Source organism: Delphinapterus leucas, chromosome 10, assembly GCF_059928025.1.
Source record: "Delphinapterus leucas isolate spDelLeu-1000000601 "Yukka" chromosome 10, BTC_Dleu_Yukka2, whole genome shotgun sequence".
Taxonomy (NCBI): domain Eukaryota; kingdom Metazoa; phylum Chordata; class Mammalia; order Artiodactyla; family Monodontidae; genus Delphinapterus; species Delphinapterus leucas.
The window spans coordinates 35,909,153-35,964,159 of NC_143138.1; the positions used below are offsets into that span (position 1 = coordinate 35,909,153).

Below are 55,007 nucleotides of genomic sequence, written 5' to 3' on the forward strand. Positions count from 1 at the left end.
CGTTATCTTCCATTCTGAGTGTAATTTGGGTTGATCCGCCAGTAGTTTCTTCAGGAAGTGTTCATAAGAATAATCTTCCCCAAATTTGGCATGTCCAAAAAGATTTGATTTTATATCTTTCAAATAGAAAGCTAGGTATAACAAGTTTAGATCATACTTTCTTGCCTTTAGAGGAATTTTAGGATCTGTTCCTCTGTCTCCTACCATTAAATGTTGACTTGAAGTCTGAAGTCAGTAAGTCACTTATTTTGGTCTTTTTGCTTGACTGACCAAAAGAATCTTTGAAGTCCAATAATTTTGCTAGGATATGTCTTAGTGATGAGAATCCTTGTTAATTTGTCCTACCCCTTTTTAATAGCTAGATTCAAGTCTTCCTTGATTTCTGAAGTTTTGATGAATTATATCTTCAAACATTTGTTCAAAATTTTAAAATTGTTCAATTTCCTTGGCTTTTCTTGTCCTTTATTTTTTGGTAGTATTTTTGATTGAGGTATAATTATATACAAGAAACTGCACAGATTTAAGTGTACGATTCGATGGATAAGTTTTAACATATCTATACACCCATGAAACCATTGCCACAATCAAATAGTGAACATATTCATCACCCCAAAAAGTAGTGAACATATTCATCACCTTACCCTTTTTTTTTTTTTTGCAGTATGCGCGCCTCTCACTGTTGTGGCCTCTCCCGTTGCGGAGCACAGGCTCCGGACGTGCAGGCTCAGCGGCCATGGCTCACGGGCCCAGCCGCTCCACGGCATGTGGGATCTTCCCGGACCGGGGCACGAACCCGTGTCCCCTGCATCGGCAGGTGGACTCTCAACCACTGCGCCACCAGGGAAGCCCTCTGTTGCTGTTTTTAATATAATTTTTGCATCCTTACTAAGCCTGACACAGTCTCTGATCTCTCATACTCTATAAATGTTTGAAGAATGGCTATTAAATACAGCAATTCCCCATAAACTGGGTCTACGTATTGAGGCAGACCATGGCTTCCTTTCCACCTGGGATGCATGGACATCTTTCCCCTATTGAGTCCGGAGCTCTCCAAGCACTGACAGAGCTGATGAAAGTCCAAACACATGAGGCTGTCTGAAGTCTGTCCTCCAAGAGCCTGGGGTTGTGAGTTGGACAAATCTGAGTTTGAAACTGAGATATAACATTTACTACTGTTGGACCTTGTATTCACCAGCATTCTCCAGAGAAATAGAACTAATAGGATGGATATAGTTAGTGAAATAGATAGATAAGATATAGATACTAGATATAGATAGATATAGAGAGGAGATGGAGATAGATAAGATATAGATGCTGGGCTTCCCTGGTGGCGCAGTGGTTGACAGCCTGCCTGCCGAAGCAGGGGACGCGGGTTCGTGCCCCAGTCCGGGAAGATCCCACATGCCGCAGAGCGGCTGGGCCCGTGAGCCATGGCCGCGTCCGGAGCCTGTGCTCCGCAACGGGAGAGGCCACAACAGTGAGAGGCCTGCGTACCGAAAAAAAAAAAAAGATATAGATGCTATTTATCTATCTAACTATATCAATTTTCTATCTATATTATCTATCTATCTATCTACCTATCTATCAGGAGAGGGATTTTAAGGAATTGGCTCATGTGATTATGGAGGCTGGCAAGTCCAAAATCTTTAGGACAGGCCAGCAGGTGGGAAATTCAGGCAGGAACTGATGTTGCCATCTTGAACCTGAAGGCAGTCTAGAGGCAGAATCCTTCTTCCTGGTGGTGGTGGGAAGGAGGGAGGGAGGGAAAAGATGGACCTCAGTCTTTTCTCTTAGGCCTTCAGCTGATTGACTGAGGCTCAACCACATTATGGTGGGCAACCAGCTTTACTCAAAGTCTACTGATTTAAGTGTTAATCACATCTAAAAAATACCTTCATGATGGCATCTAGACTGGTGTTTGACCAAACAACTGGGCAGCACAGCCTAGCCAAGTTGATATATAAAATTAACCAGCACAGACCTTGAGTAACATATTCAATCTCACCGAGTCTCAGTTTCCTCATCTGTAAAACGGGGCTATTATTATACCTTTCTTAGAGGACCGTTGTGAAAATAAAACTGAATATGTAAACCACCTAACATAGCATCTGGCAAATTGTAGGCACTAAATAAATGAAAGCTACTCTTGCTGTGTCTAGAAGATATGCCCGATACGGTCTCTTGGAATCTAGTCCACTCTTTTCCATGTCCTCCCACCTCTGTCCGTATTATAAGGAAGTTTCGAAAACTGCCTTGCTAGGCTGCCTTGCAGCTAGAGAGTTTAGGGTGAGATAAACAGGATCCAAGCAGGATTGGGCAGATGTGCCAGCAGCTGCCAGTTGCCAAGTTCCAGTTATTGGTCACCAGCTTCATGGGTTCACACCATGGTGACAGCCACAGCAACGACAGCCTGACCTCTGGCCTGCAGCTGTGGAGGTGTGACCTTGAACCGTTAGCCTTCAAGTGACCTTTGACTCCTATTCCTCCTGCAAGCATCCAATTGCTTATATTAAGTCTAATTGCTTTGGGCTTGAAACACCTAGAGTGGTTTCTGTTTCCGCCCTGAGTGCTGACTGCTATAGAAGACTTCACTGAAGGTCACCTTCTGCATCCTGGAGGCTCTGCCGGCCGGCACTCTACCCACCAGGTCCAGGAAGGTTCCCTGGGGTCTCCTCAGCAGGCCCTGTCAGTGAGAGACAAGGCCCTGTGATCAGAGCTGTCATGATGTAAGAAATCAGAGAAAGCATCAGCAACAGCTAGCCCAACCCAGGGCATTTTATTAGCTGTACCAGTGCCCTTGCTTTGCATTAAGATTTCAGTGTAGAACAGACAGTTCCACTAACTGGAATCTTCCATTAACATGGTGTTCTGCCTCTGATGTTGCTGAGCCCAGGGCTAGGCGTCTGTCCTCAGGGGCCAGATTTTATTGCATTGTAGAATTTATAGCTATAAACACTTGGGCAAATTTAAAGAAACATCTCCTTCCAAAAAAAAAAACAAAAACAAAAAAATCAACTCACATTTCCCAAATAAGGACACAGCCCACAGACCCTTCATCATGGGGTAGCAAAAGTGGCCTCTTAACCTCCCCTGCCCTACTCCTCGCTGCAGCCTAGTTTCAGGAGGATGATATAAAAGAGTAACTTATAAAACAACCCCTAGCATGCTGGGTGAGGACTGCAGACACACTGTGGGCTGGTGGGTGCGGACTTCATAATGAGCCCAAAGTTGAGGGTTAAGAAAACAGGGAGAGATAGGGGGCCAGGGAACGTGAAGACAGACAGGTTGTGACTGCTGAGGGCAGGAAGGGCTTACACAGGGTAAACACTTAAGATTTTTAATAAAAAGAGCTTTTACCTTGATCAAGTGCCTACTGTGTACATTCCATTTATGATCTTATTTAATCCTCATAATCCTATGAGGTAGGATTATTAATCTAGTTTACTTATGAAAGAGCTGAGGTTTAGAAAGATGAAGAAACTTCCTCTAGGACCCCGGGAGAAGCATGATTCAAGTCTAGAGTCTGAGCCCAGAGCAAGTCTTATAAATACAATGCTACACCATTGACTCTGAGGGTGCTCAGAGGTGTTACACCAAAGAAGGGGATCGAAACCAGTTAGGAAAATAACAAGTTTAGAAAATTCTCGGTCAATCAAAACAAAATAGACTGAATGTTTTGTCTGTTTTTGTTGCAGAACTTATCAGAACCTTTAACATGCTATTGTAACTGATGGAGAGATAGACCATTGAGAGCTGGCCAGGGAGGAAGAAGAAGGAGTCTTGTTTTCACACACGATTCATAGATAGATCAATATAATTGCAATTACCTAAAAGGGTATTCTACATCCAATCCCAGACTGAAATGGAGAGAAATTTGTGTGTCCAGCAGTGGACAGCTTTTCAGTGCAGGCAAGAATAAACACATACACATGGTGAATAGACCACACACTGGGGAGAGACATCTTGACTAAGGTGGTTATCATTAGGTGAGTTATGCCAATGTGCTTGTAATTTGTGTTTATTTTTATTTTCTATCCTTATGATAGAAACATCTGCTGTTTCTATACTGCTGCAGACAGAGCTGGCAACATAGTTTGCGGGGCCCAAAGCAAAATTAAAACGCAGAGCTTCTTGTTCAACAAAAATGCTGGTAAATGTACAAAAAATAGAGAGCTTTTCTCTTTCTTCTGTTGTTTCTCAACTGATCATGGTGGGTTTTATTTGCTATTTAAAGTCTTTCTAAGTAAATAAAAACTTAAAGTTTTAAATCATGAGCATGAATTTTTACTGTTCTTTATATTGTGCAATGCCAGGTTTAAATGCAGTCTATGAAACCAAGAGCAGGGCTCTTCTGAGCGCAGGACTCTGTGTGACCGTACAGGTCGTGTGCCCATGAAGCCAGCCTCAGCTGCTGAACAAGAAGAAACACTTTCGTGTTACAGTTTTCGAACCGCTGCTTTTATTCACCTCAGAAAGTACTGTCAGGTTTCTGACATTCACAGTGTTTCTCCTGTGGGAAGGTATGGCACATTTTTGACTGACAGAGCCCACCTTTGAAAGATGATAATGACCACTTCATTAGAGAGAGAGAGGGGGGTCAGCAAGAAAAATGTTTCCCTTGTACTTCTCGGAGCTGTAAATGTCACTGCTCATCGTAAGGAAATGTTCCTAGGGCCAGGGCTGATAAACCAATCAGGCAGCCTCAGGTGAAGACATTTCATAAGCGTGTCTGAAACTTGCTGGGTAGCTTCAGGGCTGCAGGAGAGGCTGAGAAATGGTTTCCCTGGGAAAGAACAAACTGGGGACATCACCCGGGAGAGCCTGGTCTTTCTAGATGCAGCACTGGGGCAGAGTTAAGGCTGCTTGTCCATCACTTCTTGGAGGGATGAGATGCTGGGCTATGTTTACTAAACCTGTGGGTTGCAGCCTCTCAAGCCCAGCTCCAATCTCTCATTAGCTGGGGGCACCGAGTTGACTACCCTCCGGCACCTGAGCACCCATGCCGTGGGTCCTGGGTGGCACGAGTTGTTTCTTCCGGCTTGGTGTTCTCTGTTGGCCCCTCTTCTGCTGCCTCCACGTAGACCTGTTTTTGTGTGAAGGCCCCAGCTGCCCTCTGGGGCTGTGGCTGTCTGCCAACGCCTGCTCTCCCAGCAGCTTTCATTTTTCCTGGCTGCGTCTGTGGTGGGGATGGTAGTGCCAAAGCCCTTCTATCTGGTGAAGGATCACTTGCTGTTTCTGTCTCTTCGTTTCCATCCTTCCGTGGCTGATGACCCAGAGCCCTCTGAGGACAGTATTCTCCTTTTTAAAAAAAAAAAAAAATTGAAAAATACCTTGTGTTTTTAAAACCCCCTTGGAACCAGAGGGCCTCAGAAGGGCTCATATGGCTAAAAACGGAACATCCCTTCCCTGACCAGGGATGGAACCTGCGCCCCCTGCAGTGGAAGCGCAGAGTCTTAACCACTGGACCACCAGGGAAGCCCTCCCCAGCTGTTCTTTTGTTTGAACTTTTCTAAGTGCCTCTGCAGAAAACTCTGGATGTAGTTCTGGATGTCTGCCTCATGCTGTTTCACCAGGCGGCCCACCAGGAGCTTTCATATCGTATTTTTGGTCAGCTGTTGAGCATGGTCTGGAAAGGCTATCCATCAGGCCATCACTGAGAGGGCTGTGCTCTGCATCTTGTCCTCGGGCATCACCTGGTCCACCACGCCCACCTGGAAGACCTCCACCGGTGGGAAGAGCAACCCCGTATTTCCCTGCCACACAAGATACAGTGCAAGTATGTTGATGTCTTATGCCTTACGTTTCCACCCACTGGTGCCTCTTCTTTGCTCACTCACAAAACTAGCACTTATGATCCTCATAACATCTTGTCAATAAAAAAATTAATCAATATTCAATCTAAGAAAGAAATGGAAAATTTTGTTTGAGCCAACCTGAGGATTATAACCAGAGAGACCGTCTTTCAGAAAGCTCTGGGGACTGTTCTGCCCATTAGAGGTCGAAGCGCAGTTCTATAAGTTTTTGAGACAAAGGGTTATACATCAAAGTAACATGTTGACAGTTTACACAGTCCAGCAAGTATGCCATTGTGATCCTTTACAGGATTGAGAAAGGAATGTCATATCCTAAGGAGTTACCTTGCTGGCACCAGGAGAAAATTGCCTTTTTTTTTTTTTTTTTTTTCTTGTGAGCAGGCATTCCTGTATCTTCTAAGAGGATCTAGTTTATTAGTTAATGTAAGGGAACTCCCTGGCGGTCCAGTGGTTGGGACTCTGCACTTCCACTGCAGGGGTCACGGGTTTGATCCCTGGTCAGGGAACTAAGATCCCGCATGCCTGCCACGCAGTGTGGCCAAGAAAAAATAGATCACTGAGTTAAGGTATAATACAGATGCACAATGCACACTGAAGGGGAGTGGTAGTGGCTCAAACAGCAGAGATAATTTTATGTTAAATTTTTCTTGTCCTGCCTTAAAAATAATTTTACATCATCAATCTTTATGAGGCTTATGTTACATTCCCCATGTTCCTGGTGAATAAATTTGAAAGGATGATGTGGTTGACACAGGTCACAGGGCAGCCCAGAGTGGGCTTTCCTGAGCCTGGAGTCCAGGCCTGGCTGGCTTCAAAGTGTGGCCTTGCCTTCGGTATTTCCCTGCCTCTGGGTAGCACCCTGAGCCGTGGCTTTCTGAAACCAGGTACTGGTCCAGCGCCACAGTGTTGACTGAAAGTCTATCTGCTGGTCTCCCAGGGGTTGAGGGTTTTCCTAAATACCAAATGCATACACACGCATTCATATACACACATATAAGCATAGTATATGATCTAAAGAAAAATCTTTAGAATCTGAGCACATCCCATTGAATATCCCTCATGGTAGCAAATCTTTACCTCTGAAAGTGTATTTGATTTTTGGAAATGGATGAAGATCATTTGGAGTCTGTGATATTGTGATTCATAATAAGAAGTATATTATATTTGGTCTCGTCCCCAGTCCCTGACACAGGGCTCCTAAAACCCTTATAAGCTCCTAAGTGATAAAAGCACTAGGAGCATCTTTTGTTTTAACGAGGTGACTCAGGGTGGGCTCCTGGGTGGCTCCTGGATGGGGGCTGGTCACCAGAAAGACCAAGCCATGATTAGAAGCTTGGAAATTTCAGCCCCCCTCCCACTTTTCTAGAGAGGGGAGAGGGGCTAGAAATGGAGTTAATAGTTGATCATGCCTACATGAGGAAACCACCATAAAATCCCGATAGTACGGGGTTCAGAGAGCTTCCAGGTACGTGAACACATCTGCATACTGGGAGGGTGCACCCCAAGTCCATGGAAACAGAAGCTCCTGCACTCGGGACCCTCCCAGGCTTTGCCCTACGTATCTCTTCCTCTGGCTGTTCATCTGTATCCTTTATCACATACTTTAGTGAACTGATAAATGTAAGAAGATGTTTCCCTGAGTTCTGTGAGCTGCTCTAACAAATTAACTGAACCCAAGGAGGGGTCATGGGAACCTCCGATTTGTAGCCAACTTGGACAGAAGTTGTGGGTAACCTGGGGACCTACTGCTTGTGATGGGCATCTGAAGCGTGGGGTAGTCTCATAGGACTGAGCCCTTAACCTGTGGTATCTGAAGCAATCTCCAGACAGATAGTATCAGAATTGAGTTAAACTGTAGAACACCCAGCTGGTGTCAGAGAATTGCTTGGTGTGGGGAAATGCTCCATACATCTGGTGACCAGAAATGTCAGAAGTGAAGTAGTCTGTGTGAATGTCAAGGAGAAAGACATAGGAAGAGAAAGACTCAGATATTTCCAATATAGAGCATGCTAGTTTAGTGGGCTGTGAATTTATTTGGTGGATAAACCGGCAAAGTAGGTAATCATGGTGGGGAAGGAATGACAGAATGAAGGCATGCACATATGGATGTATTTGATATATTCTATTGCCCACTCTGAGCCCAGCATCCTGCCTGGTATTGCCATCCTGGTCCTTAGCTCAGCTGTGGATGCAGTACAGGTGGATAAGATCATCACCATTTTCCAGGGGTGGAAATCAAGGTCAGAAGAGATAAAAATCCTCCGCAAATTAGTGGCAAAACTGCAACTGGAATCTAATGAGAGCTTGTTGGGGTTAAAAGTTAAAAGAAACAAAAAGAAAGAAGAATACCATGGCTACAAAGCAATGAGATGATTTTCTAGTTTGGCTCCACGAACTGGCTCTGCAGGTCATTTTAAACCAATGAATCTGAAAATGTTTTGAGAAATGGCAGCATCATCATAATAAAACTAAAGTTCCCAAGGAGACCAGTGTGATAGGAAAAAACACCTCCCTTGCCTGCCTCTGCATTATTTTTGTTTCACGTCAGAGAATTTCCTAGTCACACCTCCTTTAGAGAGTTCTTTAGAACTCTGTTCTTTAGAACAGTTCTTTAGAACCCAGGCTCTTGGCACCAGAACAAACCCTGGAGACCTTCATCAGCACCCTCATTCCAGGCAGGTGAAGCTCCGCTCCAGAAATGGGGAGTTACTTGCTCAAGTTCACACGACGAATAGGGGCAGAGCTTTGACTAACACTCAGGTGCTCGACAATGCAGAGCCGTCTCCCCACAGCACACTGCTTCCTCCCCACTGAGCCCACCCCCACTGATACATCTGCCTAATGACAACAGTTAACATTAAAAAACAAAAACCAAAACCAACCAACTCTCTGTGTCAGATACTAAGAGTGTATTATCTTATCAAGCCTTCAAGGAAACCTTATGGGTGAGAAGTACCATTTCCATTACACAGAGAGTAAAACCAAAGCCCAGAGAAAGGAAATAATAGGGTCAAGTCACAGAATTAGGAAATAGAGGCCCCAGGATTTGAACCCAGGTCTGCCCTCCTCCAGGCCCCATGCATTTAACAACACAGCCTCCTTTTGTCCCAGTTCCTTCTCCCTCTTCCTCTGGTGTCCCTCAGGAGCTTGTGATAAGGCACAATAAACTCACCCTCCCTCCAGCTAGTCACTTCCCCTCTTTTAGTGTTTATCAACACACATAGCCAGTCCTCCTTGCACGTTTGTTTTGTTGGAGGCCTGCCTTATTCCCTGGGAACCCGGAGGAACAATGAGCTGTGGCCCAAGCCCTCTGGGGCACCGCCCCCATCCTGGACCACTTCCTCAACTTCCCCTGCTCACGTGTGACCCCAGCAGAGACTGCGTGGAGGCCCCTCCAACTTGTCTACCAAGTGCGTCAATCACTTGTTTACTTGCTTTTCCTGCCTGGCCCCGGGGGTTCCGCTGGTTATTTCTTCCCTCTGGAGGTTCTCCTGAGGTGAGCTTTGATCTTCAGAGGGGAAGGGGCAACAGGAAGATGGCAAGAGATGCTAGGAGTCTGTCAGCATCTGACTCATTCTGTGAGAAAAAAAAAAAAAAGCCCTCTTTTAAAGCAACTTGAGGATGCTTATGAGAACTGTGCATCCCTGCCAGTGTCTGGATGGAAGTCTCCCTTTTTTCTGGGACAGAGCTGGAAAAGGGATGAAAATTCCACAACTCAGAAGCAAATTCCCTCAGGCCTTTCTATACTTGGCTAGCAGTATAATTCACTGAATAATAAACTAGTGTGAAACCTTTCCACAAAAAGCCACAGCTGCAGACCACCCCCTCCCCGCCCCCCCCACCATTGGAGGGAGATGTTTTTAGTTGTGTAGCTTCCCTTGGACAAGACTGCTTGTAAAAACAACCCGCAACACAGTTTGATCTGAGAGCTGGCATGGAAACTCCTCTGGAATACTGCCTGAAATACAACCTATTAGACAGCTACTTATTTGGGCTTCTGAGGGCTTTTTTGGTCCTCAAAATCCATATTAACATGAAAATGTATCACTGGGCAGGGATGTCTAAATATTAAAGTATCAGTCAGTGTCCCAGCACAGAAGGGACACTCAAAAAGGTTTAACTGAAGGTTACCAGTTAACTGAAGGTACATGATTTCATTACTTTGCAGCGTGGCTTTGGTTGCTATGTAAATCTTTACCATCAAGTATATTATATGTATAGAAGAGTATTTTAAATATATGTAGAGTTAAAAATATAGTACATTTAACACCTATGTACTTACCACAAAAACTGAGAAATAGAACATTAACTGGTACCTTACACGTTCTCCAAATTCTCCTCTCTAAATCAAACTTCCAACCTCTCCCTCAGAAGTAACCAGCATGTTGACTTTTGTGCTAATCATTCTCTTGATTTTTGCTATAGTTTTTACTACCTAGGTATATATTCCTAAACAATGTGTATTGAGTAGAAGCACAAATCTAGCTAGAGATGACAGGGCAATGTTGCCCCTGTTTGATGAAGTGGTCTGGGAGAGAGATAAACTAAACAGAGTCTCTGGGTCAGTCTGGTTTCAGTTTCTCCAAGAGTTTACAAGAGCCCCTTCTGGGGAGGTAGGTGGACAAGGTCATGCATGGGTCTTGGGAAACCAGAGTTGGGCATCTGCAGACATCTGGTAGGGCTGCAGTGGGGGCCAGGCACTAAGTACCAGAAGAAATGTGGTCCAGAGGCTGCTCTGGGTTTTCTGCTTCACTATAGCCTACCTCCAGTTCCTGAAATAGATTAAAGCAGAGCAATTCCATGGGGCGAAATGAGCATCCTTAGTTGATCTAGAAAACAGGATATGCTGCTGGAAAGGCACCAACCTCATCAGAAATTATTAAGGCAAGTCAAGAACAGATGGTCTCACCTAGACTCACCCAGGAATTCTGTCCTCAAGTTAAAAAAAAAAGGATCAATAGCAGTAGGGATCTGGTGATGACAATTCTCAAACTATCTACCTTTTGAGGCATTCTATTCTAATCTGGACTTGTTGGCCTCTATGCCTGGTACACAACTGCCAATCTGAGATCACTGTTTACCATCCTTTTGGATATTTCTTTCACCCTTCTCCAGCGTTGGAGCTCATGTTTCCTGTATTTAATGCCCTTCTCTGTCTTGACTTACTATTTTTTTGTGGTGCGTATACTCTAGTAACTCCCTGAGGAAGGATGCATAGGAAGAGAAATTTGTTGAGAATTTCTATACAGGTCGAGAAATGTTTTTATTCTATAGTCCTTGATTTATAGTTGGGCTGGGTATAGAATTCCAGGTGGGGGATAATTTTTCCTTCAGTATTTTGAGGGCATTTCTTCATTGTCATTTTGCTTTACATATTACTAGTAAGAAATCTAAAGCCATTCTGACTCCAGATCCTGAGCATGTAAGGCAAATTGTTGAAGGTTTGTCCCTTTTTCCCTTCATTTTGCAGCTGAGTAAACAATGACCACTGAAGATCAAATTACCTGACCTGAGGTCAGACAGCTATTAAGTGGCAGTGTTAGGATTCACACCCCCGCCCTCTGATTCCAAAGCTCTTTATTATTTTATTTTAAATGATATTTTTCAGAGTAAAGAAATACATGCTGTCATAGATATCTTAGAAAACATATAAAATTCCAATAAATAAAAAAAAAATAAGGTCACCAAAACTCTGTGTACTATTCGTAGGGACTCACCATAATTTATACTTTATAATAATTTATCATTTATTTGTTTGTTTCTTAACTTGAATCATTTGGGTTGGTAAACCTATTCTTTTTACACTACATGGCATCAGCCAAGGGCAGCAGGAATGGGTAGGAGTCAGAGTCTGAAAGGAGCAAGGTTCTAAGCATGTCCCTAGGTAGAGTTGCTGTTCAGATTGATATGATGGTTCAGTACCCTGGAGAGCTCCGTAGCAGTGACATCCGTTGGAGACTCAGCAGAACAATGACTAGGAGTTCTTTAGGGTTTTGAACTCCTTTCCAAGATAGGAATGTTAAAAGAGACCATACACAGCTGGGATGGAGGTGAGGGGTGGTCTCTTTGTCTGATTCATCCTCACATCTCCCCGGTCCAATGAGTTTTGTGAGAGTAGGTCTTTGTTCTCATCACTATGCCTTTTCTCAGGCTGTCTCCCCAGCTGGGAATGCCTGGCTAATTTCTACTCATCCTTTAATGTTCCATGTAATCATTAATTTCTCCAAAAAGTTTTATGAGCTCCCTCTGCCTTCCCCCTCAAAAAATTTCCCCCATTTCTTCCTCTGAATCTCTCTTGGTCATTACATATGCCACACTAGATTATAACTGTCTGTCCTCCTAACTAGACTATGAGCTCCTTGAGGACAGGGACTGTGTCTCAGTTATCTTTGGCCTTAGTAAATACTCAATAAATAATATTAAATACTTAATAAATGAATAAATTTCCTGTTGGCCATAGGGAGCTATTGAAGGTGTTTCTCAACAACTTTGCCCCCCCCCCACCCGCCCCCCACCCCCACAAAGGACATCTGGCAATGTCTGGAAATAATTTTTGTGGTTGAAACTCGGGGGGCGGGTGCTACTGTCATATAATAGGTAGAGACCATGGATGCTTCCCACATCCTGGTATGCACAGGACAGCCGCCACAACAAAGAATAATCTGGCCCCAAATGTTATTCGTGCTGAGGTTGGGAAACCCTGTTTCAGAATAATGAAATAGATTTAATCAAACTCTTCTTTAATCAATTTAAGACTCTTCAGAGAGCAGTGAGTCCAACTGGCTCACTTTACAGATGAAAAACTGAGCTAGTTGGTTGTAGGGTAGGGCAAGGCCTTGTACCATGGCACCCTTTCCATATGGTTGCACCTGGCTAACATTATTTTTTAGCTATTCAGTGCTCTGAGTGGTAAAGGGATAGAATGGTTTTCTTAATGTACCTTATCTGGGGCTCATCAGTTAGGTTTGGGGGACAAGGATGAGACTGTTCAGACTGGAGAAAAGTTTTTGGCATCACAGAAGAGTCCCAGCCAGCCTCTTCCCACCCCATCCCCACATCAGCCTCTTTTTTCTAGAAAGATGTGCCACAAATCTAGGGCTGAATGAGAAGCATTCTCTCAATGGCTCATTTCTGAACAATTCAATCTGCTCCAGGAAATGAGATATTAGCCTGTGGAAGAGTGAATCCACTTTCAGCCACTCTACATTAAAACCAAATAAAGCTCTGGAGGTCCCAGCCTGCCACAGGAGAATTCACTCTAATTGCTACAAACCGAGGGGATCCAGTATAATTTTCCTCCCATCAGCAAATAATAGCATTTGGGGAGATGAACTCAATCTCCAAGAGAAGCTTTGAACCAAATGTGAGGTTATCTCCCTCTTCAAGTGCCTCAGATTTAGAAGGCTCTTGATCCCAGAGTGCCCCAATCATACCTCTCATGAGGCAAATCTGCCATTTTCCCAGCAGTAATCACAATGCCTGGATTTCTCCCATTCAGCTCAGTTGACTTAGAAAAGCCAAGTGATTCAGACACAATACACAGTGAATCAACAAAGAAAGGAAATGCAGAACAAAAAACCAATCTGTGTGTCATCTTGAATAAATGTGCCTTCCAATAAATTTGGTGAACTGTCTTCAAGGGAATCAGCTGAAAATGTGTTCACTTATTGTATATCATAACTGTCTGGTGCATATGTGATTAGCTGGAAATGATATTTGTGGGTCCACTGAGGCTCTGAAATGATGCAGAAGGGTAGCTTGTTTCTGCAGAAATAGCTCAATTTTGTTTGCTAAAGTTTGCCTTGGAGCATCAAAGGCTGTTCCTGTGCTGGCTGCTACTGGCAAGAGAATGTGAAGGGGGGGGATATGGGGACAGAAAAGGACAATAGGCAGCAGGTCCCAACAACAAAAAGCTGTGTCTCCACCTCCATTCCTTGTCCTCTTCCTCTGTCCTGCCCTCCGCCATACAGTGAACACCATGGGAAGGAGGAGTTCAGTAACTCAGAATTGCACTCAGATCTAGGTTTGAATTCCAGTTCGACTTCTTTTCTGAGCCTTAGATTCTTCACCTATAAATTGGAACTAATAATGCTAATATACCCAGCTTGTCAAGGGGGTTTACATGAGATGATGTATATAAAGCACATGGCTCATGAAGGCACTAAAGAAGTGTTCTATTATCATCACTGTGCTCGGTCTCTGCCCGGGTAATTTTCTGAAAACAGAAAGTTTGATCCAGCAGATTAGAGAGAAGAGAATAATGGGATATGGATGGTCAAATATAAGAAAACAAATCTCTATCAGGGGGCCACTGGAAGTTTTGCGGTCTAATGATTTTCCAAACCTCTTTACAAGATGTAAAATGGTTGGGTTTGTGGTTAACCAAAGTTTTGATTTTTTTTAATATTAATTATTTTATTTCTAGCTTATCATTAATTTCAACTACTCAAACTTTTGAATTGCTCAGCTCTGTGTTTAAGTTTCTATAGAATAGGTTTGGCACTGAGCAGGCTTGGAGAGTCCAAAACCTTTTGGATGTTGCAATAACGTAGAGTTCAGAGTTTAGAGAGAATGTCAAATGAGAATCACCCTGCCATGGGTCCAAAGAGAGATCAATGCTTCTGCCATGAAAGAAAAAGGGGTTCTGTTGGTGAATCTGCAGTTAGCATAAATATAGGGTGGTAATGGGTCTCTTAAGTGCAAAAGTGCCCACAAGCACCTCGTCAACAGAATAACTGGGAGAATACAGAGACTCCTGAGCCCACCTTGGAGAGTCAAGGGCCATGGAGGGGCTCAGGATCCTGTTTCTTTTCAGTTAAAGTGCCAAGGTGATTCTTTTTTTTAAAAATAAATTTATTTATTTATTTATTTTTGGCTGTGTTGGATCTTCATTGCTGCGTGCGGGCTTTCTCTAGCTGCGGTGAGCAGGGGCTACTCTTCGTTGCAGTGCGCGGGCTTCTCATTGCGGTGGCTTCTCTCATTGTAGAGCACGGGCTCTAGGCACATGGGCTTCAGTAGTTGCGGCACGCGGGCTCAGTAGTTGTGGCTCACGGGCTCTAGAGCACTGGCTCAGTAGTTGTGGCACACAGGCTTAGTTGCTCAGCAGCATGTGGGATCTTCCCAGACCAGGGAGTGACTCTGTGTCCCCTATAGTGGCAGGCAGATTCTCAACCACTGCGCCACCAGGGAAGCCCTGCCAAGGTGATTCTGATGATCAGTCAGCTTTGGAAACAGCTCTGAAGGTGGATGGCTCAGGTTGTGGGCTCCTGCTTTAGAAGTGATTCACTGAGTATTAGCATCTCTACTCCATTTACCCTTGCAAAGATCTGACCCATGTCTCTTCAAAATGATGTAAGAAAGGTTTAGGGGAGTAGTAAGAGGCACTTAGAGCTGATCCCCTTTCAGATGCTGCGGTTGTGGACTATGCGCCTGAGAAATGACACTACCTGACAACAATCATCAAATGTATTTTTGACATTCAAGTCTTGCACCATAAGACCCAACCTTCAAGATATCAACTCCCAGGACTTCCCTGGTGGTCCAGTGGTAAAGAATCCACCTTCCAATGCAGTGAATGTGGGTTCAATCCTGGGTTGGGGAACTAAGATCCCACATACCATGGGGCAACTAAGCCCGCACACCACAACTACTGAGCCCCCGCACCTCAACCAGAGAGCCCGCGTGCCACAGACTACAGAGCCCGTGCACCCTGGAGCCCACGTGCCACAACTAGAGAGAGAAATCCCACATGCCACAACTAGAGAGAAGCCAGAGCATGGCAATGAAGAGCCCACACACTGCAACAAAAAAATCCCTCATGCCTCAATGAAGATCCCACGTGCTGTAACTAAGACCCGATGCAGCCAAAAAAATAAATAAAATAAATAAAATAAACAAATATTTAAAAAAAGGTATCAACTCCCATCAATCCCCACCAGGCACTCAAAGTATCTCCCAATATACCTTGAACTTTTCTAACTTTTTCAAATCTTCCTCCCCAGTCAGCAATGAGCTCAGCTCCACTAATTGAGGCAGTATGACCTGGTGTTTAAGAGGCTGGCTTTGGAATAAGGCAGGCTGGAATTCTAGTGTGTTTGTGAGCCAACTTGCACTACGCTGGTCAACACCCTAGGGATGCAGAGCAAGAAGATACAAGGGGCCTGGGTCATTGCCCAATGGCACTCTCAAGTGATGCCTAAAAGGAAAACACAAACTTCTATCTTGTTCAAACTTCTATCTTGTTCACTATTATTTTTGGTCATTATTCAAAAATCTGAAACTATATCCTACCAACCATTAAACAAGCCACTGTAATACAGGTGATAAGGGTTGTTATAGGGGATGTACTTGGTGCTGCGAGAGCATACCTGAGGGAACCAAACCCTACCTGGGAGGCAAAGCCTAAGAGGCTTCCTAGCAAAGGAGATATTTAAGGGAAGTGTGTAAGATCAGTGGCACTTAGGTAGGTGAGGAAGGGAGGAAAGGATGCCCCAGATAAAAAGAAAAAGTGTGAGCAAAGTTACAGAGGCAGGAAACAATAGGGGATGTTTGGAAAGTTGTAGTTTAGCATAGCAAAGAGTAGGGTTTGAATGGGCAGTGGGAAGTAATGCGCTGGGGCTTGGGAATGGATTTTGTATGGGAAAAGAAGATGGTGTGGTGACATGATGAATCAGAGAATTCCTCACCATGGAATCTCTCTCTGTATTTAGCAGCTGCTGGTGAGAAAGGAGACTGAAAGCTAAAGACCAGTACTATATGGTTTCCCCTATTATTAACTTCCTAATGGAGAGCCCAGATTCACAGAGGGGCTCAGTCCAATGTTCCTAACAGCTGGATTTCTTGCGAGGCAGACAGGAATCCCCAATGGCTCCTACAAACAGACTGTGGGAGGCTGGCTGATTGATAGGCCTGTCAATACCACCTCAAAGCAACCTCAAAGTGAGGTCAATGGCTGAGTAAATTTAACCCAAGCCTATCAAGGTAATGGGAGAAAGAGATTTATTTTGGTTCAGACAAGCTCTGGACAGTGACAGGAATCAGGAAGAAGGCAGGAGCAAAACTTGTATGTCAGCTTTTGGATATGGAACCAATTTCAATTCAACCATCTCAGATGAATATTATCTTCCTTAGTCTAAGAACCTACCAAGGTATCAATTCTCCACAAGCATTCCAATTTGTCTGGGTTAGGAAGATCTTCTCTCCTTCCTCTGTTTCTTCCCAGGTCTTTGGTTACCCACCGAGTATGGACCATGCTGGTTTCATATTCTTAGTTGCCCATGTTGACTAAGGGTCTACAATAAGCCAGGTACTGGTGGGCACTTCCTATCAGTTCACCTCATCTTGATATCTGCCTGTGAGATATTATCCCCATTTACAGATGAAGCAGAGGGACAAGTGCCTTGCCCAAGGCAAAATAAAAATTAGGAGCTGGGGGTTTTGTTTGTTTTACTTCTACAGCCCAATGGATTATCACAGTAATTACTCATGGAACCACCACTAAAGTCAAGAGGGATCTTTGTCAACATCCTTTCTCCCTCAGATCACTACCTACCCCTTCCCTACTTCTCTGAAGCCTCTTCTGGTTCCAAACTTCTGCTTCCTCCCTGACTCCATGCCCCTTCCCTTAGCCTTCTAGAGCAATAAAGAAAATGAGGGACTTTCCTATGATTGCACAGGTGTCAGAGCTGGGACTTGAACCCATGTGTTTGAAGTCCGCTATAGTTTGGTTGATTTCCTCCTCTCAGCTTACGTTAAGTCCTTTCCACCTTTCAAGGCCGATCAGATGCCATGCTCCTCCATGGAGCCTTTTAGAACACTCCTTTCCTCTCTGGTCTTTTCCTTTACCTGGCGAGTTCCTGACTGTCTGTTCCACTGATAGGACACTTAGGAGATAGTGTCTGGCATTACTTAGCATTTCACATTCTTGTTTCATCTTCCCTATGAGTTTGTAAACTTTTTTGGAGACTAGAGATCACAACTTACACCTGCTTTTTGGTTTTTTTGCAGGCAACGTGCTAAGTTTTTTTTTTTTAACATCTTTATTGGAGTATAATTGCTTTACATTGTGTTAGTTTCTGCTGTATAACAAAGTAAATCAGCCATACATATACATATATCCCCATATCCCCTCCCTCTTGCGTCTCCCTCCCACCCTCCCTATCCCACCCCTCTAGGTGGTCACAAAGCACCGAGCTGATCTCCCTGTGCTAGGCAGCTGCTTCCCACTAGCTATCTATTTTACATTTGGCAGTATATATATGTCCAGGACACTCTCTCACTTCGTCCCAGCTTGCCCTTCCTCCTCCCTGTGTCCTCAAGTCCATTCTCTACGTCTGCGTCTTTATTCCTGTCCTGCCCCTAGGTTCATCAGAACCATTTCTTTTTTTGTTTTTAGATTCCATATATATGTGTTAGCATACGGTATTTGTTTTTCTCTTTCTGACCTACTTCACTCTGTATGACAGTCTCTAGGTCCATCGACCCCACTACAAATAACTCAATTTTGTTTCTTTTTATGGCTGAGTGATATTCCATTGTATATATGTGCCACATCTTCTTTACCCATTCATCTGTCGATGGACACTTAGGTTGCTTCTACGACCTGGCTATTGTAAATAGAGCTGCAATGAACATTGTGGTACATGTATCTTTTTGAATTGTGGTTTTCTCAGGGTATATGCCCAGTAGTGGGATTGCTGGGTCCTATGGTAGTTCTATTTTTAGTTTTTTAAGGAACCTCCATACTGTTCTCCATAGTGGCTGTATCAATTTACATTCCCACCAACAGCGCAAGAGGGTTCCCTTTTCTCCACACCCTCTCCAGCATTTATGGTTTGTAGAGTTTTTGATGATGGCCATTCTGACTGGTTTACACCTATTTGTATTCATAGAACCTTGAAAGTGGTCTGCATGGAGGAGGAAGCAGAATAAGTGGATTCCTGGGCTCTGGAGTCAGACTCAGGTTCAAATCCTCATTCTGCTAGTGGCCTGCTGTGTAACACTGAATTACTTAATCTCTGTCCAAATGCCTTCCTGAAGGGTTGTTGAGAAAATTAAAGTACATAATGATTTTCAGGGTGTAGCATAGTGCTTGGCACACATTAGTCATTCTGCAAAGGTAAACTATTATGGAACCCAACAAGTATTCATTGTTGATAATTACTCAACTGGTCCTCAAGGCTAAAAAAATTTTTTTAAAGAAAGAACTAAGATAGAAAATCTCTTTTCCATAGGATACAAGTCTAGAAAAGCAACACACAAGTTGGAAGGAGGCCGGATATTGGGTAGGAATAGCCTCACTTTTCCTCCATCACGTTCACTTACTACAGAAGCAATAATGGCTCCCCAGTGTGCAGAGCACTGAAATGACTAACAGCTGAGCGGGTGACGACAGCCAAGCAGAGTCAGGGTCCCTGGCCGTGTTCCTGCTGCTAAGTCATGCAGAAGAGGCCAGCTTTACCTGCGAGCCTCAGCAGCAGCTAATGCTGTCAGGATGAAAGATGGGTCCATTTGGGCCCTAAACTTTGGTGTTCAGGCACTCTAGAAGGTCAATGGCTGGAAAGAAAATACAAGGGCTGAAGCAGGAGTTTCCAGTGAAGAGGCTGAGCCGCTGTCAAGAATCAGGAAATATACCACTCTGGGTGCATGTGCATACTTTAACCAAACAGTCCATTTCTTCAAAGGACTTTAAAGGGCAAAAGCTTGCCTTCCTTCCAACTTTACTCCCATACATAACCACGAAGGAGCAAGCGCATCTGAAACACAGCACCTATTGCTTTCTTTATGCCCATTCTCAACTTGCAAAGAGATTCTTCTCCAAATACTTTCTGAAAATATTAAGGAGAGTTTTGGGATGGGATTTACATACAGATTATCTTTTCTGTAATTCTGTGGGCTTTGTCTGATCATCTGTCCTGCAAGTCACAGGAGGCATTTCTCTGAGCATCAGTTCTAACACAATAGAACTCAAAACGGAACATTGTAAGGCACATCAGGTGTGTGGGCAACTGTTATAACCTGAGATTTTGGAAGCTAAATGGAGTTAAGGAGATGCAGAGGAGGGGAATGAGGAAGCTTCAGAAAATGGGATCAGGCAGGACTGACTAAAAAAACAGCAGAGACTGCTGGGCTCTTTTGGACCACAAGATCCCTGTAGTTGGGTGGGGGGGTAGGGGGCACAAAAAGGCAAAACTCAAACCAGCAGTAGTTGTCAGGCCAAAGCAAGCTGTGACCATCAAGCCAAGAGTGGGTGGGGGCAAGGGGGTCACGTGGGGATACTTTCCAGAGCAAATGCAAAAGACAGTGCTATAAAGGAATGAACTATCACCAGAAATACTCGTTGTCTACAGCAATGCCCAGGAATTACAGAACCTCATCAGCTTTCCTCCACTGGCCTCAGTTTCCCCATATTTAAATCCGAAGAAGTCGTACTACTCCCCAGTCTGAGTTAGTGACCCTCCTCTGCTCCCTCAGACCTCCATGTGTAATTGTCTGTTAGTGAGTCTGCCTCCCCAACTAAGCCTTAAATTCCTAAGGGCTGGGACTGTATTTTATTCCTCTCTGCATCCTCAAAGCCTGGCACAGGGCCTGGCTTATAGCAGGTGTTCAATCAACATTTACCGACTGAATGGTCTCTAAAGTCCTTGGAGGACAGAATCAGAATGACTGGATTGGTTGTTCTGATTCTGTCCTCTACAGAGCTCAGCATAAAGTGTGGGCCAAATAGCCTCCCCAGGAGCTATCCTGATCAGGCTGCTTCAGTTGAAGTACCATGGCCTCTCCTTCCCTTCCTTTCTCTTTTCTTAACTTCTTTATTCCCATCTTCAAATATCATTCTCCTTGGACTGTACCACTCTAAAGCCATTGTGCTTGCTTCAAACTTCAAGACTGCAGGCGTCTCTTAAATGTGAAATACCAACCAGCCCTCTCATTTACTTCCCTTTCTGCAACCAAGTCCATAGACCTTCCTAAGGTCTTACCTAGGTCTGACCTTAGAGTCTCTTGGAAGAAGATCCTGACATAACAATCTGAATGGAAGAGGCTTACTGGGGAAGTGATTCCAGGGAGCACTGACAGTGCAGCAGGGAAGTGAGACAGGAAAGGGAAGAAAGGTAATATAGGGTGCTTTAATGAGCAGGTATTGCTGTGGGCAACTGAGGTTCACTCCTCCTGAAGACCCCTGGGAGATTCTGTGGAATGTACCTCAGAGTCATCCCAATGAGGAGTGAGGGAGCTGGGGTATGTATCCACCAACTCCCATCCAAAATTGGTTGAAGGCTGTTTGAGGGTTAGGGCGAATAATCCCCCACCACTGCTAGTCTGCCTCATGTACTAGTTAAACACACTCCTGCAGTCAGAGAAAGCACCCAGCGGCTTGTAGAAACAAGCCATCAGCGTATACAGCAATAGTGAGATCCGAGGGGATCTGGGCAGGGGCACCAACACCTTATGCAACACATTCTAGACTGATGCCCCGAAGTCTTCCATCTTCTCATCCCAGTTTGCTCTACTTGGAGTAAAACATAAAGTTCTCCAGTTGGAAGAGACTTGGTAATCATCTACGTTAACCAAATCCCTCTTCAGTCCAGAATCCCCTCTACAACATTCCTGACAAGTGGTTGTCAGCCTCTGCTTGAATACTGCTAGTGTCAGGAAACTCACTGCACTGAAATTATTCCAGCAACTTGTTATTTCTGGAATAACTGAGTTGCTGAAAAATCCGCCCCCCCCCACTTTTTTTAAAAGATTCCACATTAGTCACCTTGTAACTTCCAACTGTTGGCCTTAGTTCTGCCTTTTGGAGCCACATAAAATGATTCTGCTCCTCCATTCACAATAGCCCTTTTAACAGCTTCTAAAACTAACTGGTATGTTTTCACTATGACTCTTCTTCTCCAGCCCAAATCATCCACTGCCTTTATTACTCTTACTAAAATATGGTCTTTAGACCAGTCATTCTCAACCAGGGGCAAATTTGCCTCCGAGGGGACATCTGGCACTGTCTGGGGACATTTCTGGCTGTTATAACTACCAGGGAGCACTACTGGCAAGTATGGCTTGGGGTCAGGGATGCTGCTAAGAATCCTACAAGATACAGGACAGCCCCCAAGACAAAGAATTATCTGGCCCCAAATGTCTAAAATACCAAGGCCAAGAAACCCTTTTCTAGAAACATCATTATCCAGGCCACTCTCCTTTGCATATTCCTATGGCTTGTCATATAAAGCACAGTGCTCAGAACTTGACATGTGGTGCCTGCAGGGACAGAACCAAAGAAAGCATGAGTATGGGCGTCATCTCTCACTCTGACAATGGGACTGACTAGAGCAGCTGAAGCATCCACCATATACTCCCCTCCTCCCCAGTCTGGGGTCAGGGAAAAGCTCCAAGTCATATTGAAGCAAACTGCTCTCAAGCCAACAATTAGGAAATTAAAAACAAAGATATAAAAACATAAATGCAAATCTAGGAAGTAGCGTTCCCTCTGAGCGTCTACACAACACTTTAATCATGGCAAATTGAATCAAATTCGTTTTAGTTTTTTTTTTTTACCCGAAAGATATAATTGTAGATTTCTCTGTAAAATTTCTGTTACCTGAAAACATGATAAATTGTCTTTTATATTTTCATCCATGCCACTCCTAAAAACATCAGACAGGACAGACTGATGTTGATCCACTTCTTAACTCTTTTTGGGTAAGGCTGTATTGACCAGCTATGAGGTCACTTACATTTATTTATCTGATCTAAGAAAACACCAGGTCTAGATGGTTTTACTACTAAGTCTTATAAAATATTCAAGAACCAGTTAATTCCTATTTTACTCCAACTGTTCTAGAAAATGGGGGATGGGAGGGAGATGGAGACTTCAGCTTATTTCAGAAAGCTAGCATAATCCTAAAGCCAAAACCTTTCAAGAACAGTGCATGAAAAAAAATTATAGGAAAATCTCATTAATGCACATAGATACAAAATTCCTTAAAGATTACCAAACTGGATCTAGCTTTGAATTTTATATTGCATAAAGTGGCTCAGTTTTATTTATTCCGGGAATGTAGGATGATTTAACACAAAGTCTATTAATGTAACTTACTACATTAATAGATTAAAGAGGTGGGTAGGAGTCAGGAATGGACCACAGGCACACAGAGGAACGCTCTTTTCTTTTTTTTTTTTTAAGTAGCTTTTTCTGTGTAATAAAACCCACAACATTTCTGTGATATAAAGTAAACATTTATTTTTCATACATCTTGGGTAAGCCAGGGGCAACTATTTTGGGCTGGGCTCAACTGGTCAGTGAGTCAGCTGGGTGACCATATCCACAAAACTCTCATTATTCTCGGACCAGCTGGCTAGTTGTTGCAAGTTCATCTCATGGCAGGGCCGAGTATTAAGAGGGTGAACTCAACAGGACAAACACACTTCAAGCCCCCATACTTGTATAATACCTGCCATCACCCATTTGGCAAAAACAACTTGCATGGCTGAGTTCAAAGTCAAAGAATGGGGAAGTATACTCTGCATGGCATGGATACTAAGAGGGCATGTGGGTATGTTATTACTTATAATTTACAAATATGATATACATGTATACACATTATATATATGTTTATTATGTGTCCAATTTATATATATGAAATTTGGTATACACAAAGTATTTCATAATAAAACTTAAATTCACACATTAAGTACACTTTGGGACCCTTCTTACTTACTAGTCTCATAGTCTTATCCAAAAAGGAAAAGGAGTTAGTTTGGCATGAGGTGTTCTTCATGTTCATCTCTTTCATCTTTACTTTTTCCCATTCTTTCAGCCTCTTCCAAAAAGAATTTAAAGAGGTTTACAAAGCACTGAGACAAAATAAATTTATCATCATTAAACAAAGCAAAGGAATAATAAGGTTACTGAAACAAGGTGGAGCTAGAAATGCCATTAGCACTTGGCTGGATATTCTCTGTTTGCTCCTCTTATCCTCTTCCCACCTTTCTCTACCTGTTTAAGGGCTCCTTTGTCTCGGGCTTCTCCTATAGCTACAGGTCTCACTCAGTTCTGATGACCACTCTCTCCTCTTCTGCTTGAGGCCCAGAGGCTGGTAACACTTCCTGTGAACTTCCTTGCTGGCTCCCTTAATTTCGCCACATCTTTGTAACATGAAGCTCTCCTTACTTAACCTTTTTGAAGGTGCCATATTTCCTGCCAGAGACCCTGATTGCAATAGCCCACAAATCGTATGCCTTAAGTCTAAATGCCTACTAGAAGTAGATGATAAATACAGCTCTAAGGTCTCAGTGTGATTATCAAGTGGGAAAGACAATCGATAAAAGAGTCACCAGTCCCTCCAGAGAAGCAGATCTACTCTGGATGCCATGATGGGCAAGAAATTTTTTGTGGCTTCTCAATGACAGGTCATTGTGGTATAACACCCCCATTTCTTTTCTGTCTCACAGACCATCTCTAATTATTCAGGGCCCAGTCCTCATATATCCTCTTTTTATCCACACTCACTCCTTAGTTGATCTCATGGCTTTTAAATATCACACACATGCTGATAACTCCCAATATGTAGCTCCAGTTCTCACTTTTCCCTGACCTCCAGTTTTCACTATGCAATTGTGTATGCTGTTTGTCCAACAGGCATCTCAAACTCTTGGCATGTCCAAAACAAAACTCACCAAGTTTATTGAATAATCCTCTCTTCCTAGTCTTCCTCCATCTCAGTAGAGGGCCTCGGCATCCTTCACTTGGTCGCTCAGGTGTGTGGACTGGTGAGGAGGGGGGCTGGTGGAAATCCATCATCCTTGATTCCTTTTTCTCACACTCCACATCCAATCCAGCCGCACATTATGTTGGCTCAGATATTCAAAAATATATTCAGAATCTGACCAATTTTCACCACCTGCATCACTTCCCACTCTAGCTCCAACTTCCCAGACTCTCTTATACCACTGTACTTGCTCCGAACTTGTTTCCCTCCTTCTATACTTGCCCTCTTCCAGGGTCCCACCTCCAGCAGCCAGTGTGACCCTTTAAAAATACATCAGATCATGTCATCTACTCAAATCCTCCAGTCGCTTACCATCACACTCAGAATGTAGTATAAAGTCTCCACCATGGCCTATAAGGCCGAACTGACCCTTAATGTTCTGTGAGCAGGTCAAGCATAGTACTTGAGGTCTCGGAACCTTTGCACTTGCTGTTTCCTCTGACTGAAACACTCTTCTCCAGATATCTACATGCCTCCACCACTCATTTCATTTAGGTCTCTGCTCAAATGACAACTCAGAGAAGCCTTCCCTGGTCATTGACTCAAAACAACCCCAACATCCTTATTCCTTACTTTACTTTTCTTCACAGCACTGATCAGTACCTGACATTACATTAAATATAAATATGTAATTATGCATTAGTCTTCCCATTTAGAATGCTAAGCACTACGAAAACAAGGGTTTGCTTCCTTCACCCCAGCATCCCTGGTATGATACTTGACACGCAGAGGGCTCTCAATAAATATTTGCTAAGTGAATGAAAGACTCCATTCTAGGTCATCTGATTTCTTGACTCACACTCAGCAAGATCGAAGAAATATTTGAGCCTCAATTAAGTGAGTGGCACTTGGCTAGATGCTTAGAGCTTTAAAAATCTAACAGTTCCTGACCCGAACTGTGACCGTTTTTGGGTGAGTAGTGATTGGGAGAGGACACAAGGGAGTCCTCTGGGTACTAGAAACGTTCTTTATCTGGGTAATAGTTATATAGGTATACACCTAATACAGATCTACTGAGCCAAACACTTCACATTTGTGTATTTTAAGTTGCACCCCAATAAAAGATTTGTTTTGTTTTAAGTTTCTGGCCCATCTAGACACATCAACAGGTAGTTTCCAGCGCGGCAGACCAGTGAGAGGTCTGCACAGACTGCCTGCCAAATGATCAGTGAGAAAGCAACCTTCCAAAGTGCTAAGATTGGCAAACCGGCTAAAAGGAAAAGGGTAGGCTGTATCCTGCCTTCCTTCTGACACCAGAACATCCCACAGACCACGGGCCTTCTTCAATGCCCCAGGTCCACTTTCTCAATCTCAGTCTGCTCAACAGCTAGAGGATACTCCACCTGTTAGGGAGCAGATCCCTGAAGTGAGATGGAGCACGGCAGAGCTGAGGCCGGGGCGAGGACGTGAACACCGCGTCCGCGCGTTTGGAGGGAACAACTAGTCTACCCTCAGCTCACTGAACGTCACAAACTCGGCGAACGCCCGGCCTGAGCCCCAGGCCCACAACGCGCACGCGCAGCATACAGCCGCCGCTACGCAGGCGCACTGCAGCCTTGAGCCGGGCAAAGCCGGGACAGGTGCCCCTGCGAGCGGGCGCGCGCGCGTTCTCGGGAGCGCGGGAAACGGGGTGCGCGCTATGGAGATGCGGTTAGCTGAGTTCCGGGAGGCCCGGAAGCGCGCCGGGCTGGCGGCCGAACCCAGCACTTCGAGGCAGCGTGCACAAACCTCGGGAGAGAAGGCGGAAGCAGCTGCGACTCCAAAGGCAGCCCCAGGCTGGCTAAAACGGTTCCTGGTGTGGAAACTGAGGCCCGCGAGTGCCCAGGCCCAGCCCAACCTCGCTCAGGTGAGAGAAACGAGACCTCACCCCCGGGTACCTGGCTTCTGAGCCGCCGACTTGGCCTCTCGGGCAGCTCCGCCGAGGCCCCGCCCCGCCACCACGTGGTGGCAACACCCCCAGTCCCCCACCTCGCCGCGTCAAGGAGCAGCCTGGCCAGCCAGCCACGCTCCCTCCCTAGCTTCCCAGCCGGGCCTTCGGTGGCGGGGCGGGGCTGCTGGCGCCTCCCGCCAGCTCGGGGGCGGGCCCTCGCGTCTCCAGCCTCTCGCCTGGACCCTGATGAGTGGCTTCCACGTTTTCCTTCCAGCCCGCGACCCACGCAGCTTTGACTCCAGGTTTGAAGGGAGGGTCTAGGATCCCGGAAGAAAGGACCTCTGCCCTTGTGTTATTCACAGCGAGTTGAGTTATCGTTGTGCCCCCGGTGGCTTTGGGAAACCTCTCCACAACGGTGTTGAGTCACAGCCCTCTGCTAATGGAGAGTAAAAGGTCTAATTGGATTCTGATAAAAAGTGGCAGTAATTAAAGTTTCATTTGAGTTCGCATCTGGGTCACATGCAGCCAGTCACCAGATAGCCTGCGCTTTAGAAATGGCATTTGGATACAAAATTCGCAAAAGTGTGGTAACTGTGACTGCCCGTGGTGGTACGTACCTTTGTCTCACTATTGAACTAGCAAGCCCTATTCAAGTTTGACAATGTTCAAGGCGAAGACTATATAGATTAGTATGATATCCTTTTCACCCTGTGAGTCTTTGGTAATTTCCTATTCACGTCTCAGTATCTTCGTTTTCACTCATAAGTAAGGTGGCAGGGTGATGACTTGAGTGTGAGATTGGAGCATCTATGTGGGAATACAGGACAAAACATCAAGGGGATATCTGTGCTGTGAGGCAATCTGTGACATGGCCTCTGTCCCTCCCAAGTGCAGTAACAGCCAAGAATTCCTTTTGGAAATTAAAATGTACCTTACTCCTCTTAAAATTACTTCAGTTCATCTATCATTGGACCACATCTGGTTTTAAGGATTTTTTTTTTTTTTTGTAATCAAGGAGAGCTTACTGTTACTCAATTTGGATTAGATATTATTCTCCATGACACTCAGGGTTCCAACTGACTTGCAGAAAGAGAGTGCAGCAGGTTTCAAACAATCCATTTCCTTGCATGCAGTTTGTCTCGGGATGACTTTATTGTTGATTAGAACTCACTGAGCACAATTGCTTAGGATTTTATTTATTTTAAAATAAATTTATTTATTTTATTTTTGGCTGTGTTGGGTCTTCGTTGCTGCGCATGGGCTTTCCCCTGTTGGGGCGAGCAGGGGCTACTCTTCGAGGCTTCTCCTTGCGGTGGCTTCTCCTGCTGTGGAGCACGGGCTGTAGGCACATGGGCTCAGTAGTTGTGGCTTGCGGGCTCTCGAGCACAGACTCAGCAGCTGTGATGCAGGGACTTAGTTGCTCCGTGGTATGTGGGATCTTCCCGGACCAGGGCTTGAACCCGTGTCCCCTGAATTGGCAGGCGGATTCTTAACCACTGCACCACCAGGGAAGTCCCTGGTTAGGATTTTAGAATCCATTTCCTCTACCTCTTTATCTCTCCCAGTTGCAAAATAGTATCTAGTCCACACAATGAGTTTTTGACTGTATGTCTCATTTCCAAAGGAATATGAGATCATTGAGTTGGATCCAGAGAAGCTGAACTTGGAGAAAGTTTTCATTATTAAAAACCCAAAAGCTGATGGCCTGACAAAGGGATGAGAGGAAATGCTGGACCTCCAGTGCTTCTTATTAATTACTCTGTTTTTCATGAGGAACTTTGAAGCTCATTTTCATTGACTCAGCTACCATTCCTGGGTTTGTTCTGGTGTGAAATTCTCATTAAACTGCTTTTTTTCTCCCCTAATTTATAATCTATCTCTACCTAATAATTTAGGTGGCACACAGTGGCTTGTCAGAGATTTCTTTAACCTTCTGTTTCTAATTGCTTCTTTTTGCTGGCCATTGACAAGGAAGCATCCACCTCCTTCCCTCACTCTCGAATTTAGCTTGGGGAAAAGCAGTCCACTAAAATAAAATATTTCTTTCTGTGACAAGCGTCTACCACATTAGGGCAGAAATGCCTGTAACTTTAAAAAAAATCCTACCAAGCCCCCCACCCAACCCCCATCTCCCTCCCAGGCCCCCAATGCACCATCTAGCCCCAAGGTCCATAGCCCACAGTCATCCTGCAATTCCTCCCCTCCAAGCCTTGGCTCAGGTTGGCCCACTGCTCAAATGCTCTCCTTCTTTGGCGTCACCTGGCCAAGCACAGCCTTTGCATCACCCCCTCAAATCCAGGAGTCATCTTTTAACTTTTCCCTTTCCCCCATCAGCATTCATTGATTCAGTATAATCCTATCATGTGCCCACTATGTTCCAGCTGCTTTCCTGTATCCCAGGAGACAGTGTGATAAAGACAAAGCCCTGCTCTCACAGAACTTGCCTTCGAGTTGAAAGAACAGAATGATGAATGCTACAAAAAGGTGGGGGGGACCCAGGGTGCTGTGATAGTGAATCGGGGGTGAGGGATGCAGAGTGCCACTTTAAATTGGGTGGGCAGGGAGGACTCACTGAGGAGGTGACCTCACCATTTTCATAAGAAGGAGCCACTTTTGCAGAAGCCTGGGACAGGCCAAGGGTCCATGCGGTGACATTTTTACTGAGGTTTGTAGAAGAGGGAGCCAGCCAGGTGGTGTGAGGGGAAGGGGCTTTCCCCTCAGAGGGAACCACGAGTGCAAAGGCCCTGAGATGGGAAGCAGCTTGGTATTCAAGGAACGGAATTCCCTTCCCTAAACTGCACCATATGTGCTGTGGTGACTGTGGTGACCACAAACGCTTCCACACACAGCTTTTACAGCAGAAGGCACACTGGTTCTAAAACAAATGCCAAACGAGGCAGAGGAATTTCCTTATCCCCCCTCTTTGTTTGTCCCCTTTTCCAGTTCATTTAACCCCCTACCCCACCTCATCTCCTTCTAGCTCTCTAACCCTTCCCCTTACCACCCCCCATAAAGGCCCTAATTAAGTAAAAAGGGCTTTGGAGGGAGATCATCCTAGGATGCTAGACCAATCTCATCTCTGCCTGTCACCAGCCGTGTGACTTTAGGGGAGTTGCTTACACCTCAGAGTTTTCTTATCAGTAAATTGGGAATAATAATACCTGCTTGCTGGATTATGGATCAGGCATCTTGAAGGCACACAGTAAATGGTGGCCATAGCATTATTCTTGTTATACTCCTTCAATAATAAAATGAATTCAGTCTACTGTGAGTTTCAAGTCCTACACATTTAAGATGTATTCTGTATCCATCATTTCTCTCCGTCTTCCATGTCACAACCCTGATCTCTGCCTGATCCTGTCTTGCTGGGCCTCCTGCATGAGCTACTAACCATTTCCTTTCTTCTACTCTTGCAGCCCATTTTCTGCCTGGCAGCCAGAGTAGTCTTAAATATTAATCAGATTGTATTAGTTCCCTGCTAAGACCTTCAGTGATTTCCCTATTGTGCACACTGGTTACATCTGAAAGGGACATTTATTTGTTTAATAAATGTGTGTGTTTGTGTGTGTGTGTGGGTTGTTGATTATATGTTAAGAACCTTCCCAATCTAATTGAAAAGGTAATAATTACAATATTGATACTAAAAATCAAGGGTTGAACAATATAGAATTTCTGAAGCAACATAAATCAGATGACCTGTATTTTTAATTGAGACCAAATAATATTTGTGGTCCCTTTTCAATTGCCACGTGAAGGATAAGAGATATAATTGAATAAATGAGCTAAAAGTCTGCTATGTATTGAGAACTTATGTGTGGGGTACTGTGTTTGGCTCTGGAGACACCAGAAGATAATAAATGGTAGCTTGGGGCCTCGTGCAACAATCTAGGGACACATGTGACCTGTATTAAAAGAGAGACACTTGAATGATGAATAGTTTGGTGCTGAGAAACAGCCATTCAGAGCTCTAGGCGGCAGAGGGGACACTGTCCTTGATGGCCCAGGAGGTCGGGGCATATACAGTTCACCAGTCATGCTTGCCTGGAGGAAGCAAGTTGCTGAGGAATGGAGAGGAAGCAGAGGCTATTCCTGGCCACAAAGGGGCAATGTCTCTGGGTCCTAAGACCAGTTGAACTGGTGTAGAGGGTTCATTTATAGAGCAATAGATTGTGGATCATGTTGTTCAGAAAATTTTTAGACCACTGTTTTACAAACTGCAAGTCATGACTCATTAGTGGGTGGTGAAATCAATTTAGAGGATCTAGTCCTCTGTTAAAACTAAATTTAAAAAAATAGAATAGAGAATCAAAGCTTCATATGTAAGGAAGCTATTTGTTGATTTGTGACCTTTTTTTCCCCTGATATATATGTGTGGGGTTGCAGTACAAAATGTATTCCTTATTGTGGGTCATACCCAAAAAAGTTTGCAAAATACTGGACTGGAGATCAAGCACCCTAAAGCTCCTTAAGTACCTGTGTCTCCCATTAGCACACAGCGCAGGGGCCTGTGTACTGGCATTTCTGTCTGTTGAGTGAATGCAAGGTCTTGGATTCCAGCCCAAGGAGTTTAAATTTTAACCCGTAGGCAATAAAAATTTGTCAAGGGTTTGTGAGCAGGGGGTTGATGGGTGTTTTAGCAGATCCATTTAGCAGCTGTACGTAGGATGGTTTGGGGAGGGAAGAGTTAGGAGGTGGGGAGTCCAGTTAGGAGATCCTGGGGGTGTGTAGGATGGTCACAGGGGATGGAAAGGTTGTGGCTATAACAGTGACTTTCTTTTTAATGTGTGGAAGGGATTTTTGTTTCCTGTTTCTGGTGTAGTCTTCATTTTAGAATCATGTCACTCAACAAAATTTTAGCTCCTCTAGACAAAGCAGCAAACATATATTGATTCTGTGTGGGAAGCATGTGGTCACTGCCTTATCAATTACGGGGGAGTCTCTGTACCAGGCACAAATTAGCTCCTGTTAGCAACAGATTAATCTGAGGAAATGTCTGCCTCGGATGGGAATCCCTCTGAACGCTGTAAGGATTTCATCGGCTCACATCTCACTGATCAGTTTTGATTCTGTTGGAGCAGAATGCATAGGAGCTGTTTGGAGATGGTTGTTTTAGAGAGCAGGGCAAGAAAATAGACACAGATGAGTCGGAAGCCTTTCCAGAGCAAGGACAGCTGTCTCTCCAGATCGGTTTTGATCCTCCCGGCCCCACTGCCCATTATTCTTACTTTGGTTTGTTTGTGTGTGTCCTAGGGAGCGGCTCGGCCTGGGGGCCGCGCGTCACAGCCACCGGGGAATCCAGCCGAGCGTCCGCCGGCCCCGCCCCCGCAGGACCAGTCTCTCCTGACCAACATCACCTTCTTGAAGGTGCTCCTCTGGTTGGTCCTGCTGGGACTGTTTGTGCAACTGGAATTTGGCCTGGCCTATTTTGTCCTGTCCCTCTTCTACTGGATGTATGTGGGAACACGAGGCCCCGCGGAGAAGACGGAGGGGGAGAAGAGCGCGTACTCCGTGTTCAACCCGGGCTGCGAGGCCATCCAGGGTACCCTGACTGCCGAGCAGCTGGAGCGCGAGCTGCACTTGCGACCCCTGCAGGGGAGATAGGACCAGCCCTGCTGTCGGCTGGCCCCCCAAGGTCCTTTCACCCCTGGGGCACCGACTTGTGGGTTTGACTAAGGACAGCTTGCGGGTCAGTTCTGTGACCCCGCAATTCCACACTCTTTCCCCGATCTCCTGCTGCAGTTTTATATCAGAAGTTCTTTTTGGTTTTGGTGAAACTCCCAGGAAGACATTCACTGTGGGTCTGATGCAATTTATAAAAATTACATGCTTAAGAAAGGAGACCTGTTTGTCTCTTTATTTGAGAGAGGTGATTTTTAGAGCACTAAGAGGGCATTGGGGAGATAACTTTAAAATACCCAGCTGTTTGAAGTAATCGTTTGGTACATCAAGACTGTATAAAGTAAATATTCTCTTTAAATCTTTTTAAAATTAATTTATTTTTCATTGAAGTATAGTTGATTTATAATGTTGTGTTAGTTTCAGGTGTTCAGCAAAATGTTTCAGATATATATTCTTCTTCAGATTCGTTTCCCATATAGGTTATTATAAAATATCGAGTATAGTTCCCTGTACTACACAGTAGGTCCTTGTTGTTTATCTATTTTATATATAGTAGTATGTATCTGCTAATTCCAAATTCCTAATTTATCCCTTCCCCCCGACCTTTCCCCTTTGGTAACCATAAATTTGTTTTCTACGTCTGTGAGTCTGTTTCTGTTCTGTAAATAAGTTCATTTGTATCATTTTTTAGATTCCACATATAAGTGATAGCATATGGTATTTGTCCTTCTCTTTCTGACTTAACTTCACTTAGTATGATAATCTCTAGGTCCATCCATCCATGTTGTTGCAAATGGCATTATTTCATTCCTTTTTATGGCTGAGTAGTATTCCATTGTGTGTATATATATCACATCTTCTCTATCCATTCCTCTGTTGATGGGCAATTAGGTTGCTTCCATGTCTTGGCTATTGTAAATAGTGCTGCAGTGAAGAAGGGTGTAGTGTGTGTATCTTTTTGTTGTTGTTTTTTTGTTTGTTTTTTTTGAATTTTATTTTATTTTTTTATACAGCAGGTTCTTATTAGTTATCCATTTTATACATATTAGTGTATATATGTCAATCCCAATCTCCCAATTCATCACAGCACCACCACCGCTCCCCGCCGCTTTCCCCCCTTGGTGTCTATACGTTTGTTCTCTACATCTGTGTCTCAGTTTCTGCCCTGCAAACCAGTTGATCTGTACCATTTTTCTAGGCTCCACATATATACGTTAATACATGATATTTGTTTTTCTCTTTCTGACTTACTTCACTCTGTATGACAGTCTCTAGATTCATCCATGTCTCTACAAATGACCCAATTTCGTTCCTTTTTATGGCTGAGTAATATTCTATTGTGTATATGTACCACATCTTTATCCATTCATCTGTGGATGGGTATTTAGGTTGCTTCCATGACCTGGCTATTGTAAGTAGCGCAACAGTGAACATTGGGGTGCATGTGTCTTTTTGAATTATGGTTTTCTCTGGGTATATGCCCAGTAGTGGGATGGCTGGGTCATATGGTAATTCTATTTTTAGTTTTTTAAGGAAACTCCATACTGTTCTCCATAGTGGCTTTATCAATTTACATTCCCACCAACAGTGCAAGAGGGTTCCCTTTTCTCCAAACTCTCTCCAGGATTTGTTGTTTGTAGATTTTCTGATGATGCCCATTCTAACTGGTGTGAGGTGATACCTCATTGTAGTTTTGACTTGCATTTCTCTAATAATTAGTGATGTTGAGCAGCTTTTCATGTGCTTCTTGGCCACCTGTATGTCTTCTTTGGAGAAATGTCTATTTAGGTCTTCTGCCCATTTTTGGATTGAGTTGTTTGTTTTTTTGATATTGAGCTGCATGAGCTGTTTATATATTTTGGAGATTAATCCTTTGTCCATTGATTTGTTTGCAAATATTTTCTCCCATTCTGAGGGTTGTCTTTTCATCTTGTTTGTAGTTTCCTTTGCTTTGCAGAAGCTTTTAAGTTTCATTAGGTCCTGTTTATTTTTGTTTTTATTTCCATTATTGTAGGAGATGGACCTAAAAAGATATTGCTGCGATTTATGTCAGAGAGTGTCCTGCCTATGTTTTACTTTAGGAGATTTATAGGATCTGGTTTTACGTTTAGGTGTTTAATCCATTTTCAGTTTATTTTTGTGTATGGTGTTAGAGAATGTTTTAATTTCATTCTCTTACAGGTAGCTGTCCACTTTTCCCAGCACCACTTATTGAAGAGACTGTCTTCTCTGTTGTACATTCTTGCTTCCTTTGTCATAGATTAATTGACCATAGGTGTATGGATTTATTTCTGGGCTTTCTATCCTATTCCATTGAGCTATATTTCTGTTTTTGTGCCAGTACCATGCTCTTTTGATTACTGTAGCTGTGTAGTCAGGGAGTCTGATTCCTCCAGCTTTCTTTATCTTTCTCAAGATTGCTTTGGTTTTTTGGGATCTTTTGTGCTTCCATACAAATTTTATTTTTTTGTTGTTCTAGTTCTGTGAAAAACGCCATTGGTAGTTTGATAGGGATTGCATTGAATCTGTAGATTGCCATGGGTAGTAGAGTCATTTTGACAGTATTGATTCTTCCAATCCAAGAACATGGTATATCTTTCCATTTGTTTGTGTCATCTTTGATTTCTTTCTTCAGGGTCTCATAGTTTTTGGAGTACAGGTCTTTTGTCTCCTTGGGTAGGTTTATTCCTAGGTATTTTATTCTTTTTGATGCAGTGGTAAATGGGATTGTTTCCTTAATTTCTCTTTCTGATCTTTTGTTGTTAGGGGTAGAAACGCAACAGATTTCTGTGTATTAATTTTGTATCCTACAACTTTACTGAATTCATTGATGAGCTCTAGTAGTTTTCTGGTAGTGTCTTTAGGATTTTCTGTGTATAGTATCATGTCATTTGCAAACAGTGACAGTTTTACTTCTTTTCCACTTTGGATTCCTTTTATTTCTTTTTCTTCTTTGATTGCTGTGTCTAGGACTTCCAATACTATGTTGAACAAAAGTGGTGAGAGTGGGCATCCTTGTCTTGTTCCTGATCTTAGAGCAAATGCTTTCAGCTTTTCACCTTGAATATGATGTTAGCTGTGGGTTTGTCATATATGACCTTTATTCTGTTGAGGTAGTTTCCCTCTATGCCCACTTTCTGGAGAGTTTCTTTTGTTTTTTTTTTTTTAATCATAAATGGATGTTAAATTTTACCAAGAGCTTTTTGTGCATCTGTTGAGATGATCATATGGTTTTTATTCTTCAACTTGTTGATGTGGTGTATCACATTGATTGATTTGCGTATATTGAAAAATCCTTGCATCCCTGGGATAAATCCTACTTGATCATGGTGTATGATCCTTCTAATGTATTGTTGGATTCAGTTCGCTATTATTTTGTTGAGGATTTTTGCATCTGTGTTCAACAGTGATATTAGCCTGTAATTTTCTTTTTTTGTGGTATCTTTGTCTGGTTTTGGTATCAGGGTGATGGTGACCTCATAGAATGAGTTTGGAAGTGTTCCTTTCTCTGCAATTTTTTGGAATAGTTCCAAAAGGATAGGTGTTAACTCTTCTCGAAATGTTTGGTAGAATTCTCCTGTGAAGCCATCTGGTCCTGGACTTTTGTTTATTGGGAGTTTTTAAATCACAGATTCAATTTCAGTACTTGTAATTGGTCTGTTCATCTTTTCTGTTACTTCCTGGTTCAGTCTTGAGAGATTGTACCTTTCTAAGAATTTGTCCATTTCTTCTAGGTTGTCCATTTTATTGGCATATAGTTGCCCATAGTGGTCTCTTATGGTCCTTTGTATTTCTACAGTGTTGGTTGTAACTTCTCCTTTTTCATTTCTAATTTTATTAATTTGAGTCCTCTCCCGTTTTTTCTTGATGAGTCTTGCTAAAGGTTTATCAATTTTGTTTATCTTTTCAAAGAACCAGCTTTTAGTTTTATTGATTTTTTTCTATTTTTTTAGTCTCTACTTCATTTATTTCTGCTCTGATCTTTATGATTTATTCCCTTCTACTAACTTTGGGTTTTGTTTGTTCTTCTTTCCATCGTTGCTTTAGATGTAAGGTTAGGTTGTTTATTTGACTTTTCTTGTTTCCTGAGGTAAGCTTGTATTGCTATAAACTTCCCTCTTAGAACTGCTTTTGCCGTGTCCCATAGGTTTTGGATTGTTGTGTTTTCGTTTTCATTTGTCTCTAGGTATTTTTTGATTTCCTCTTTAATTTCTTCAGTGACCCACTGGTTATTTAGTAGCATATTTTTTAGCCTCCACATGTTCGTGTTTATTGCAGGTTTTTTCTTGTAGTTGATTTCTAATCTCATAGCATTGTGGTCAGAAAAGATGCTTGATTTGATTTCAGTTTTCTTAAATTTACCGAGGCTTGCTTTGTGGCCCAGCATGTGATTTATCCTGGAGAATGTTCCATGTGCACTTGAAAAGAATGTGTATTCTGCTGCTTTTGGATGGAACACTCTATACATATCAATTAAGTCCATCTGCTCTAATGTGTCATTTAAGGCCTGGGTTTCCTTATTGATTTTATATCTCGATGATATGTCCATTGATGTAAGTGGGGTGTTAAATAAAGTCTCCCAGAATTTCTTATATATGTTAACATTTGCCTTATATATTGCCATATATAATTTACACCTTATATATTGAGGTGCCTTATATAATATATGCTTTATATGTTGAGGTGCTCCTATGTTGGGTGCATGTATATTTACAATTGTTATATCTTCTTGGGTTGATCCCTTTATCATTATGGAGAGTCCTTCTTTGTCTCTTGTAACAGTCTTTATTTTGAAGGCTTTTTTGTCTGATATGAGTATTGCTACTCTTTTGGTTTCCATTTGCGTGGAATACCTTTTTCCATCCCCTCACTTTCAGTCTGTATGTGTTTCTAGATCTGAAGGGGAGCTCTTGTAAACAGCATGTATAAGGGTCTTGTTTTTGTATCCATTCAGCCAGTCTATATCTTTTGGTAGGAGCGTTTAATCTGTTTACATTTAAGGTAATTATCGATATGTATGTTTGTTTTGTTTTGTTTTGTTTGCTGTACGCGGGCCTCTCACTGCTGCGGCCTCTCTTGCTTCGGAGCACAGGCTCCGGACATGCAGGCCTAGCGGCCACGGCCCATGTGCTCAGCCGCTCCGTGGCACGTGGGATCCTCCCAGACCAGGGCACGAACCCGCGCCCCCTGCATTGGCAGGCGGACTCCCAACCACTGCGCCACCAGGGAAGCCCGATATGTATGTTCTTATTGCCATTTTGTTAATTGTTTTGGATTTGTTTTTGTAGGTCTTTTTTCTCCCTTTCCTCTTTTGCTCTCTTCTCTTGTGATTTGATAATTATTTTCAGTGTTGTGTTTGGATTCCTTTTTCTTTTTTGTGTGTATATTACAGATTATTGGTTTGCAGTTACCATGAGGTTTTGATATAGAAGTCTGTATAAATACATGATGTTTTAAGTTGCTGATCTCTTAATTTCAAATGCATTTCAAATACCCTGCATTTGTACTCTGTTCCTCTCATGATTGCTGGCTTTGATATCATGTTTGTGTGTGGATAATTTCCGGCCTTTACTGTATGTTTGCCTTTACCAGTGAGCTCTCCCGTTTCGTAATTTTCTTGTTTCCAGTTGTGGCCTTTTCTACCTAGAGAAGTTCCTTTAGCATTTGTTTTAAAGCTGGTTTGGTGGTGCTGAATTCTTTTAACTTTTGCTTATCTGTAAAGCTTTTGATTTCTCCACCAATCCAAATGAGAGCCTTGCTGGGTAGAGTATTCTTGGTTGTAGATTTTTTCCTTTTATCACTTTAAATATATCGTGCCATTTCTTTCTGACCTGCAGAGATTCTGCTGAAAAATCAGCTGATAACCTCATGGGGATTCCTTTGTATGTTATTTGTTGTCTTTCCCTTATTGCTCTTATTATTTTCTCTTTGTCTTTAATTTTTGTCAGTTTGATTACTATGTGTCTCAGCATGTTCCGCCTTGAGTTAATCCTGCCTGGGACTCTCTGCACCTCCTGGACTTGGTTGACTGTTTCCTTTCCCATGTTAGGGAAGTTTTCAGCTATTATCTCGTCAAATATTTTCTCAGGCCCTTTCTCTCTCTCTTATTCTTCTGGGATCCCTATGATGTGAATGTTGGTATGTTTAATATTGTCCCAGAGGTCTCTTAAACTGTCCTCATTTCTTTTCATTCTTCTTTCTTTCTTTTGTTCTGTGGCAGTGATTTCCCCCCATTTTGTCTTCCAGCTCACTTATCTGTTCTTCTGCCTCATTTATTCTGCTGTTGACTCCTTCTAGTGTATTTTTCATTTCAGTTATTGTATTCTTCAACTCTCTTTGGTTGTTCTTTATATTTTCTAATTCTTTGTTAAAATTTTCTTGTAACTTCTCACACCGTGCATCCATTCCTTTTCCAGGGTCTTGGATCATCTTTATGAGAATTACTGTGAAGTCTTTCTCTGGAAGGTTGCCTGTCTCCACTTCACTTAGTTGTTCTTCTGGGGTTTTGTCTTCTTCCCTCATCTGGAGCATATTCCTCTGCCATCTTGTTTCGTCTGAATTTCTGTGTTTGTGGACTCAGTTCAATAGGCTGCCAGACTGTAGTATTCTTTCTTCTGGTGTCTGCCCCCTAGTGGGTGAGGCTGCTCTAGAGGCTTGTGTAGGCTTCCTGGTGGAAGGGGCCGGTGCCTGCCCAATGGTGGGTAGAGCTGGGTCTTGGCCCTCTGGTGGGCAGGGCTGTGTCAAGGGGTGTGTCTAGAGGTTGCTGTGGGTTCAGGAAGTCTTTAGGCAGCCTGTCTGCTGATGGGTGGAGCTGTGTTCCTGCCCTGTTGGTTGTTTGGCCTGAGGTGTCTCAGCACTGGAGCCTACAGGCTGTTGGGTGGGGTCAGGTCTTGGTGCAAAAATGGTGGCTTCCAGGAGAGCTCACACTGATGAATAGTCCCTGGTACCTCCACCACCAGCGTCCTTGTTCTCACAGTGAGCCACAGCCACACCCTCCTACCCCACTTCTTCAGGAGACCTCCAAGACGAGCAGGTAGGTCTGGCCCAGGCTCCTATGAAGTCACTGCCTTTGCCTTGGGTCCCGGTATGACAAGACCTTTTATGCACCCTCCAAGAATGGAGTCTCTGTTTCTCCCAGTCCTGTGGCGCTCCTGCAATCAAGCCCCGCTGGCCTTCAAAGCCAAATGCTCTGGGGGCTCCTCCTCCCAATGCTTGACCTTTAGGCTGTGGAGCCTGGCATGGTGCTCAGAGCTCTCACTCCCACTGGAGAACTTCTGTGATATAATTATTCTCCAGTCTCTGTGTCGCCTTCCCGGGTGGTATGGGATTTGATTACATTGTGAGGGCACCCCTCCTACCATCTCGTGGTTTCTTCTTTATGTCTTTGGATGTAGAGCATCTTTTTTTGGTAGAATCCAGTCTATTTTATCGATAGTTGTTCAGCAGTTAGTTGTGATTTTGGTATGCTTGTGAGAGGAGGTAAGCTCAAAGTCCTTCTACTCTGCCATCTTGTCCCTCTTTAAGTCTTTTCATATCATATTTATTTTTCCTGAAAAGTTTAAGTTGGAAGTGTCTGGGATTTTTGGGTTTGGGGTTTTTTTTTCTTTCTGCCGGAAGTCTTGCTTTTTTGGTCATCAGTGCTATTGAAACATCTGCTTTTCAGAAACAGGCCCCCATCGCCCATCCCTATTTTCCATGCTCCTCAGTTATTCTGCCGCCACGCAGTGAAGGAAGATTAGAGAAGGCAGGGTTCTAAGTGCCAAGTGTGGGGAGTGATTTCACAAAGTCAACTTTGGTAGATATGGTAAGTGGCTACTAATGATGAATTCAGCAAGAAGAAATTCTTGAGTATGTACAAAGGGGAGCTCTGGAAGTGGAACTCCTGATTTATTGGCTGCTTGAGTTGTTTCTTATATTCTAAAGACTTTAGAGTGAGCAGTGCCTTTGACCGTGGGCCTCTGGTGGGAAGTTATGTAAATAGTGGTAATCAGCCATGCTTCGTGTTCCTGCCTCTTCCAGTGTGAAGTTAGAGTTTGGGCTCATTAAAATTGGGCAAAGCAAACCATTGAATACTTTTTTTTTTTTTCACTAGTCATACTGATTAGTAAGAGGACTCAAGCTTTAAAGCAATAGTTTTTTTTCCAAATTTCAGATTTTAAGAAATTAATGTCTCCTCAGTAGGTTTTCAGCTTTAGAATTCAGTTATTAATTCTTATGCTGTGAAAGTAACTTTATTGTCTAGGAGATGTTACTAAATAATGGTGGTCTATTTTCTTTTTTTATTCTTGCCTGATTTACTTATAGTAAAATCTTAATTTAAATTTAACTTTTATTCATTGAATGCCAACACTCTTCTAGGTGCTTGAGATATAATAATTAAAAAAAGCAGACATTTTCCCAGTTCTTGGAGCATATAGTCTAACTGGGAATGGGGTGGTGGACACAATAAAACAAGCAATGCCAGTAATTAAGTGAGATGTTTTAGTTGTATCAGTAGAAGGCCTGCAGAGCAGATGTTCTCATGAATCACACTTTGTAGACAACTAACCCCATGTGTTTCAGCCCATGTTGAAAATTTACATGCATTGCTCCTCTCTAGCCCCTTTCTGATTGGGAGTTTGACTGTCTTTCAGAGTCATCCCTTGAGCTGAAGTTTCCTGTAGCTCATAAAGAAGTCTTTTCTTCTGTGACTCCTGTGTGAACTGGACCTGTAGAAAGTATGGGAAACAGATGATTCTCTATTAAACGTGCAAGTTTCTATTGTATTTGCGATACATGATTTTGTCTCCTGATTTATTTTCTTAAGGCTTTCTCCATCTCCTTGATATTTTACTTGGACTTTTCCATTTCATAAAAGCCAGATACCAAGAAGAAATATCATTCCCTGATCAAGGTTCACTGCAAAGCCTAGGGCAATAAATACCGTACTAGGAAAGAATTAATTTGTATTTTAAAAAATGTACAATTCAAACTTTTACCTAAAACGAAGTGCCCGTAACTCTGAATTAGGAACATTTGGTCCAATTATTAATCCCAGCAAAGTAGAGACTTCTCTTAAGGACAGAAGAGACTCAATTTAGGAGCAGACCTCTCTAGCATTCTTTGAAAATGTAGCCATTTATAACAAGGTGGAGCCTGGATTGCCTTAAGCCCACCTTTCATGGGATTTTCTGTGAGTGATTTGTCAACTCTCCTTGCTCACCTCTTACCAGAGGTTGCATGTAAGGACAGCATTAACTTCTAGGAAAAGTGGGGTGTGAACCAATTAAATGCCTGACAGGGAGGAAAGGAAAGGATGGTATGTATTTGCGGTTCTCATCAGCCCATTAAGCTTTAGGTGCAGAGTCTTGATTTCCTGGATTTAATTAATTAATTAATTTTTGCTGTGTTGGGTCTTCGTTTCTGTGCGAGGGCTTTCTCTAGTTGTGGCAAGCGGGGACCACTCTTCATCGCGGTGTGCGGGCCTCTCACTATTGCGGCCTCTCGTTGCGGAGCACAGGCTCCAGACGCACAGGCTCAGTAGTTGTGGCTCATGGGCCTAGTTGCTCCACGGCATGTGGGATCCTCCCAGACCAGGGCTCGAACCCGCATCCCCTGCATTAGCAGGTAGATTCTCAACCACTGCGCCACCAGGGAAGCCCCAATTTCCTGAATTTAGAAAGGCCGATTGATCTCAGAATTTCCACTCAGGGCCTGACCATTAGCCCAGCAAGCAGCTTCCATTAAAGGCTACTTTGTCATCAGGGAACAGAGACCCCAGAGATGCATTCAGTCTCTATGACAGCTGTGTACACAGATGAGGTTGTCTCTGAGTCTTGCAAGTAAACTTTTTTGCTTTTATTTACATTATCCCATCTTGACTAATCACAGGGACTTTTAAATGAGCCTCTAACTACTTATAGGGCTAGAAGACCCCCCAAAATGCCATCAAATGTACTCCCCCCCTTAGGCAGGTCTGCATTTATTGCTGACTAAAATTTTTTTCCCTAGTGATCCCTAAAGAAGAATCCAGGTACAAGGTTCAGGCACTTCTTAGGAAGTCCTTTACTGAAAGAACTCAGGCCACCCCAGGTTATTTTTTCTTATTCTAATCTCAGTGGACACAGAGCATCCTCTGGACTGGTAAACCGTTACTCAGTTCTCACTTAGTCCTCTCTGTTCTTTAGGCTAAATCATCCAGTTGTACCTCTGGGACAATCACTTTCAAGCTAGCCCTGACCCATTCTGCAGGTGCAAGGTCTGGGTGGCAGTAAGTGTCCCAGTTGGTGGGTACAGTGACTTTTCTCAAAACCTCTGGCTTTTTACCAGTGATAATTTATGCATGTATATTTTGTGCTATTGGAATTGTGCTGTGAGTCTAGTGTTTTCCACATTTTCCTTTTGACTGATCTGTGCATTAAGATTAGGCTCACAGGCTCTGTGCTAAAAAAACAAAAAAACTACGAAGTTACACAATTGGCAGAATCAGTGATCCTCAGTTGGGCAGAAGAAAGTAAAATTCTAACTGTGTGTTTTTGTTTCCTGCCACTCACACTATTAACCTATTTATCAGCAAATATGTGTAGGCGCTCTGAGCCTGGTGCTGCTGGGGACACGTAGATGAGCCTCTCCAATCTGTGTTCACTGTAAGAGCCAAGATGCAGGGTGGAGCTGGGATGCCATGGAGCATCGTGCCACCAGGGGGTAGCATAGAGCTGCTGCTCTAAGTCGGTCCCTTTACCTCACAATTTATGTAATGTAGAAAACCCATTGGGATATTTATCTGAACCGTTTGCACTGCTTTTTCAGACTTTCTTTTCACTTTAAGATTCACGGAGGAAGGGGCTCATCAGAGGTCCTGGGAAAGGCAGAGAAAGCTATCAGAGTGATTTATACGCATACTTTAAAATAAAACATCCCCTCTCTACACTCAGCAGGCAGCATTGCAGTTGAGGGGGTCAGCGCTGGGCTTTTCCACATCTAAGCTTTGTAGGGGGAAAAAGACTAGGAACTTATACAGCTGGCAGAGAAACTCGATCCCTAAGCCAAAGGAAGTCAAATTTGAACTGTATGCTTTGGTTTCTGTCACACATACTTTTATTTCGCAGCATTGGAGCATTGGGTGGATAAAGACTTGGATCTCACTCTCAAAAAGCTGGAAAGAAGACAAGGTGAGTACACGGAGAACCACATTATAAGGCATATAACATAATACAGATGTTTATAAAGGTATAAGTATGTGTATGTGTGTGTTGGGGGAATAGTCATCAAAAGGAGAGACCACTTTCAAATCTGACTTCTATACTACGTAGGATTGTCACTTTTTATGAAAAATACTACGTTTCCTCAAGTCATGAATGAATGTTTCGGAAAGTGTGGTCTGTGGACCACCTGTATTGGAATCTCCTGTGGTAATGTTAAAATGCAGATTCTAGGGCCCCAACCAGACTCATGACTCAATGTTTGGGGGTAGGACCCCAAGAATTTTCATTTCAACAGCCTCCCTGGGGTTATCTCCAGCTTACTAAAGATCAAGAGCCAATGAAATAAATCATAAATGTTAAAATAGGAAGAAAACTTAGTGATTATTAGAATGAAGCAAAGACAGATGGGTGTGTATTTTAAAAGGGAGCAACAGGCTTGCCATTTTTTTGAACTGTTCCTTGGAAAGCAAAACTAGAGAAAAACACACATATGCCTTTTAAACGATTAGGAATTAACTCCCAAGACTATATAATAATTAAAGGTGCTTTATTTTTTGAAGTTTTAAAAAGTTATTACAGAATGAAGCACATGCTTATTTTAGAGCACTTTCAAAATATAAAAAGGAACAAAGTATTTAATTTCTGTACTTATATGCATGTGTTCCAGAATTCAAGAGGTCCACAGGATATACAATGAGAAAGCCTCCCTCCCTCCATCATGTTTGTTCTTTCTCAAGCCCACACTTGACAGCACACTACAAACGATTCTGCCCTTCGCTTTCCTTTTTAGGAGTTTGGCTTTTATTTACATGCATTTGAAGTTTTATGTAAGAGAATGGCATGATCCAATATCCATTTTTAAAAGGTCACCTGGGCTATCATGTGGAGACGGGATTTTCTGTGTCATTCATTCATTCGTCCATCTGTCCACCCACTCGTCCATCCATCCATTCATTTCCGGAGCACCTTATCTTTTTTTTTCTTCCTATTGGTGAAAACATTTACATAATGTTTTATTCAGTCGTCTTTTAAGATTTTCTTAACAAATATTGACGTTATGGCAAAATGATTGGCTTACGAAATATGTTCATACATTCTACTTTTTATGGTTAAGTGGAAGATTTTTTTTTGAGATACATTTTATTTTATTGAGATACATTTTAAAAATTTCATTTCATTAGTTTTTTTAAGTGGAAGATTTAATTGGGGGAAACCAATAATATTAATTATCATGATAATTAAAAACCAAAGCATAATATCCTAAAAATCAACACAACAAAAATTACAAATATTTTAGAAAAGGGACCAAATGCTATCAGTAACCATTTGTTTCTAGAACAGATACACTTATGCATTCATTGATTTAACAGTTTTGGACAGCATTTTACTGAATAAAATTTTTTTTTTCCCCAAATTCATTCTTTCATCAGTGAAAGAATTACAGTTCACAAATGTGACCAAATCCGGCCTAACAACCTACTAACCAGCACCTGCTTTTTCAACTTATATGAATCTATCATATCTCTCCTAATCTGTTTATCCATCTGTCCATCTGTCTACCTTCCATTTAGCTGTTTGTCTGTCTTCGGGTCATGATTTCTTTCTTTTTTTTTTAATATTTATTTATTTGTTTATTTTTGGCTGTGTCAGGTCTTAGTTGTGGCATGCGTACGGGATCTTTCGCTGTGGCATGCAGGATCTTTCATTGCGGCGTGCAGGCTTCTCTCCGGTTGTGGCGTGCAGGCTCCAGAGTGCGTGGGCTCTATAGTTGTGGGGGTCATGATTTCTTATGAAGAGAATCAAAAGCCTAACACAGTATCTGCTGTGACTTTGATGGAATACCTTATTTTTGCAGGCCTGGTGCTGGGCTCTCAGCACACAGACAATGCAGACAAAGTTCCTTTTCTCAAGGAGCTCACAGTCAAAGGGGGAAGGCAGCCAATAATCAGACAGTTACAGTACTGCATGGCGAGCCCTTTGAGAGTGTGCTATTTAAAGAAGGGCCAAAGCATAGAAAAGGGATATCAAAACACTTATAGAAGCAGGGAGGGCTTCCTGGAAGTGGTGACATGGTGCTGAATTTGAAGGAGCATCAGGTACTCTGCAGGGAAAAAGGGAGGGGAAAGGAGGTAGCTTTTCAGTCACAGGAAACCACCTGGGAAAAAGGTGATACTCATGAAGGAGAAGAGCATGCTTGGGAAAAAGTGATGCATCCTGAGGACTTCTATTATTTCTTCCAACTAGTTGTTACATAAGTATGAAAGCTATTGATTTTGGTGTATTAATTTTGTACCAGCTCTTGCCCTTTACTGAATTTTCTTACTAATTATAATTTTCAGTTGGTTCTCCTGGACTTTCCACATAAATAGTTAGATAATTATTTTCTTTTCAGATAATGTAAAATTTAGCTCCTCTTTTCCCAATTTTTATACTTCTTGTTTTTTCTCTTTGTCTAATGACATTGGCTAGAACGTCCAGAAAAATGTTAAATCAGAATAAGAGTCAGTGATATCTTGTTCTTGACTTTAATGAGTATGCTTTAGTAGTTTCCCGTTAAACATACTGCTGGTTTCGGGGTAAGTGGATGCATGGATAGACAGACTTATATCTCAAGGAATTATTCATCTGTACTTAGGTTGTTAATCTTTTTTTTCCTTAAAATAAAAATGGGTGTTGGATTTTAAGAAATCCAGCATAGTAGAGACTTGATTATGTGATTTTTCTCTTTGGTCAATTAATGTAATCAATTATGTTATAGATTTACTCATGCTGAACCATCCTTTTATTCCTAGAATAAATGATCCTTTATTATAATGTACTATTCTTTTAATGTGCTGATAGGGTCTGTTGCTAATATTTTCATGAAATTTTCAATAATTTTCATGAGATTATAGTATTTTTGACCAAGTTTTAAGAGTTTTGAGCAATTTTCTAAAATTCAGATTTTGGAATACATAAAAGCATTATTTTAGGTCTTTATTACAGATTGTCCTCTTTTACCATTATAGAAAGCCATCTTTGTTTTCTTTATTGATTTTTGACTTGAATTCACCCTTATCTGATATTAAGACTGGCTCACCTACTTTTTTGTTTGCATTTGCTAAGTATGCCTCTGTCCATACGTTGGTTTTCAGCCTGAGTTATTTTTAGTAGGTGTGTTGCTTGTATATAGAGAATAATTGGGTTTTGCTTTATCATCCACTATGAGAATATTTTTCTTTTAATAGGTGAGTTTAGCTCAGTCATATTTATTGAAATCTTATTTATCTTCTCACATGTTTTCTTACACTTTCTGTTTACATTGCTTCTTTTACCATATGGCTTCTCTTTTTTATGTGTGTTTCTTTGGATAATTTGGAGAGTTTAAATATCTGTTCCAAAGTTGTCTTTTAACTTTAAATTAATTACTTAATCCTTCATATTTTGGGGCAGTATTTATTAATATCCTATAAAAATTGAATGTAATAAGTTTTTGTTTTTTTCTTTGAATTTTATTTTATTTATTTTTTTATACAGCAGGTTTCTATTAGTCATCCATTTTATACACATCCGTGTATACATGTCAATCCCAATCTCCCAGTTCATCATACCACCACCCCCATCCCCTGCTGCTCCCCCCGCGCTTGGTGTCGATACATTTGTTCTCTACATCTGTGTCTCTATTTCTGCCCTGCAAACCGGTTCATCTGCACCATTTTTCTAGGTTCCACATATATGCGTTAATATACGATATTTGTTTTTCTCTTTCTGACTTACTTCACTCTGTATGACAGTCTCTAGATTCATCCACGTCTGTATAAATGACCCAGTTTTGTTCCTTTTTATGGCTGAGTAATATTCCATTGTATATATGTACCACATCTTCTTTATCCATTCATCTGTGGATGGGCATTTAGGTTGCTTCCATGACCTGGCTATTGTAAATAGTGCTGCAGTGAACATTGGGGTGCATGTGTCTTTTTGAATTATGGTTTTCTCTGGGTATATACCCAGTAGTGGGATGGCTGGGTCATATGGTAATTCTATTTTTAGTTTTTTAAGGAACCTCCATACTGTTCTCCATAGTGGCTTTATCAATTTACATTCCTACCAGCAGTGCAAGAGGGTTCCCTTTTCTCCACACCCTCTCCAGCGTTTGTTGTTTGTAGATTTTCTGATGATGCCCATTCTAACTGGTGTGAGGTGATACCTCATTGTAGTTTTGACTTGCATTTCTCTAATAATTAGTGATGTTTAGCGGCTTTTCATGTGCTTCTTGGCCATCTGTATGTCCTCTTTGGAGAAATGTCTGTTTAGCTCTTCTGCCCATTTTTTGATTGGGTTGTTTGTTTTTTTAATATTGAGCTGCATGAGCTGTTTATATATTTTGGAGATTAATCTTTTGTCTGTTGATTCGTTTGCAAATATTTTTTCCCACTCTGAGGGTTGCCTTTTTGTCTTGTTTGTAGTACCCTTTGCTTTGCAAAAGATTTTAAGTTTCATTAGGTCCCATTTGTTTATTTTTGTTTTTATTTCCATTACTCTAGGAGGTGGATCAAAAAAGATCTTACTGTGATTTATGTCAAAGAGTGTTCTTCTTGTGTTTTCCTCTAAGAGTTTTATAGTGTCCAGTCTTACATTTAGGTCTCTAATTCATTTTGAGTTTATTTTTTGTGTATGGTGTTAGGGAGTGTTCTAATTTCATTCTTTTACGTGTAGCTGTCCAGTTTTCCCAGCACCACTTATGACTGTCTTTTCTCCATTGTATATCCTTGCCTCCTTTGTCATAGATTAGTTGACCGTAGGTGCGTGGGTTTATCTCTGGGCTTTCAATCTTGTTCCATTGATCTATATTTCTGTTTTTGTGCCAGTACCATATTGTCTTGATTTACTGTAGCTTTGTAGTATAGTCTGAAGTCAGGGAGTCTGATTCCTCCAGCTCCATTTTTTCCCCTCAAGACTGCTTTGGCTATTCGGGGTCTTTTGTGTCTCCATACAAATTGTGAAATTTTTTGTTCTAGTTCTGTAAAAAATGCCATTGGTAACTTGATAGGGATTGCATTGAATCTGTAGATTGCTTTGGGTAATGTAGTCATTTTCACAATATTAATTCTTCCAATCCAAGAACATGGTATATCTCTCCAACTGTTGGTATCATCATTAATTTCTTTCATCAGTGTCTTATAGTTTTCTGCATACAGGTCTTTTGTCTCCCTGGGTAGGTTTATTCCTAGGTATTTTATTCTTTTTGTTGTAGTGGTAAATGGGAGTGTTTCCATAATTTCTCTTTCAGATTTTTCATCATTAGTGTATAGGAATGCAAGAGATTTCTGTGCATTAATTTTGTATCCTGCAACTTTACCAAATTCATTGATTAGCTCTAGTAGTTTTCTGGTGGCATCTTTAAGATTCTCTATGTATAGTATCATGTCATCTGCAAACAGTGACAGTTTTACTTCTTCTTTTCCAATTTGTATTCCTTTTATTTCTTTTTCTTCTCTGATTGCCGTGGCTAGGACTTCCAAAACGATGTTGAATAATAGTGGCCAGAGTGGACATCCTTGTTCCTGATCTTAGAGGTAATGCTTTCAGTTTTTTACCGTTGAGAATGAAGTTTGCTGTGGGTTTGTTGTATATGGCCTTTATTATGTGAGGTAGGTTCCCTCTATGCCCACTTTCTAGAGAGTTTTTATTATAAATGGGTGTTGAATTTTGTCAAAAGCTTTTTCTGCATCTATTGAGATGATCATATGGTTTTTATTCTTCAATTTGTTAATATGGAATATCACATTGATTGATTTGCATATATTGAAGAATCCTCGCATCCCTGGGATAAATCCCACTTGATCATGGTGTATGATCCTTTTAATGTGTTGTTGGATTCTGTTTGCTAGTATTTTGTTGAGGATTTTTGCATCTATATTCATCAGTGATATTGGTCTGTAATTTTCTTTTTTTGTAGTATCTTTGTCTGGTTTTGGTATCAGGGTGATGGTGGCCTCATAGAATGAGTTTGGGAGTGTTCCTTCCTCTGCAGTTTTTTGGAAGAGTTTGAGAAGGATGGGTGTTAGTTAGCTCTTCTCTAAATGTTTGATAGAATTCACCTGTGAAGCCATCTGGTCCTGGACTTTTGTGTGATGGAAGATTTTTAATCACAGTTTCAATTTCAGTGCTTGTGATTGGTCTGTTCATATTTTCTATTTCTTCCTGGTTCAGTCTTGGAATGTTATACCTTTCTAAGAATTTGTCCATTTCTTCCAGGTTGTCCATTTTATTGGCATAGAGTTGCTTGTAGTAGTCTCCTAGGATGCTTTGTATTTCTGCAGTGTCTGTTGTAACCTCTCCTTTTTCATTTCTAATTTTATTGATTTGAGTCCTCTCCCTCTTTTTCTTGATGAGTCTGGCTAATGGTTTATCAATTTTGTTTATCTTCTCAAAGGACCAGCTTTTAATTTTATTGATCTTTGCTATTGTTTTCTTTGTTTCTATTTCATTTATTTCTGCTCTGATCTTTATGATTTCTTTCCTTCTGCTAACTTTGGGTTTTGTTTGTTCTTCTTTCTCTAGTTCCTTTAGTTGTAAGGTTAGATTGTTTATTTGAGATTTTTCTTGTTTCTTGAGGTAGGCTTGTATAGCTATAAACTTCCCTCTTAGAACTGCTTTTGCTGCATGCCATAGGTTTTGGATCATCATGTTTTCATTGTCATTTGTCTCTAGGTATTTTTTGATTTCCTCTTTGATTTCTTCAGTGATCTCTTGGTTATTTAGTAACGTATTGTTTAGCCTTCATGTGTTTTGTGTTTTTACATTTTTTCCCTGTAATTGATTTCTAATCTCATAGCATTGTGGTCAGAAGAGATGCTTGATATGATTTCAGTTTTCTTAAATGTACTGAGGCTTGATTTGTGACCCAAGATGTGATCTATCCTGGAGAATGTTCCATGCGCACTTGAGAAGAAACTGTAATCTGCTGTCTTCGAATGGAATGTCCTATAAATATCAATTAAATCTATCTGGTCTGTTGTGTCATTTAAAGCTTGTGTTTCCTTATTAATTTTCTGTTTGGATGATCTGTCCATTGGTGTAAGTGAGGTGTTAAAGTCCCCCACTATTATTGTGTTACTGTCGATTTCCTCTTTTATAGCTGTTAGCATTTGCCTTATGTATTGAGGTGCTCCTTTGTTGGGTGCGTATATATTTATAATTGTTATATCTTCTTCTTGGATTGATCCCTTGATCATTATGTAGTGTCTTTCCTTATCTCTTGTAACATTCTTTATTTTAAAGTCTATTTTATCTGATATGAGTATTGCTACTCCAGGTTTCTTTTGATTTCCATTAGCATGGAGTATCTTTTTTCATCTCTTCACTTTCAGTCTGAATGTGTCCCTAGGTCTGAAGCGGGTCTCTTGTAGACAGCATATACATGGGTCTTGTTTTTGTATCCATTCAGCATATATATGGGTCTTGTTTTTGTATCCATTCAGCAAGCCTTGCTTTTGCATCCATTTTGTGTCTTCGGTTGGAGCATTTAATCCATTCATGTTTAAGGTAATTATCGATATGTATGTTCCTATTGCCATTTTCTTAATTGTTTTGGGTTTGTTTTTGTAGGTCCTTTTCTTCTCTTGTGTTTCCCACTTAGAGAAGTTATTTTAGCATTTGTTGTAGAGCTGGTTTGGTGGTGCTGAATTCTCTTAGCTTTTGCTAGTCTGTAAAGCATTTGATTTCTCCATTGAATCTGAATGAGATCCTTGTTAGGTAGAGTAATCTTGGTTGTAGTTTCTTCCCTTTCATCACTTTAAGTATATCATGCCACTCCCTTCTGGCTTGTAGAGTTTCTGCTGAGAAATCAGCTGTTAACCTTACGGGAGTTCCTTTGTATGTTATTTGTCATTTTTCCCTTGCTGCTTTCAATAATTTTTCTTTGTCTTTAATTTTTGCCAGTTTGATCACTATGTGTCTCTGCGTGTTTCTCATTGGATTTATCCTGTATGGGACTCTCTGCACTTCCTGGACTTGGGTGGCTATTTCCCTTCCCATGTTAGGGAAGTTTTTGGCTATAATCTCTTCAAATATTTTCTCGGGTCCTTTCTCTCTCTCTTCTCCTTCTGGGACCCCTATAATGCGAATGTTGTTGTGCTTAATGTTGTCCCAGAGGTCTCTTAGGCTGTCTTCATTTCTTTTCATTGTTTTTTCTTTATTCTGTTCTGCAGCAGTGAATTCCACCGTTCTGTCTTCCAGGTCACTTAGCCATTCTTCTGCCTCAGTTATTCTGCTATTGATTCCTTCTAGTGTATTTTTCATTTCAGTTATTGTGTGGTTCATCTCTGTTTGTTTGTTCTTTAATTCTTCTAGGTCTTTGTTAAACATTTCTTGCATCTTCTCGATCTTTACCTCCATTCTTTTCTGAGGTCCTGGATCATCTTCACTATCATTATTCTGAACTCTTTTTCTGGAAGGTTGCCTATCTCCACTTCATTTAGTTGTTGTTCTGGGGTTTTATCTTGTTCCTTCATCTGGTACATAGCCCTCTGCCTTTTCATCTTGTCTGTCTTTCTGTGAATGTGGTTTTTTTTCCACTGGTTGCAGGATTGTAGTTCTTCTTGCTGCTGCTGTCTGCCCTCTGGTCTGGACTTGCTTAGTTCTGGTGACTGGGAAGTCCAAGATCAAGGCACTAGCAGATGTGGTGTCTGGTACCCACTTCCTGGTTCATGGAGGGAGAGCGAATGTAATAAATTTATATTTCCACCTCTCCCTACTTCTCTTCATCCCTCAATAATCAATTATATTGACAGATTGGTTGGTTGATTTTACATCTTTAAATATATTTATAACTGATTACTTGATTTATTACCCTTAAATGACATTTTTTACCTGTGGTTATGAAAGATGAGGAAATCATCATACCAACACCTCTTTACTCCCCCTGTCCCTTTTCCTTTCTTTAGTTAAAATTTCTACATTTGATTTAGTATTAGTCCTACCTATAATTTTTTTTCTCTTAGTGATAAACTATGAACATAGTCTCATGTTGTTCTTCTATAGTATTGATTTTGACAGCTGCATAATATTTTTGTATGGATAAATGTATCATCATTTATTTAGCCAGTCCCCTATTATTGAACATGTAAGTTGTATTCAGTTTTCACTGGTATGAATAGTATAAACCAGGCTAACCTCTTTGCAGTTTAAAACTCTGTATTTCCAACTCTTGGAAAAGAGTAATTAGAGGCCAGTTCCTATCAGGACAGTGGTCTCAGACCTTAGTGACCATCCATGTCTCCTGGGGATCTTGTTAAATGCAGATTCAGATTCTGATTCTCAGGCCAGAGCCTGAGATTCTGCGTTTCAAGCAAGCTCCCAGGTGATGCTGATGCTTGTAGGTCTTCCGACCACACTTTGAGTAGCAAGGTCTTTGAATACATTTTATATCTGTGGAATTTTGCTTGAATGAGTAAAGTGCTAAGAAACATACTCTGTAGCAGAGATTCTCATTGTTCACACACTCTAAAATATTAGGTTCATATCAGAGTAATTTGTAGCAAATCATCATTATCTGTGAATGTTCATGTGCAATTTTATTAGTGCAACTGCAAGGTTACCCTTATGCTGTAAATCTCCTCACTTGCCTGGGCCTACTCTGGATGTGTCCACAGGAGCCTCTCAGATATGCACATTACTTTCACATGGGAAAAAAAAATTGAGAACCTGGGGACCAGCAATTAAGCAGAAGTCAGATCCTACCCTGGGATGAATTGGTGAAGAGAAGCCTTTGAACCCCAATTTGTCAGTGATATCTGCACTCCTAACCCTTGGAGACATGTCTTTTGTTTGGTGGGTGGTTGTTTAGGTGGGTTTATCCTACCAGACCCTAAGTGATCTTGGCCCCTGCCTGCCTCTCCCAGTCACATTCGCCTCCTTCATGTTCATTCTACATGGGGGTTTGGCATACTTTTCCTGTAAAGGGCCTGTAAATAGTCTTTGTTGGCATACTGTCCCTGTCATGACTACTCAGCTTCGCCATTGTGGAGCAAAAGCAGCCATTGAATGCTGTGAATAAATGAGTGTGCCAATAAAACTTTATTTATAAAACCAGGTAGTGGGCCATAGTTTACTGACTCCTGCTCTAACACACCAAATAGGCTTCTGCTTTAGGGTTTTTGCTTAGAACTCACTTCCCCAGATGATCCTAGGACTTGTTCCCCCACTCCGTTCAGGTCTCTCATGTTATGTCATCAGAAAGGCCTTCCCTGACAACCCAATCTAAAACAGAACTCTGCTCCCATATCTCCATTTTTTCTCCTCCTCTCTCCTATGGTAAATACTTCATTTAGTTGCTTTACTAATAATATTGATCACATTTTGGTAACTCCTAGAGAAAAGCATATGTGTTTATAGACAGAATATTTTTTTATACATGTAGCAGTCCATTTACAGTGGACAATCTCTATGGACAGAAATAGCTTTATTTTTTAAATTTATTTATTTTTGGCTGTGTTGGGTCTTCGTTTCTGTGCGAGGGCTTTCTCTAGTTGCAGCGAGCGGGGGCCACTCTTCATCGCAGTGCGTGGGCCTCTCACTGTCGCAGCCTCTCTTGTTGCGGAGCACAGGCTCCAGACGCGCAGGCTCAGTAGTTGTTGCTCAGGGGCCTCGGTGCTCCGCGGCATGTGGGATCTTCCCAGACCAGGGCTCGAACCAGTGTCCCCTGCATTAGCAGGCAGATTCTCAACCACTGCGCCACCAGGGAAGCCCCCAAAATAGCTTTATTATGCAGAGTTTGTTTTTATTGTATTCCTCTCATGACTTTTCCCCTGAGATTTAGACTGAGTTTGGCAGTGCCAAATGTATTGTATGTTGGATTGGCACAGGGCGATATGAAAGAATTGCTTTGTTCTAGATCCCCATCCATGAAAAAAATAATGTATTTGGCTCTTCATATAGATTATAAGTTCTGCCCCATATGTAATTTTCAAAGAACTATTTATGGAAAGAGAATTTCCTAGACGATTTACCTGTTTCCCAGAAGCAGAGGAAGCCACAAGGCTGGTCAATGCAAGGCTGGGAATTGGGATATGATCAGATAGGAAATTCATGTCAGGATCTGATGGCTTTGGAGGGAGGAGAGCGGGCTCAGATCCTGAAGAGTCCACACCAGGTGTCCGTGACCTCCCTGCTGTAACCTTAGGAAATCTGCTTTAGTGCACCACTTTGAGTGCAGCTGAGCAAGGCCTCTCCATGTGGGTGGCTGGTGCAGAGAGTGCGTGCCGCATGTCATGGAGGCGGCTCCAGTACTGGAATTTGGGTGACTTGGCGTGTTCTCAAGGGGCCTACACCATGGATGCAAAGTATCTCAAGAGCTGTTGCATTTCTGATGTAAAGAGTGACACTAAAACTAACCCAGTGAAGGTGCCTGGAAGGCAAGGGACCCCTCCTGCTAGAAGAGGGGCTGTATGTGAGAAGCAGGCGGAGTTCAAGGCCAGGAGAATGTGAAAGACTTGTGGTGGCAGCTGATGCTAAGACTCTATGATGTGGCATCTTTTCTGGACTTGTGGCTCCATCATGCTTTGGTTGGCAGGTTTCATGATCTTTACCAGTTTCTAAAAGAAGGTGTTTTTGTAAATACCTCATGTAAAGTGTGGTGTTAAGGATGTTTTTCTTGATTGCCAAGAAATTATACTGAAGAATTATACTGTGTTCTTAATGTAACATGATTCACTTATATAATATGAATGCACATAAGATGTCTTTTCAACTGTACTTTTAACTATCCTTCCAA

At 42.1% G+C, this 55,007-nt stretch overlaps 1 protein-coding gene across 1 annotated transcript; it reads left to right on the plus strand.

The window, feature by feature from the left end:
* Positions 1-25,288: 25,288 nt before the first annotated feature.
* On the plus strand, positions 25,289-40,831 carry SAYSD1 (SAYSVFN motif domain containing 1). The gene is made up of 2 exons (XM_089918796.1): positions 25,289-26,423; positions 31,698-40,831. The coding sequence occupies exons 1-2, from the start codon at positions 26,217-26,219 to the stop codon at positions 32,046-32,048; spliced, it is 558 nt and encodes a 185-aa protein (XP_089774922.1). The 5' UTR covers positions 25,289-26,216; the 3' UTR covers positions 32,049-40,831.
* Positions 40,832-55,007: the final 14,176 nt, after the last annotated feature.

Coding starts and splice junctions, on each gene's coding strand:
- SAYSD1 (XM_089918796.1), top strand. CDS start 26,217: ATGGAGATGCGGTTAGCTGAGTTCCGGGAGGCCCGGAAGCGCGCCGGG. Junction 26,424..31,697: donor CCCAGCCCAACCTCGCTCAG/GTGAGAGAAACG, acceptor TGTGTGTCCTAG/GGAGCGGCTCGGCCTGGGGG.